Below are 72,089 nucleotides of genomic sequence, written 5' to 3'. Positions count from 1 at the left end.
TGACACACGCCTGTAATCCCAGCTACACAGGAGGCAGAGGCAGAGAATCACTTGAATCTGGGAGGCGGAGGCTGCAGTGAGTCGAGATTGTGCCACTGCAGTCCAGCCTGGGAGACAGAGCGAGACTCCATCTCAAAAAAAAAATTCTTCCCCTGCTCAAACATGTGTCCCAGATGCCAAATATCTCTGATGACAGTCTGGTGTTGTAAACACTCAATGCCGCAATGCCAGAACACAGGGCCTGCATAATGACAAGACCAATCTGGCAAAACAGGTAGGTTTTTTCATGAAGTTGATGAAAATGATGGTCATTTTCATCATCACTGTTCAACCCTCCTGAAAAGCTGTCATGATGCAAATGAGGCTCCGGAAGAGGGAGAGACAAGTTGAGAAATGAAAAAGAGAAAGTTGACCAAAAAATCAGGATAGATTCTTGAAAAGGGGATGATTTAAACATCAAAGGATTCAGAGAGACCCTTGGGGGAACTAATAAGGCAATTTTGTTGTTGTTGTTGTTAAAATGACAGTGCTGTAAAACATAAAGGCAATGATCTTACACAATCATAACATTTTATCAGAAATATTACCTTCTTTTGAAAAAGTCTAATTTACTTCTTGTTCATTTTGAAAATTAGTATATGGTTGAAATTATAACAAAAATTTTGCTAGATATAGGATTAAAACACATTTAATTTCATGTCCCCCATAACATTTCAACCAAAATTCTTCTTTCATTATTTCAACCCAAAACTCTTTTTTAAAATTATTTGTTATGAAAACATTTTACTCCTTTTAATGGAGCTCACTCTAATCCATCTTTCCTTGGTACCGATTATCCTTGGATAATGAGGACTGTTTTCCATAATGTTGGTGTAGAATAAAACCTTCTTATAAACAAGACGCAAAATGCCAGAAGAAAAGACAGTCAGAATTGATTAGTAAAATGTTAATACTTTTGCATAATGAACTAATAGGCTACAACACCCTGGGTGAAAATACGTTTAACAGATATAATCACAAAAAGGTTAATAGCCGTGATATAGAGAAGGCGATACAAATCAAGAAAAAGAAAAGTAACCTGGAGGCAAAATGGGCCAAAACCATGGCTGATGGATTCACAGAAGACGAAAAATGGGGAAGGAGTGGAGCATGGTTAACAAGCATGAGAAAAGATACCCGCTCCTACCGGTAATCAGGTAAGGGCAAAATAAAGTGTCAAACACCACTTCACCCATATGTGTCTGTCCTTTGATTTCACTACTAGGAGTAGGAATGTATCCTTTAGAAGTACTCACACATGCTCACACAGAACTATTTACAAGTTGTTAGAATATTTTAATAGCAAAAATAGGAGATATTTTATTACTATTGTGAAAGTTGTCATAATCAAAATGAAGTCACTAATGTGAAGGAAACTCGAAAAAATAGAGCTGAGGAAGGCCATAAAGAGAGGGCTTTCGTGCTTGTATACCTGATAACAATAAAGACTGAAAAAACCACAAAGCTTCTTGGATAAAGTTTTCTTGCACAAAGGCCATCACAATCCTATACAAAAAATACTTCCTCAAGGACATCTGCCCGGCAACTGCCTGTCCAACCACAGACTGGTATCATCCTTGTTATTGATCTTTGTAGCCAAGGATAATTATTGCAAAAACAATTATGTAATCTTCCTCCTTTTTTTCCTTTAAAAACCTTTGTCTTCTTTTACCTCCCTGAATACACACATGCTTTACTATGGCACCCATATTCCCATTGCAGTGCTCTACTCCCAAATAAACATCTTTTCAGGAGCCGCTGTTTGTTATTTTGGTTGACGCTATTCATAGCTGATACTTACCTAAGGCCTTCTATGGGTGGGCACTTGTCTAAGCACTTTACATAAATGAGCTCAATCCTCCATGACAACCCTGCAAGAAAGCACTTTTATTACCCTTAGTATGCAGACAAAGGACCCGAAGCACAGAACAGAGCGGTTTATTCAGGGTCACTCAAACAGCAGGAGGCAGAATTGTGATGTGCCCCAGGCAGTCTGGCATGCGTCTGCGCTCTATACCTCCTACTATACAACTTACACCCAGGGTAGGATTGGTTAAATAACCCATAGAAAATCCTTACAAGGACTAACAACACATATTGTAAAAGGAAACAAATGGGTGGCAGTGTAATCCTATTTTTGAAATATGCAAACTGTGTATGTGTGGTTTATCGGGGGTGTGTGTGTGTGTGTGTGTGTGTGTGTGTGTGTGTGTGGTTGTGTGTGTGTAAATGCATGGATGACAGCAAATGGAATAAAGACACAAACTCAATAGTGGTTGCCTCTGCTAAGGAGCATGTGATGGGGGTAGATGATGGGGGAGGGGTGCTGGTATAGAAAGACTTCTAATTTCTGCTGTATAAATTTTTGGATTGTTGAATTTTTAGGAGAATGTGTATTACTATAGATAGATTTCTTTCATTCATTTTCTTCTTTTCTTTTCCCTTTTCTTCTCCCCTCCCTTCCCCTCCCCTCCCCTTCCCCTCTTTTCTTTCCTTTCAGGATGGTCTCACTCTGCCACCCAGGCTGCAGTATAGTGGCATGATCTTGGCTCACTGCAACCTCTGCCTCCCAGGTTCAAGTGATTCTCCCACCTCAGCCTCCCGAGTATCTGGGACTACAGGCACGTGCCACCATAGCAGGCTAATTTTTTATATTTTTTAGTAGAGATGGGGTTTTGCCATATTGCCCAGGTGGGTCTTGAACCTAAGCTCAGGTGATCCATCCGCTCTGGCCTTCCAAAGTGTTGGGATTACAGGCGTGAACCACCGTACCCAGCCTGTATTACTATATAATTTTTAAGATGTACAAAATGAAACACGAAGGGGTTATAGGCATGCCTGACCTGGTCTATGAATGGTGTCATTTGAGGCTCAGTGATCATTTATATGCTTTACCCAGGGATGGATAGCAGATTGCAGGGAGGAAAACCTGGGTGGCTGAGGAAGTGGCCCAGCTGGGCGAGCAGTGGGCTGGCAGCTCTCTTCCTCTATCAGTACTCTTTGATTGGCTTAAGCCTCAGTCATAGGGATGAGAGAGGAAACAGGGATGTTTCTCATCTGGGAGGTGTATTAACACTAGCGCCCAAGCAGGCAATGACATGCTTAGTATACTTATGCCATCGTGGATTGGCAGAACCAAGGTCATTTACAATCCCCCTTGCCTTCCTCAACTATACAACTATAGAGGTGTTTTTTTTTTCTGAGGAGTTTCACTGTTTGTTGCCCAGGCTGCAGTGCAATGGTGCAATCTTGGCTCACTGCAACCTCCGCCACCTCCTGGGTTCAAGTGATTCTCCTGTCTGGGCCTCCCAAGTAACTGGGACTACAGGCATGTGCCACCACACCTGGCTGGCTAATTTTTGTATTTTTAGTAGAGATGGGGTTTCACCATGTTGACCAGACTGGTCTCAAACTCCTGACCTCAGGTGATCCACCCTGCTCAGCCTCCCAAAATGCTGGGATTATAGGCGTGAGCCACTGTGCCCAGCCTAGAGATTTGAAAACAAAAATATCCACTTTCCCAGACTCCCTTGCAGCTAAATGGTGGCCGTATGACCCAGTCCTCGTCCACGAGATGTACATTGATGTCACTGCTTGAACTTCCAAGAATGCTTCTTCCAGGTGCAGACTAGAATGAAATGGTCCATCAGATGTTTGCTCGTTCTCCCTTCTTCCTGACTACACCACAGATGTGATGCCTAGAAATGTAGTTGCCATCCTGTGGCAATGAGGATGAAAGTCACACACTCTTTTGGTGTCCTAGGGCTGTTGTAACAAATTGCCGCAAACCTGGTGGCCTAAAACAGTGGAAGTTTATGCGCTGGGCACAGTGGCTCACACCTGTAACCCTAGCATTTTGGGAGGCCGAGGCAGGTGGATCACAAGTTCAGGAGATCGAGATCATCCAGGCTAACACGGTGAAACCCCATCTCTACTAAAAATACAAAAAAAATTAGCCGGGCGTGGTGGCGGGTGCCTGTAGTCCCAGCTACTCGGAGGCTGAGGCAGGAGAATGGCGTGAACCTGGGAGGCAGAGCTTGCAGTGAGCCGAGATCGCACCACTGCACTCCAGCCTGGGTGACAGAGCAAGACTCTGTCTCAAATAAATAAATAAATAAATAAATAAATAAATAAATAAAAACAGTAGAAGTTTATTCTTTCACAGTCCTGGAGGCTGGAAGTCTGAAATCAAGGCATTGCGGGGCCATACTGTCTCTGGAGACTCTAGGGAAGGATGCTTCCTTGCAGCGTTCTCCCCAGCTCCAGGTGCTGCCAGCCATCCTTGACTTGGAGATGCATTGCTCATGGCTCCAGTCTCTGCCTCCTTTGTCACGTGGCTTTCTCTCTATTTCTGTATCTCTCTTCTTCTTATAAAAGGCATCAGTCACATAGATTTAGAATCTACCTAACGCCAGCATGACCTTGTCTTAACTTAATTATATCTGCAAAGACTCTATTTCCAAATAAGATCACATTTACATGTACCAGGGTTAGAACTCAAACAATCTTTTTGGAGGACACAATTCAACTCACAAAACACACTAAAGATGGAGAATGGGAAGACAGAAGCCCCTGATAGCCTTGGGCAGCCACTCCCAACCTTCGGCAGCCTACTTGTGACTTCTTGCTGTGTGATTCAAAGAAATTCCTTATTTATTGAAGCCACAGTTTAGGTTTTCTTTTGATCGCAGTTGGAAACATTTCTAACTACCACACTTCATCCATCCGTCCACCCACCCATCCATCCATCCATCCATCCATCCATCCATCCATCCATCCATCCATCCAATCAGTTTTTAGGAAGTACCTATATTGTGCCAGTGATGTCTTACTCAGAGTTGAGGCTGGCACAGAGAAAGTACTCAATATTTATTAGTTAAGCGCATGAATGGAAGACAAATTCCTTTCATGGAATTTAGAGTTTGGACATACACACAAAAAATAGACAATTGAGGCCAGGCGCAGTGGCCAAAGTAATCCCAGCACTTTGGGAGGCTGAGGCGGGAGGATCACAAGGTCAGGAGATCAAGATCATCCTGACTAACACAGAGAAACCCAGTCTCTACTGAAAATACAAAAAATTAGCTGGGCGTGGTGGCGGGTGCCTGTAGTCCCAGCTACTCAGGAGGCTGAGGCAGGAGAATGGCGTGAACCCGGGAGGCAGAGCTTGTAGTGAGCCGAGATTGCACCACTGCACTCCAGCCTGGGAGACACAGTGAGACTCCGTCTCAAAAAAAAAAAAAAAAAAAAAAAAGACAACTGAAATGTATGCAGAGCCTTGTATAATACCTAACTCTGACTTGGGGCTTAAGGAGTTTTCCTGGTGACTAAGAACGGTGGTAGGAGAAAGTACAGAAGCCAAAGAGAGATTGAGAAACAGAAAAATTGACTGTGACTGACTCATGGAAGGCAGGGAAGTGGGGAGTGAGGAGAGGGAAAGGGGAGGTAAGGGGAGGAGAGAGAGAGAGAGAGAGAGAGAGAGAGATTGTGTGGGTGTGTGACTATTAAAAGGTCAGTCTGGAAAGATGAGGCTAGAGACAGAAGCATGAACACTTGGGATCGTTCTTTAATATCTAAACCCTTGAATGCAGGACAACTATATGTATTTTAAGGGCAGGGGGTCTGTGAGTGGGATGTCTTTTAATCTGTAAATTACCTGGCTGATATGACAATATGTACAATGTATCTCAGAGAAGAAAGAACCTTATGCTGTGAACATCCCTCTTTCATATGGTCGGATGCTGCCCTGGTAAATACGTGATTCTTGGGTCAATAGAGTCTGCAAAGCTCGAGTTGTGTATTTTATGTAGCATGTGTTAACACTTAAGGGCTGTTTCCAGTAGGTCTTGCTTTAGCACATCATCCTTATACAGCTGTGTTTTTTGGATGAGGCCATGGAGAGCTGGTTGACGCCAAATGCTCACTCTGGATACTCGGATTCTCGCCTCGCTTCTGGCTTGACAAAGGGACAGGCATAGACAGCTTTCCTTCCATGGGCTTCCTTTTCTGCATCTTAAATTAACTTCAAAATTTCAGAAAAAAAGACACAAAATTAACAGTGCCTTGTGCATAGTAAGTGCTAAAAATTGATTAAAAATGTACGTAAATTAAATTTAACATCATCTACAATCCCATATAATCCCTTATCATTGTGAGAGGGTAATCAGAAAACAGGTTGCTTTTGTATCCCATGGCTCCTTGTGGTGAGCTGGTCCCTGCCCTGCCCCTGGATTAATACTCAGGCAGGATTGTGGCTTTTCTGGTCATCTTAACTGGTAGTGACTCAAGGATGTAGCACTGGTCTGCTCCAGACTTGGCAGAGGTTTAAAGCTGAGTATTTCTCTTGAGGGTTCTTTTATGGGTTCTTGGGAGAACCCCCATTAATGTAGATCCCTCACCTTCATTCTCTTGACAAAGTTGAATACATCTCTATACTAACTGGTCCCCTGTAGCCCCTTCACATCCCCTGGGCATCTTCTACACCCCTCTGGACTCTTGTTTTGGGATCTTCTTGCCCCTGTAGAGCAGCACTTTCAGGGCAGGATCTAAAACAGCCCCTCCCAGCCTTATCTCACTCATGGCCCCTCCTCTGCCCATCACACATCCTTTGCTATGTCAAGTTCAGAGCTCTCAGGCCAAGCCAGTGCAGCAACCTCTCCTCGCCTCTGCCCACAGCTCAGGAACTAACCCTGCTCCCTTTAGAGAATGCAAGTCAGACACCAGTCCTTTGGGTCCCCCAAACTACAAGAGACACACTAAACACTTTCTAAGTGGTCCCACTACACCATTTTCTTTAGGTTTGAGGCAAGAGGTGAGCATCCCCATCCTACCCCGGTAGACAGACAGCATGTCAAGAACTCTCTGTACATTCCCCTTTGTCAGCACCCCCACCCTTCCACTCTCCACGTGGTTGAGAGACCCAAGAGTCATGAACCAGTTTTGAGAAATTTAAAATGTACTGTTGGGTCCTTCCAAAATTCATATGCTGAAATTCTAATTTCCAAGGTGATGGCATGAGGAGGTGGGGCTTTGGAAAGTGATTAGGTCATGAGGGTGGAGCCCTCATGAATGGGATTAGTGCCCATATAAAAGAGGCCACAGGGAACTCTCCTGCTCTTTCCACTGTTGTGAAAACAAGAGGAGAAAATGGCCATCCACAACTGGAAGTGGTCTTGGGGCCATCTGGGCACGGATCCCAGGGTTCTGGGTACCCAGAGCATAGAAGACCATGGCCTCTGAGGGGGCATGTTTCCTCAGTCCTATGGACTCATCACCGTGTGAATGGAGCATGTCTAGAAAGCCAGAGAAGGGCCCTTAAATCATGGGGTTCAGGGCAGTGGATCCTCTTACCAGAATCTAGTAGTCATTCTTGACTGTCAAGTAGTGTTCCTAAATGAAGCTATATTTCAAGAGAGGACATGTTGGCTGCTGAGAAAAAAACACAAAACAACGGACAAGAAAGAAGGCTGGAAGAATTGGCAGGATGAATAGCTCGGTTTAGTGGAACCAGGTGCAATTGTTCCAAGTATGGGGTGAGACTGTGCCGGACCAACCAAACAGCTCTTCTCCAGCAGCGCCCCCTGGGACCTGTGAGTGCTGGGAAATAGAGGATTTTCACAGATAGAAAGCAATCATATCCAACCTAAGAACTCAACAGCTCTAGTGTGGGGAAGACTCCTCTGAAAGAGCTGGACGTGCAGATCAGGAAGCACCTTCCACAGGTCCAAGGAGGAGTGCTGGGGAGCCTGGAGGTATAGCAGGCTGGTGGGCAGACCGAGGGGAGGGGCCTAAAGTTAACTGGGCCGGGGGAGGCAACAATGAGAGGGCACAGAAATAACAGTCGGTGGGGCAGAAGGTCAGAGAGGGCGGTGGACCCTGAAACAGGGCCTGGAGAGCTGTTGGCAGTAACCCTCACTTTAGTGAACTTCTTGGGACACTAGAAAGAAAGGCTCAGAAACAACCTGGTTACATGGAGAACCCCTGTGGGGAGTTTGCGGACCACTGGAGAGGAGGATTCTGGGGAAAGACAGGCATGCTTGTAATTCAAGGTGATTATTCAAGAGCGGACTCTGAGCGTCTAGATCTGGAGCCAACTGAACTTGATTAATGTGAGTACCTAGGCCAGTGAAGCCTGGGGTTTTCTAGTTTCCTATGCTTTTTCTTGGGTGGGAGGGGAAGGCAACGTAAAGAATGAACTTATGTTTTATAAAGAGGAGTCTGGGTGCCTTATATACTCATAATATATTCTTATTGCTGGTTTGTGGAATAATGGGGCAGATACACAGCAGAAAATGCTTCCTACATCCCGGAAGCCCTTGAAATGGATAGTCCATCTCAATCCTCAGCTGTAATCTTTCTTCAGTTAATTCTCAGAAAGACAGATGTTTCCAATTTAGCCTCGAAAAGTACACAGTAATAAAATAATCTTCAAATTAGCATGTCGGCAGGGCCTAGTGTTTACAATCCAGTTTGAAAACAAGGCCCCGCCTTTGCCTGTTTGCGTTTCCATCAGGAAGATGGGATTGCCAAGCAAGCGTTACCGTGTTATCTTTTCAAGTTTTATGTTCATGTTCTGGTTCAGACATAACATCCTTCCTTTGAAGCTCTCTGCAGAATATGACCAAGTATTTTTACTTTTTAAAACGTAAAGTTCCTTCTTCTTTTTTGGTGATCAAAAAAATCTGCCTTTCTGATGAGACCTCATTACATCTTATTTGAATAATTTTGAAATGCTTTAGAAGATGGTGGAGACCTGTTTGATTGGTTAAGCCTTTAAAGGAGTGAGAGATTCTCAAAAAGGTTCTTGATCTATTTAACTTGAAGGAGGTTTAGATGAGTGGTGGAGAATGACAGAAACTGCATGAGGATAGGAAGCTGGCCGTCGTTAAAGGTGCCCCACGAGGTACATAAAAGAAGAATGTGGCTTCTAACACATGGCTTCTGCTTCATATGTTTGGTGGAAAATCCTTTCTAGGCTAAGGCCAACCACCCCAACCTTCTTGGGAGTAGAATCTGAGTGCAGCTTGCAGCCCGTTCATGAGAACTTTGAATTCTCGTTCTCTTGTGCCTCCATCTTCGTCTGGGCTCCAGGTCTGTGCTCATCCTCAGTGGGAGGGCCTTGTGATGGATGCCATTTCTTTGGCACTTCTCCTATCAAGAGGTAGTGTCAACATTTCCCTCTTTGAATCTGGGCTGGTCCATGACAGCTCCGCAACAGAGTGTGGTGGAAGTGGTGCTATGGCAGTTCCAGGCCTTGACTTTGAGAGGATGACAGCTTCCACTCTGGTCTCTTGGAGTCCTGGGCTGCCATGACTCCAAGAAGTCCACCTACTGTTTTAAAAAGACCACATGGCAAGGCCCTGAGACCACACAGAGAGAAAGGGGGGTCCAGCTCAGCTCAGTCTTCCAAATGTTTCCATCGAAGCACCAGGCCTGTTAGTGAAACATTCCTAGGCTCTCCAGACCCAGACCAGCCTCCAGCTGAACACCATTTAGTGACCCCAGTCAATATAGCATAGAGAGCAGAAGAATCCCCCAACTGAGTCCTGCCCAAGTTCCTGACCCACACAATTGTGAGCAGTAATTGTTGTTTCAAGCTTGCATTTTGGATCACTTATTTATGCAGCAACAAATAACTGGAACAGGCATGGAGACCACCCAGGAAGTATGCAGAGAATTGAGACATTGTCATGGCGCATGTTCATGGAGCCCATTCGTGGGGATTGCACTGTAGGAAAACAAACCCCGGAAGAGGGATTCCTCTGAACATTTCCCCTCTCTCCAGGGGAGAGTCACAGACACCAAAATTGGAGGAGACTATCATCCAGGTTACACAGTCTGCCTAAGTCTGTGCGTCTTGCCAAGTCTTAGCCTTTTTACAACTAGACTCCAAGTGGATAGGCTGTAGCAGTCCATCATACTGTGCAGGTCTGAATCTTGCTGGTACATATAGCCTGTGCTTAAGCCAAGATCTGCTGTCAAAACAGCATCTCTTCCAAGAACAAAGGTCTATTTAAAAAAAAAAGAAAAAAAAAAGAAAAAGAAAACAGTATCTTACTTGTACCCAAGTCAGCATCTCTGATCTGTCAAATGCTCCTTCTCCATTACGATGAATCAAATGACTCCATCATTACCATGGTGACAAAGGAGTGTGGGTGACATTGGTCTCCCATCAAGTGTAAACCTGATCTATATCACAGTTGTCTTTGGCTGGGAATATTCACCATAAGAATCCTCATAACAAGTACAGCTATTGTTTGTGGGAAAGAAAGGAACAGTGGAATGCAGTTTTGTAGATAAGAATACAAAACATTTTAAAGAAAATTTACCAGCTGTTCGACCCTCAGTATATATCACACAGACAATAAAATAAACACAATCAACATGATTTACTCAGTGTGAATGACTCCTGGCTCTAGCACCCTGGCTGTTTAGTTGAGTTAAGCTGGCTTTAGCTGGGTTGTGTCTGCCAGGTTGTCTTCTGAAGGTAATGGCTTATAAAACTGCATGAAAAAATCTTAAGGAGTAGCCTTATTTTTAAGGCAATAATCCTCACTGAGGAAAACTGTGTTAAATAGATTAGTGTAATGAATTCAACTTAAGGATTTTATCAATTCTTTTTCTATTGCTAGGAAAGGTAGTGTGACACTGAATTTTCTCTCCGTTATTATTATTATTATTATTATTATTATGTTTTTGACAGAGTCTTGCTCTGTTGCCCAGGCTGGAGTGCAGCAGCATGATCTAGGCTCACTGTGACCTCTGCCCCCTGGGTTCAAGGGATTCTCATGCCTCAGCCTCCCAAGTAGCTGGGACTACAAGGTGTGCACCACCACACCCGGCTAATTTTTTGAATTTTTGATAGAGACAGCATTGTGCCATGTTGGCCAGGCTGGTCAAGCTCCTGACCTCAAGTGATGTGCCCACCTCAGCCTCCCAAAGTGCTGGGATTACAGGTGGGAGCCACCGTGCCAGGCTTCCATTAATTGTTTCAAGTTTATTTTTTGCGACTTTTTCTGTACTGAATGGTAACATTTTGACATGAAGGATTTCTGGATAGAAAACAAAAACAAAGACTCAACTGTTTTAATTTCCCCAGAAAGGGTCTCAGATCACCTTTGTTATGCTTTTCTGTTCAGTAGGAATGTTCTGGCAGAGTGTTGAGTTGGCATATTTGGCTTCTGTTATGGTAGTGTGTATATTCTAGGAAACTCATGAGTTCTCTATAAGAATTTTATATTTTCTGTTTTAATTTATATCACATAAGAAAATTAATATTAGCGTATCTGAATTGTCTGACTACATAATCACCAAATACTGCCACATAGTTTCAATGCTGGTACTTATTTGAATTTAATATATTAATTTGTTTTAATTTTATAGTTGTAAAACAATAGTTATACTTTAGTCCTGTCTATATGTTTGTGTATTTGTTATTTTATTAAGCTCTTTTCTTTGTGCCAGGTGCAGATCTAAAAACTCTACATGTATTATCATTGCCTTGCTAGTATTCTTTCTTTCTTTCTCTCTTTCTCTCTCTCTTTCTCCCTCTCTCTTTCTTTCTTTCTTTCTTTCTTTCTTTCTTTCTTTCTTTCTTTCTTTCTTTCTTTCTTTCTTCCTTCCTTCCTTCCTTCCTTCCTTCCTTCCTTCCCTCCTTCCTTCCCTCCCTCCCTCCCTCCCTCCCTCCCTCCCTCCCTCCCTCCCTTCCTTCCTTCCTTCCTTCCTTCCTTCCTTCCTTCCTTCCTTCCTTCCTTCCTTCTTTCTTTCTTTCCTTTCTTTTTGATGGAGTCTCACTCTGTCACCCAGGCCAGAGTGCAGTGGTGTGATCTCGGCTCACTGCAAGCTCCACCTCCCGGATTCACACCATTCTCCTGCCTCAGCCTCCCGAGTAGCTGGGACTACAGGCTCCTGCCACCACACCTGGCTAATTTTTTGTATTTTTAGTAGAGACGGGGTTTCACCATGTTAGCCAGGATGGTCTCGATCTCCTGACCTTGTGATCCGCCCGCCTCAGCCTCCCATTGCTAGTATTATTTCTATATTGTATATGAGAAAATGGTGACACAGACTGGTAAAGTTTAAGTAACAGAAAACCCAACTCAAAATTTCTTAAATGAGAATAGAGGTTTGTCTACTCACATTGTTGAAAAGTCCAGAGGTAGAGTGAGTTTGTGCTGTGGTTTGGCTGGGGCTCTGCCTCAGTTTCTTAGCAATGACTCTGGCCTGATCCTTTCTATGGGTCAGCTTTATTTTTTGGTTGGTGTTTCCTGGTTGGGTAACAAAATGGCTGCCTTTGTCTGTCAGCACCACATACTTCCTCGCCTACATCTAGGGAGAAAGAGTCACTTCTACAACTACTCCTGGCTCTACTGTGATCTGCAGTCACATGGTCTGGGAGATGCCCTGCACTGATTCGTTTAGGCTTGACGTCATCACTCTGCCCATGAGGTTGGGAATTATGATTGGCACTGTAAGCCCATGGAGCTAGAGTCTACCCGTGGAGTTTGAGGGCCATTTATTCCCACATGAACTACCTAGCTTGCTTCACAAGGGTGTTCTGCTCAAATGGAGGTGAGGGTCGATGCAATCACAATTTCACCCTACTTAGGAAGTTGCCCAAGGTCATGTGGTTAATAAGTGGTAGCTGGGATTCCCATCTAGCAGAACCACTCAGGCCAGCAATCTTAACCACTATCCTATAGATCTAAATAACTTCACATTAAAAATTATTTGAGTGGCTGGGCACAGTGGCTCATGCCTGTAATCCCAGCACTTTGGGAGGCCGAGGTAGGTAAATCACTTGAGATCAGGTGTTTGAGACTAACCTGGCCAGCATGGTGAAACCCCAGCTGTACTAAAAATACAAAAATTAGCCAGGCGTGGTGGCAGGCACCTATAATCATCAAGTCCATTCAGTACTCAATGTTGGTTAAGAAGACTATGGGAAAGAATATTTTATAAGAAGAAAGAGAAAAGATTAATAATCCTGGATCAGTTGTCTATTGCTATGAAACAAATCATCCCCAAACTTAGTGGCTTATCTTTTATGGTTTCTGTGGGTTGGGAATTCAGGAAGGGCTTTGCCGGGTGTTTCAGGCTTCCATCTCCTGTGTTGTTGTGGTCAGACAGTGGCTGGAGCTGGAACAGTTGGGGCTGGTCAGACATCTCTCTTTATTCACATCTTTCTTTTTTCACCAGGGACACTCCCTGTGTTCTCCCTGGAGGGGATAGTTTGGGCTTCCTCCTAGCATAGAGGCCTTAGAGCAGGTAGGTGGTGGACACTGTGACTCAGACCTCCAAAGGCAGGAAGTCCTAGAAAACCAGGGGAAGCCATAACATTTTTTGCAAACTAGTCTCAAAAGTCATACAACATCCCTTTCATCACTTACAAGCCTACCCAGACTCAAGAGATTTCACCTGTCTGTGGGAGGCCTGTCAAAGTCACGTTGCAAGAAGAACATGTGAGATGTGAGATAATTATGGCCATGTTTGGAAAATACAATCTGCCACAATTTCTGTACTTCTGTTATTGATGGGTTCTCATGATCTTTAAAATAGAATTAACACCTAATCAGTAGCCTAGACAGTTGCTTACGGACACCCTATTGCTTGCTTTCAAATTTCAAGTGAAATCTTTAAAACGTGGTTTCAAAGGAGAGTAGTAATTTCTTCCCCACCACAGTCATGTCATGCCAAAATGTACTTCTGTGTACCATTTTTCAACTGCAAAACTTTGTTTCTTATGTTTGCAATTTAGAAAAGAATAACATTGGGAGGTTGGTGTCTTAGCTCATTTTTTGTTTCTTCTAACAGCATACCTAAAACCGGGTAATTTATAAGGAAAAGGAATTTATTCTTCACAGTTCTGGAGGCTGAGGAGTCTAAAGTTGAGGGTTTGTGTCTGGTGAGGGCCTTCTTGCTGGAGGGGACTCTGCAGAGTCCTGAGGTGGTGCAGGGCATCACATAGTGAGGGGCTGAGCATGGTGGCTCAGGTCTCTCTTTCCCTTTTCTTAAAACCACCAGACCTGGCCAGGTGCAGTGGCTCACGCCTGTAATCCCAGCATTTTTAGGAGGCCGAGGTAGGCGGATCACGAGGTCAGGAGATTGAGACCATCTTGGCTAACACGGTGAAACCCTGTCTCTACTAAAAATACAAAAAATCAGCCAGGTGAGGTGGCATGCGCCTGTAGTCCCAGCTACCCAGGAGGCTGAGGCAGGAGAATCCCTTGAACCCGAGAGGCAGAGGTTGCAGTGAGCTGGGATCGTGCCATTGCACTCCAGCCTGGGCGACAGAGTGAGACTCCATTTCAAAAATAAGTAAACAAAATAAAACCACCAGTCCCAATACCATGATAACACATTAATACTAACCCATTAATCTATTAACACACTAATCCATTTACCCATCAATCCATTAATGTATTAATTCATTCATGAGGTCAGGGCACCCATGATCCAATTACCTCTTAAGGGCCCACCTTTCAAAACTGCCACATTAGGGTGACTCAACATGAGTTTTGGAGGGGACAAATTCAAACCATAGCAGTTGGAAATAGAAATAGAAGATAAAGTGAATGGCAGACCAGGAAGAGAGGCTTTTTCACTAAAACTTGGGAGAAAAAAAAGGAAGGGAAAGAAAGTTTAATCTGGGATGTAAAATCTGTCCTTGGGATGGAGGCTGCTGAGACATGAATCAGAGGAGCTGACAGCTCCAAATTAGTCTGGAAGTGATGCTGGGCAAGTCAAGGCTGCATAACTCTGAGTATTGGGAAAGGATGTTAAGAACATTTACTCACCCATGCTGCAGGAGAATACGAAATACCTACTCACCATGCTGCTCTTGTGCCCTGGGGCCAGTATGAAGTACAACAAGCGTGACTTAAACACAAGCACTGCAATGCTACCACAGTCTATCTGAGAACCCAGAAGCCTGATAAGCGATTAATAGGTGGGTACTGAGGACAGCATGGATCTGCTTAACAAAGGATGACTCATGGCCCGGGTAGGATGGCTCAAAATTTCATCATGCTGCTTAGAACAGTGTGCAATTTAAAACTTATAAACGGTTTATTTCTGGAATTTTCCATTTAATATTTTAAAACTGCAGTTGACTCTGGGTAAGTGAAACCACAGAAAGCAAAACTGCAGATAAGGGAGGACTACTGTATTTACATACAATGGAATATTATTCAGCTATAAAAATAGAAGGGAGTCCTGTCCTAATCTACAGCATGGATGAACCTGGAGAACATGATGCAGAGTGAAACGAATCACTCACAGAAGAACGACTACTGCATGATTCCACATATATAGGGTGTCTGAAAGAGTCAGCCTCATAGAAACAAGAAGAGTGGTGGTTACCAGAGGCTAGGGAGAGGGGGCAATGGGAGCCGTCACTCGGTGAGTATAGCGCTTCAGTCATCCAAGATGAAAGCACTCTGGAGATCTGGACAATATTGTCTCTACAGTTACCAACACTTAGAAATGTATCAAGAGGGGTGGATGTTACGATTTGTGTGTTTCACCACTATGAAAACATCAGTGGTAATTTATTTACCCCGTATGTTGCTTTTCTGCTTATTTTTTGTGAATATAAAATGTTATAATGATATTCATATGTCTCCTTGTAATTTCTCCCTTCCTACCTTATTTTTTGCCTTAGCATTTCTCAAAATTAAGCCATACCCTGAGGCTCTTAGAAAACTAGCTCTCTATGTCAACAAAACACAAAAGGAAAAAAGATAAAGAAAAGTAGCTCTCACCCCATCTCACAGGGACGGGGTGCTACACTAATGCCAGTTTCCTGTGGGTAATGGTATGTGGCTGTAGTTTTTAAAAATTTAATGAATAGTGCATCTGAGTCTATAATGTGAGCGATTTTCTAAAAGAGTTGGTTGTAGAAAACATGGAATTAAGTGGGAGCTCTTTTAATTAATTGCTTTCATGGTTGGTTACTCCTTCATTGCTTGTGTTTACAACAAATTTCCAGAAATAATTTTTGCACTTCAACGTGAGCACACAAGGTCAGGAGAGTGACTCAAAAATATAAGCCTGCAAAGGCAGAATATCAATACCGTTAAAGAGATTTCATGTCTTAGAAAAAGGCTTTTGATTAAAGTGATTTATTCTTTTTTTACTACCTAATGCTTTAAAAAAATCTACCTTTCACTTCTCCACAATAGAATAAAAAAACATAATTTTAGAACATGAGAAACTTTTTGACATTTTCAGAATAGACCAGTGACCAAGAACTTTCTGAACTGGAAGGTTGTGGCTCCAATTTTACAGATTTTTACCTTCCTTTGAAAAGGTATCTTATCATCTATAGCAGGGCTTTGTAGTTTTGAAAAAATATAATTATCCAAACTATTTTCTAGGTCAAGAATTATTAACAAGAAACCACTGAGGATGGTAGAATGCATTTCAGGTTTCTAGACCCGTAAGGATAATCTAGACCTGCAAGGATAATTCATTCCTATCTCTTCTCTTTTTCATACAGAGAAAAGTGGACACTTAGTCTGGAGCCTTATCTGACAAAGCAATAGAATACTAGAAATTCAGATTGGAAACCAGGGAACCTGGCACACTTGTTTGCAGTAACTGTGATCTTGGCCTCTGTATTAGTCAGCTTGTGCTGCTATAACAAACTGCCATAGACTGGGTGGTGGCTGAAACAACGGAAGTTTGTTTCTCACAGTTCTGGAGGCTAGAAGGCTGATCTCAAAAAGTGCTGTCTGATCTGGTTGCTGTGAGAGCTCTCTCCCTGGCCTGCGGACAGCTGTCTTCTCACTGCGTCCTCACAGGGCCTTTTCTCCGGGCATGCACGAGGAGAGAGCGTGCTTGGGCTTTTTCCTTTTCTTATAAGGGAACGAATCCAATCTTTAGGGTTCCACTTTCATGGTCTCATCTAACCCTAATCCCTGTCTGAAGTCCCCATCTCCAGATGCCATCACACTGGGGCTAGGGCTTCAATATATGAATTTTGGGAGACACCATTCGATTCACAACAGCCTCCTTTATTACCTTTTATTCTGGAATATAATCTAAGCTCTGATTTTCTGAGATACTTTCAGAAAGAGTATCTTCTCAGTGTCTTGTTTTTAATATCTGAAACAATGATTCTTACTAGCAACTTCTCAGGAATGTCAAAGTTCATTTAGAAAATAATTGCATGTTTAAAAAGACCAAATCTATTCTGATGCCTTAGATGTAAAAGTAAACCTGAGGAATATTTTAATGATTGTTATCACTTTTACTGGGAAATTGTTGCTACAGACACAGATTCTTGTTGTCATTCCCTTTAACTCGTGGAGTCCCCTTGGTGGAGGAGATAGAACTGTAGTCTATGTCTCAAAGTTCAAGTTCTAGCTCTGCCTGGAACTTGCAAATCTAAACTGTCAGTCTTCCCACCTTTAAGCAGTCTGTTTCCTCTATAATATTGGGGAAAGAGGAGTGGATGTCTCCCATCTGCTCTCATTTGACTTCTCTGAGTTATATTCTCACCTTTTCCACTTTACGCTTCACTTCCTTCACTGCAGGTCTCAGTCTGGAACCCACTGACTACAGCGCCCTTGCTCTTTGCATATGCGTGTGTGTGTGTGTGTGTGTGTGTGCATATGGGTGTACCTGTGCATATGTGTGCACATGTGTGTGCATGTATGTGAAACGATGCTGGTTAAACAGGATGATTATCCAACACCAATCAGCTTGAATAATCTGATTATCCAAGGAAGCTCAGGAATGTATTGACTCACATGGAAAGTAGTACAAAGGTTCTTTACCACTGGAGTCTAGTGAGAAAGAACAGTCGCATGAGTCAGGCAAAGCACCTTTATTACTCACAGATAGGTGGTGAGGATAAACAGAAGCGTAGGATCCATGGCAGGCCAGATCCATGGCAAGCCAGATCCATGGCAAGCCAGGGTCAGGGGGTTGCCCTGGGTGGCTGGAGTCTTGTCTGCACGTGACCCACGTTGCACTGCAGCTAAGGGAGGGCAAAAGCACTCCACTCTGAGTTTTATGCCCTTGGTGGAACTCAGATCACTGAGTTCAACTACTGCAGGACATCCTGTTCTAGGAGGGACGAGGACATAGCCCACGCAGTTCCGGACAGTTGCCACTTAGCTCAGGATGTTGCGGTCTCTGTACATTCTACAGTTATTCCAAGAACTACCAGCAGGAGTAGGGAGAGCCGGGTAGGGCAAAGCCATCTGAGGACCTGTCCTCCTGTATGTAGAAAACACAGGGTTACCCAAAACTCGGGCTCTGTCTTTCACCTCTTTCTTTCTACATGCCATTGTTCTCCTAAATAGTTTTACTCCATGGGATTAAAATTAGAGCTGCTGGCAGCACTGGGCACAATCTTCCCAACTTTCCCACCTGGTAGGAAAGAGCTTCTTCCAGCGTTAGCTGAAAAAACCTGGGCAAGGGTTCTGATTGGCCTGGCTTGCCTCCTGGGTCAGCTTGACGAGCCTAGCTAGGGCCAAAAGCCTCCTCTGGACGCATGTGGTCATGGGGGTGGTCCCCTGCAGCTCGCACATGGATCACCTGCTACAGCGAGGCCATTTCCCCAAAGAAAGGAAGGTAAAGACACAACCACCATGTGGATGTGAGCTGGGCAGTCACCCTCACTTCTCAGTTTCTGCTCTAGTGGGACAGGTTTTGCAGCCCTCTTTTGGCTCTGTAGATGGAGGTCCGCTTTACAGCCTGTCACACATAGCTACATGGCTAGATAGGGTTTACTGAAGGGCTGGGGAGAACTAAAGGGAATGACAACAAGTAGTGGGAAGAACTGCAAACCATAAGCTGGCAGTGCCCATAGTCTCAGGGCAAGCGTGCAAGGCAGCCCACCTCCCACAGGGACCCTGTTCTGAAGCACTGATTTCTTTTTTTTGTTGTTTTTGTTTGTTTGTTTGTTTTTGAGATGGAGTTTCACTCTTGTCGCCCAGGCTGGAGCACAATGGTGTGATCTCGGCTCACTGCAACTTCCTCCTCCCCGGTTCAAGTGATTCTCCTGTCTCAGCCTCCCAAGAAGCTGGGATTACAGGCGTGGGCCACCATGCCAGGCAAATTTTTGTACTTTTAGTAGAGATGGGGTTTCACCATGTTGGCCAGGCTGGTCTCAAAATCCTGACCTCAGGTGATCCACCCTCCTTGGCCTCCTAAAGTACTGGGATTACAGGTGTGAACCACCCATTCCTGTACTGTTTTTGTTGTTTTTGTTGTTGTTTTGAGACAGAGTTTTGCTCTTGTTGCCTAGGCTGGAGTGCAGTGGTGCAATCTCAGCTCACTGCAACCTCTGCCTCCCGGGTTCAAGCAATTCTCCTGCCTTAGCCTCCAGAGTAGCTGGGATTACAGGTGCCCCCCTACCACACCAGGCTAATTTTTGTATTTTTGGTAGAGACGGGGTTTCACCATGTTGGCCAGGCTGGTCTCGAACTCCTGACGTCAGGCCATGCACCTGCCTTCGTCTCTCAAAGTGCTGGCAGGTGTGAGCCACTGCGCCCAGCCTGAGGTACCCAGTTTCTGCCCTCAGACCCTCAAGCCTCTGTGCCATGCACCTCCACCCTCTAAACTCCAACTTGACTCTCCTGCCATTTGGGAAACCTTGTCACATGCATTGTTATGGCCCAGCACACACCTGCCTCCTCCCAGCAGAACTTCTGCAAAGTCTTAGCAAGTCAATCTGGAAATAGCATCCCAGTAGCTCAGGCTGGGAGGGAAGGACAGGCTGTGGTGGTTTTTGCCATCCGAGTTCTGCAGAATTGTGCAGGCAATGGACTCTGGTTCTACTGCTTGTGAATATGCCGTGTCAGACTCTCCTATGAGACTGCCTGGGAGACTTGTTTGTGCCTTGCCTAACAGTGTGAGTTGCAGATGTGGATTCGGTCAGCTCTCCATATCCGTGGGTTCCACATGCATGGATTCAAGCAATTGCAGATTGAAAATATTTTGCAGAATCATGTCTGTATGGAACATGTACATTTTTTTCCTTGTCATTATTCCATAAACAATATAGTATGACAACTATTTTCATAGCGTTTACATTGCATTAGGTATCATACGTAAACTAGAGAGGATTTAAAGTATATGAGAGGATGTGCATAGGTTATATGCAAATACTATGCCATTTTATATCAGGGACTTGAACATCTGTGAATTCTGGCATCCTTGGGGGGCCATGAACCAATCTTCAGTGGATACTGGAGATAATTGTATTTATTTTCCTGACTGTCTAGCAGAGAGAAAGAGATTGATACTTTCCTCACAGTTCCATCACTGCAAGTCCTACTTACTCACAACAGGATTCTGTTCACCTTGCATTTTAAATTGTCTCCCTGTGGGTCTGCTGGGGACAATAAACAGGCCCATTACTCAGCCATACTCAGTGGCTGCTCCTTTGGCTATCAAGAATACCTTGCCGATACACTGAATTTTCTGCCGAAAGGATTAACTTCTTAGATGAGGATCATGCTTTCTCATCTCTGCCTGGAAGAGAAAAGTTGTTATCATTACTACTATTTTGAGACAGAGTTTCGCTCTTGTTGCGCAGGCTGGAGTGAAATGGCGCGATCTTGGCACACCACAATCTCCACCTCCTGGGTTCAAGCAATTCTCCTGCCTCAGCCTCCTGAGTAGCTGGGATTACAGGCATGTGCCACCACATCTGGCTAATTTTGTATTTTTAGTGGAGACAGGGTTTCTCCATGTTGGTCAGGCTGGTCTCGAACTCCCACCCTCAGGTGATCTGCCTGCTTTGGCCTCCCAGAGTGCTGGGATTATAGGCGTGAGCCACTGCACCCAGCCGAAAAAGGTTGTTGCTGTTGTTTTTCCTCTTCGTTATGCAAGTTATTTTAGTTTGGGTCTCCACAGCAAGCTTGAATATTTCTTTGAATTTTATGGCTTATCTTAAAATTATTGTAAACTTTTCATTCTACTCCATTATGTATCTGTTTGTTATATAAGTAATGTTTTAAATTACTTTCTATTAAGCAAAGTAGATTTTCTGAAAAGATATGCCACATTTATCTTTTGATTCTATTATTCTCTAGCTGTGAGTTCTTCTTGGCATTGAGCTTGAGCATGAACATATGGAATTACAGCCTGACTACCCACCACCCACAACCTCAATCCTCTGGAGAAACTTTGAGAGCTTGAGCCTTTGTGAAATTGCATCTTTGGAACACACAACCATATCTGACTCTTACAGGGTGACAAATGGAAAAGAACTTTCCAGACAAGCTCAGGACAGTCAGAGTCACTGCAATGCCCTGTGGCATATGCAACATCCATGCCTTCTTTCAACAATTTCCCTCGTGATTGGGGCTTCGGTATCATGTACTCACTGGCCTCAGGTGAATCATTGGTTTATTGAGTTCTCAGCTGAGTGCAGCAGCACCAGCTCCTGGTCAACCTGAATGTTATTTAGAAAGCCAAGGGTAGAGATCCTGGGCTAGGTGTGCATGTGAGTCAGGATATCCCCATGCCTCTGGATCTGGTGGATGTGCCTTACTGCCCAGTATCCATTCACTCTTCTCTGATGACCACACCCCAATATCCTTCTGGGAAACCACCCCTAATGCACTTCTATTCTATCTCCTTCAGGTGGCCTTGGCTTCTTCAGGGTGTGGAACATATGACTGAGGTCTGAGAAATCAGGATATTTCAGTTCCCAGTCAGGGACTGAATATGACACAAACAGGGCAAATAAAATAAAATCCTATTGAGCTTAAAGCCTAGAAGATACACAATCTAGGTCTTCTGTAGAAATCTCAAGATCAAGAAGACAGACTCTCTGAAAATAAGGCCAAAACACAGAATAGGCCATGGCTAATTGACCATGTGCTAAGGAGAAGCTGGGTCCTGGTAACACAGGTTGGTATTTGCAGCAAACTACCCTTGAACCCAATACTACCCCTGGACTTTTCTGTTATCTTAGCTGGTAAATTACATTTTTCCAAAGGCCTAATTGGGTTGGATTTTTGGTCTTTTAGAACCAAATGAATTCTAACTGTATGTTCCATGTAAGCATGGATCTTGCTTCATGGGCTATGGAAGAAAATGGGGAGGGGGGGAGCCTCCCAGGGCATCCAGGTTGGCTAATCAAGGATGAAAGTCCAATGCCAGGCAGTAATTCAGTTTTGTTATTCTTGTTGAGCAGGACATGACATGTGCTCTGGATCAGTGAGTACTGTAAATTATTCTCGTTCTTGCCTTTCCCAAATGGTGGCTTTATGGCCATTCTCTTATTCTGTCTCCACCATGGTACACTGAATGAATTAGGGGTTGCCACATTTATTATGAGGCATGACATTTTGCCTTGACTGACAAAATTGAATATTGTCCAGAGATCTTAGGCTTGATACTGGATTAGATGTGGATGATCTTTTTTTGACAAATAGTTTATTTTAAGTAGGTGCAGAGACTTGCAAGGGGTGGTAGGAAGGATGTATGTGTATGTGTGTTCTGGGCAGCCAAAAGAGGGGATGTAATGGATTCCAGTTGTATTTTGCCACCCAGTCAATATTTACTCTTATTCTGATAACTCTACGTGATTTCCCCCGGGGAGGTCACCTCATCCTGATTCCCTCGATGATACATTCATATCTAGATGTGGAACATCCAATTTGGTATCTACACGTGACCCAAACAAAGCCAAAGATACCCCGTGGGGCTTTTTCTAAACACTCTGAGAAAGATATTCTTGCTCTTTCTAGCTGGAATTGAAGCTTAAAGAAGAGAATATCTGAAATGACTATAGCCATCTTATGACCACAGAGAGAGAACTTACTTGAGTACAAAGCCCACCGTAAGGAGGACAGCAGATCTATCTGAGCCAAAAGATGGCGATGTGATATTTTAAATCCATGCCTTATGGTACCCGAAGTCAATTCCGTCCTTAGACTTTTCAGGTAAGTGAGGCCACCCTTTCCAATTTATCAAAATATACTTTCTGCTGGGTTTTCTGCCATTTTCAACTGGAAGAGTCCCAACCGATATCCTGGACAAGTACCCACACTCCAGGAGATGATGTCCTGAAAGGAGAGCTTGCTCACTTGAGAGCAGGTAGTTTATTTGGAAGATAATCCCTGCAAGTAGAAATGAGGGAGTGGGGAGAGTGAGACAGGAAGGATCAACCCTTCTGGGGATGCTCTGTGTACAGCTCAGTGTTGAATGCAACTCAAAATTGTCCCACCAGGAGAGAGGGAGCCTCTGACATTTATACACTGGCCCCTGTCCCTGTTATTTGAGGGTTGCTTTCAAAGGTCTTAACTCCAGTGTATTTACGGATAGCAAATAACTGAAGCAAAGCTGATTGCGATAGTTTTGGGGAAAGCTCTGAGCCAGCAAAGCAGAAGGACCCCGAGAAATGCACTTGATGTGAGTCACTGGCAGCATGCACACGTCACAGTTGTACTGAAGCTAGACAAACCAAAAAGAAGGAACATGGTGTGCCACAGGCATCAACTATAGAATCCACTTCTGATTTGTCCCTTTCAAATTTCTCCAATAACGGACTTTAAAATTTGTTTTTCTAAGAATTGAAAGACCTACTTACCCTGCTCTTGAGCTTGACTGTTCCAGTGGAACGCTTCCAAATCTTCAAACTGGTATCTCCAATACCATGTTAGTGGAGCAGGCCTTCATAAGGGGACTCCCGAAAATTTACTGCTCCCAGGCCTACTCCTTAAAGATGCTGGTTTGATTAAGGTAAATTTATCAGTGGGATATGAGACATTTATAAAAATAAAAAATCTCCTAGCAGTGATGACCCAAATTTGGATGAGTCCAGGGCTCAATGGCCATGGACTCTGACTATCTATATCTGAAGAAGCTGAGACAAGCCAAGACAGCCAAAGGTCCCATGAGACGAGGCGAGTTCTGTTCTTGAAAGGCTTGCCTTCCAACTCTAATCTGTGCTACTGTAAGGTGGAAACCAGGTCAAGAGCTGTCACAACAGAATGTGGGGAGGTAACTATAGGCTTTTGGCTTAGGCTCTGTCCCCCTGGAAAAATATCATGTAATGAATATCTCTTCCCAGCAGTCTGAAAATAATTGTGTGTGCCTGTGCATCAAATAATTAATCAATAAGTTAAAAATATTTTTATGGCTAACTTGACTGACAGCTGGCTTACCAAGCAGATAGATTTGTTTCTGTCTTGTCCTTGAGATAAGTCTGAGAGGGGAGCGGGATGAAATCTGTGCATGAAATGATGAGCTCATGACTTCAATTATAGGAGCCTTGAGGCCTCTAAACTGCCAGACTGTAATTTACCTAACTCCAGGGTGTGAAAGTCTGCCTTGGGTAAACGGCCAGTGGGATAGCAGACAGGGAGTAGACTGGGCACATATGTGCATGTGCGTGTGTGTTATAGGCTGGATGTTCCTCTGGGCAGACCTATCAGGCCTCCTTCTACCCAGCTGATGGTGAAGACAATGTCTCATTGGCAGCCAAGCCTTCGCAGATGTTACTGTTAAAGTAGTAGATGCAGCCACTTAGTGTTATCTTCTTTCTTCCCTGTTCTTTGCTTAATAGTTTCAGTGCTTCTGCTTTTAAATGGCCTCAGTAAAAGTGAAAGCAATTGTCCTGCCATGAGAGTTGTTTTGTCGTTAGTCAAAAATACCTTGTGGTGAAGTAGAAGCATATGGCATCTGTTGTAGGATTAAGTTACTCCCTTTCTCTGTCCCTTCTGAACAGGGAGTAGGAGGAGGTCCTACTTCAGTTTAAAAGAGCTCTCAACTCCCTGCCCCCAAATGTTAGACATTCACCGCACTATTTCAAGTCCTGAGAATATTCTTCTATAGCCCCCACAGGAGCCGATATTTAGGAAGGGATTGTTTGGCCAAATAATCAGTTAATACACCCAGGGAAAGAAAAGCCTAAGCTTCAGAGTTTCAGTTCTGCTGTGATGTGATGCTACCCAGCAAAATATTGATTGTGGCTTGCAGAACTTTCTGGAAGCTCCACATCCATGATGATGCCCTGTGTTACAATAACTGTGACATTTTCATCTAGGACAATGGAAGACCCTCATGAGAGTTAGCCTCATTCCTGAATCCTCAACTCTCTTGGGAAACATCCACCAGGACTTCACACTACTTCCTGAACCTGCGAGACTATTCAGCAATGTCAGGCCACCTTCCAATGATGGCTTATATCATCACTGGCTTCTACCCAGTCCAGCCTCATCACTTGTAAATACATATAAGATTCTTTTTCAAAGAGTTCTCCAGCCATCCTTTTATGGCCTGCAGTTTATATTCTACCTCTGGAAAGTGTGTCCCAAATTCTACCATGTCTTCAACTATATTCTGGAAGAGTATTGCAATAGCTCTATTAATAATAGAAATTGGACAGAATCTCTGTAACAGAAAATCTTGTGGGCCAACCAAGAATAGCTGCAGCACATCCTTCAGGGCACCAAGAAGCTGTTCAGAGCGTGAGGCTCCAGAAAACAGGAGAGGTGATTTAGACAGGAGAAGTTACTGGCTTTCTTGTCTTTTTTTTTTTTTTTTTCTTGAGACGGAGTCTCTCTCTGTCGCCCAGGCTGGAGTGCAGTGGTGCAATCTCGGCTCACTGCAAGCTCCGCCTCCTGGGTTCACGCCATTCTCCTGCCTCAGCCTCCCGAGTAGCTGGGACTACAGGCGCCCACCACCACGCCTGGCTCATTTTTTGTATTTTCAGTAGAGACGGGATTTCACTGTGTTAGCCAGGATGGTCTTAATCTCCTGACCTCGTGATCCGCCCACCTCAGCCTCCAAAGTGCTGGGATTACAGATGTGAACCACTGCGCCCAGCCACTGGCTTTCTTACACTTGTCAGGAACATATACCACCTGCTTACACCAGCCTTTGCTGAAAACTGTTTCAAGGATGATTTGATGTACGGAGGCAAAATCCACACCCCCGCATCCTGCTTGACCCATTTTCTCCTGTTTTCTGCTGGTCTCCTCTATCACTACCCTCCAGTCATCCTTTAGTTCAGCTCTGTGAAACCAGAATACATATTGGAAAAACCCTTTAGCTCTATTAGCACCATGGTGTAGTTATGCAACAAATATTTGACTAATAAATGAAGATGTGTTTATTTTGGTAGACATTGATAACATTCCTAGACATCTAGTGCATTAAACAAAATGCACCTCACCTCTTGAATTTGGGGCACTGACCTAACACACAGAATTTATCTGGAATGCTGAATGATCTTTCCTGCTTAAAGGCTACTCAGGGTACATCTCTCATAGCCCATGCCTGATCCTCCGAGAGGCCACGTCTCTCAAAAGCACTGAGTGACAGCACTTCACTTGGGTTGTATTTTCTTGAAAGCAATTGCATTTGATTTTATAGGTGTCCATTTTTAGTTTTAGGTACAAGAAATACAAACTAAAAATGCAAAAGGGAACCAAGCACTTCTGCCTCACCAGGGGAACAATCTCCTAACTTTCTACGTATAAGAGAATCTAGACCAGCCTCCTTCATTACAGAAAATCTCTTTCACGTAAATAGTAGTAATTTTTTTCTCAGTCTTTTAAGGTACCTGATAATTTCCCAGGCTGTCTCCATATCACCTGCCTAGTGTTGGACTTGCTTTTGATTTTAATTTTCTTTTCGATGCTATTGTTGTGCTGAAGCTGATTTCTGGATTTTCATATCACTGTTCCCAAATTCAGAGTACGGGCCAAGCAGAAAGTGGAATTACTGTTATGTTCCCTGTGTCTCTAAATGCTAATCTGTGGCCTCAGCTAAAGACAGGTACTGACGCACATATTCCCTAACAATGGATGATTTCCTACGTGGAAGAGAGTGGTATCGCTGTCTCCGTTGCCCAGGTGCATTTGTCTGTTCTATTCAATAATATAGGTGGTCGCAACCTGCCTACCATAGAAGAGCCAAATAAGCAGTATGGGTCTTAACATATTAATTTCCAACTTAGTAATGAAGCAATTTAATTATTAGGCTCAGAGGAGGTGTTACCAGTGTTTAGGCAAGACAGTCCTTTGATGGGATTATCTTATGCATCACAGGATGTATAGCATCCTTGGGTCCTATTCAGGTGCCTGTAACACTCCTCGTTAGTGTGACCACTAAAGCTGCTCCCACACTTCTCAAACACTTCACCTGGCTGAGGAGCATTGAAAGACAAAGGGCTTACTTTCGAGAACCTGCCTGGGAATTACATGGCAAACCTATACTTAGCTTCAGGAAGAACCCTGAAGATAGACAGCAGATAAATAATGCCTTCATTGTCCACTGGAAGTAGCTCATTCTGTGTAACGTGATTTGGACTCTAAATTGGTCAGGCTTTTGATTCAATCCTAGAATGGCTCTAAGAAATTTTTCTAATTTCATTAGAGATGCCAAATTTCATTTCAGGCCTTGACTTTGATTCTAGAGTTTATTCTAAGCCAGTCTCCTTACAGGAATTGGAAATAGATACGTGGGTTGAAAATGGGGCTTTCCCCCAGACCAGGTCTGATCTGCATGGAGCTTGTGCTAGAGTCTTTGGACGCTCCTAGCCTGTCCCAGTTTCCTGGAGTGGAGCACTGATATCCCTAGTTTACTTTTTGTTCCTCTGTAGGCATCCTAGCATAGGACTGCTATATTATATGGGGGAAGAATGATCCTGGCTTTGTTAGGATAAAAAATTTTCAGAACTAATGAAAATGTAATGCTTATTATGTGTGATTATTAAAGTGAAGTATTGTCTTAGAATGCCGTTGACACCAGTCTTGGAACTGCATGTACGTAAACATAGCGCTCTCATGGGTGGAAGAAATTCCAATCTAGGTTATTTTTGGAGAAAATTGTAGTTCTTTGTTTCTCCTAAAATAGAAAGGATCCCATTTCCAATGTCTTTGTGGCTGTATCATGTTAATGAGGATAGTGAAATATGTGGCCCTAGCTGTGGTTAGATACAGTCCTCGTTCCAGAGGGCTGGCAGTAAGCCCACGCAGAGCTCCCTTTGAAAGGCTCGACACCCATGTATTGAGTATGTATTATGGCTAACACAGCGCCAAGTGCTCAGGGAATACAGAAAGGCAGGCTACATAAGGTGTATTTGTTCCTTTCCCATCAGAAGTTTCAATGCGCCGCGTGCACACAAGGGATGTTAGGAAGCAAAGTCAGGCAGTGTGGGATCATGTACCATCACGAAGGTCAGTGTGGCAGTGTTTGGAGAGTCTTCCATTGGCCATTGGCCATATCACAGTAGCTTTATCTCCAGGCCACGTTACCATAACTCCCACGTTACTGGCTACGTGTGGATTCCAGCTACTGCATCTATAGGGGTCATTCCAGCAAATGCTTCTAATAGCAGATTCAATGTTTTGAGATAAAACCTTCTACAATATAATAAAAAAATCAAAATAAATGAGAACCTGAGCTGTCCAATATCCTTACGTTGTTCTGGATGGCCAAGTTTCCCAGATAGGTATGGGTCCTTTGAGGGGTTGAGGTGAAACACTTTCTACAATTTGTCATCCTGGGATTTCTGATTCAGGGTGTCTGGTCACTTCAGTCTCAATTCAATTCAACAAACACTTCATGAATGACAGTTCTAGGTAACGCTGCTATGGGAGATACAAGGATTACTTAGCGAACCTCAGGCTATCCAGGATCACAGGCTACACCAGTGATTCTCAACCCTGGCTGTGTAGCAGAATCATCTGACAAGTTCAAAAAATATACAGATTTTTTCCATTCCAGATTAGTTGAATATGAATTGCTGAGACTGGGAGCTAGGCGTCACCTTTTTTTTTTTTTTTTTTCAAATAAACAGCTCCTTAGATGATTTCAATAGGCTTCCAGGGGTGCTGATCTAGGCAAACACAGATCAAAACAACAACCTGATAAATAGTATAGTGTAAATATAAATAAAATGTAAGATTAATTTCAAATGGGAACATTGAAGAACTCTTTTTGGAGAATGGAAGTTTGGAGCTGAGCCAGATTTATTTTTTATTTATTTATTTTTTTGAGACAGAGTTTTGCTCTTGTTGCCCAGGCTGGAGTGCAATGGCGCGATCTCGGCTCCACAACCTCCGCTTCCCAGGTTCAAGTGATTCTCCTGCCTCAGCCTCCTGAGTAGCTGGGATGCGCCATCATGCCCCGCTGCTGACATTTTTGAGTTCTTATGTCTGCCTTTCGTAATTTTTTTCCAGTTTATTTCCTATCAGTAGGTTCTTAGCTGTCCTTCTCATAGTCGTGGGCGTATGTCCATAGCAGCCCATTTCTAATGTAATATTTCTAAGCATCTGGGGCTAGGAAATTTAATTTCTAAGTTTGTTGGAATTGAATGTAAATTAGGAATAAATAGGTTCTACTTCCCACCAAAGGAACTAAGACTCCTTGGAGAAATGGCTGATTCCAGGTCTGGGGCAGGAAATGTATTTGGTGAACCCAGGGCAACTTGTTAAGCCAGAGAGCGAGGAAGCTATCAAGACTAATGGGGTCATGCCAGAAGTACACAGTGCCAACTGGAGTTGGCATCTCCCCCAGACCAAAGAAGGGACAACTAGAGTATCAATAAAGATAATGACAGCAGTGGGCTGAAATATATTAAATATATAAACATCCAATGGTTCATATTGATACCAAAACAAACAAACAATAAAAGCAAAACCACCCAAACCTCAGCGTTGAATTGAAATTACTGGAGCACTGATTCATTAGTCTGAAAATTCATAAGGAAAGGAAAGTACCAAGTGTTTGTTTTTTCTTCTATTGGCTCTTTTAGGGTAAACAAATAGCTACGGGGGGAAGATAGCTGTGTTTGCCTAGATCAGTACCCCCAGAAGCATATTGGAATTATCTATGGAGCTGCTATTTTTTTTTTAATAGCAGATTTCTAGTTAATTACATGAAGAAGAAATTAGAAAATCACATTTTACAATCCTAACGAGCCTAGACACAGTCATCAATAGATGCTACCTCAGCCATCTACGGATACATCACAAACCACCGTCACATGGTGGCAGTTGGGGTCACTCATGCAACCACATTCTTCTGGTAGCCCAGCCAGGGCTGGAATGTCCACAGTGGCCCCACTCTTGATCTGGGGCTTTGGTGCTTGCTGTCACCACAGAGCCTCAGTTCTCCTCCAGGTGGCCTCTTATCACTCAACAGTCTGTGCTATGCCTGGCTTCCATGACAGCAGAGGCAGAAGCCGTCAAAGCTATCAGGCCTCTTAAGGACTAAACCTACAGGTGACACATCGTCACCTCTGTCACCATCTATTGGTTGAAGCAAGTCACAAAGTCAGTCTAGCTTCACAGGGGTGGGGAGAATAGACTCCCACTCTTGATGGAAAATGGCTCTCCCTGGGAACAATCTACCGCCGTCTGTCCTCTGGCCACAGCGATTCATGTCCATTCCACATGCAAAATACGACGACTCCCTTTTACAACTGTCTCCATTTTGGCATCAGCTCAACGTCCAGGATCTTGTCATCTCAATCAGGTCCTCAGGTGCAGCTCCTATTGCTCTGAGAGCGTCATGAGGTGGTACAATAGGAAGTATGTACCTAACATCAGCTGGCCAGTATTCTTGTCTTAAAATTGATCCTGAATCTTCTCAGACATCTAGACTCTGTGATTAATATACAGGACACACAAGAGCTAGAGGACCAGCTTAAATGGCACAATGAAGCAATTAGCTAGACCCTGAATGTAACACATCCTACAGGATGAAGGACCTACGTTCCTCGACAAATCAATACATGGAAAGCACACAGAAAGGAGCTGTTAGAGAATAAAGGAGGATTAAGAGGCATAACAATCAAATGCATTGTGTGGACCTTATTTGGATCCTGATTCAGACAAAACAAATACAAAATCTCACCTTTGTGGCGATTAGCAAAATGTAATTGCAGTGAGGTATTAAATGATATTAGGGAATTATTGCTAATTTTATTAGGTGTGATAACAGCATGGTGATTATGGGGGGAGAAAAGGTCTTTATCAGTTGGAGATGCATACTAAACTGTTTGTGGGCAAGATACCATAAGGCTTGGGATTGGCTTTAAAATGTTCCAGGCAGGCTGGGCGTGGTCCCTCATGACTTTAATTTCAGTACTTTGGGAGGTTGAGGCAGGGAGAATCACTTTGAGCCCAGGAGTTCAAGACCAGCCTCGGCAACATAGAGAAACTCTAGATGTATAAAAAAATTTAAAAAATTAGCTGGGCATTGTGGTGTGTGCCTGTAGTCCCACCTACTCGGGAGACTGAGGTGGGAGGACCATCTCAGCCTGGGAGGTCAAGGCTGCAGTGAGCCGTGATGGCACCACTGCACTCCAGCCTGGGCAACACAATGAGACTATGTCTCCAAAAGAAAAAAAAAAATCCAGGTAAAATAAATGGTGTAGGGTGATGGTAGGAAGGCAAATAAATTAGGAAAATGTTGGTAATTTTTTAAAGTAGGAAATAGGTAAATGGGGGTTTTCTCCACTTGCGTGTGTGTGTGTGTGTAATAGATGAGGTCTTGCTCTGTCACCCAGGCTGAAATACAGTGGCATGATCATGGCTCACTGCAGCTTCCAGCTCCTGGGCTTAGGCAATTCTCCTGCCTCAGCCGCTGGAGTAGCTGGGACTATGGGTGGGTATCACCATGCCCAGCTTCTGTGCATGTCTGAACATTTCCACAATAAATGTTTAAAAAAAAAAAAAGAAGAATTGCTTCTGAATGAAGAAACTGGATTTGAGGGTCTCTTAAATAAATCAGTGAAGCACCAGCATACTGGGGTAGCGTCTCGGGTAGTCGGGAGTCCCAGCAGGTACTCGGGGCCCTGGCTTTGGCTTGCTTCCTGATGCTCAGCTGGTCATGGGAGGTGGGGGTGAAAGCAGGAAGGGAAAAGCTGTGAGTTATTTGGTGGTGAGAGAATTTACTCCTTCTTCCTGGCATTTTTAATTGAAAATAAAATAAACCATTGGTCTATATTAGAAAAGTCAGTCAGTTGGTCAATCAATTATTTATGGAGCCCTTGTACTTTTATTTTTTATTTTATTTTTATTGATTTATTTTTTGAGACAAAGTTTTGCTCTTGTTGCCCAGGCTGGAGTGCAGTGGTGCCATCTTGGCTGACTGCAACCTCTGCCTCCCGGGTTCAAGCAATTCTCCTGCCTCAGCCTCCCAGGTAGCTGGGATTGCTGACATGCGCCACCATGCCTGGCTAATCTTGTATTTTTAGCAGACATGGGGTTTCTCCATGTTGGGCAGGCTGGTCTTAAACTCCCAACCTCAAGTGACCTGCCCGCCTCACCTCCCAAAGTGCTGGGATTACAGGCGTGAGCCACCGCGCCCAGCAGCTCTTGTAGTTTTAAAAAGTTAATGTTTGTTACCTTAAAGTAACACATGTACATAGTTCTGAAAAGTCAAATAGGTCTACACCATCTACAATGAAAAGAACAGCTCCTTCTCCCCTTTCCTTCCCTGAATTTCTTCTCAACAGAGCTGCTACTTCCAATCTTTTTAGTTCTTTCTCAAGACGTTTCTTTTTTTCTGTCAAAATAACTGGCTTGGCTGGGTGCCATGGCTCACGCCTGTAATCCCAGCACTTTGAAAGGCCAAGGCAGGTGAATCACATGAGGTCAGGAGTTCGAGACCAGCCTGGCCAACATGGTGAAACTCTATTATACTAAAAAACACAAAAAATTAGCCATGCATGGTGGCACACACCTATAGTCCCAGCTACTCAGGATGCTGAGGCAGGAGAATTGCTTGAACCCGGGAGGCTGAGGTTGCAGTGAGCTGAGGTGGCACCACTGTACTCCAGCCTGAGCAACAGTGAGACTCTGTCACTAAAACAAACAAACAAATAAACAAAACCAGGCTTATTGTATTTTTCTCTTTTATTTTTCAACTTTAGATATAATCTATTGGCTATATCTAATACCACTGAAGAAAGTAGGAGTTAGCCCTGTCGTGTCACCCTCCACACATACAAACTAGCTTCTCTTTCTGTTTTCCTAATAGCTTCATTTTTTTTTTTTTGTTAAATCAATATTCAGTGTTTGCTCTATGAGAAGCAAGCCAATACACATATTCTGAGTTCACTTACCCAGCCAAGTGGTGAACTCAGATTCTGTTTTGTTTCTTGTGTAATTTTTGGTTTCTCAGATGCTAGTAGTTGTTTTATTTCTTCTTCTGTTCATTTGCTTGGTTTCCTAGGTTCCTATGGCTTCAAATTCCCTGCTGGAGCTGTGCGAGCCTAGAATGTTCTCAACGTGCTCAAGCACATCAGGCAATTATGAGTTGCATTTTCTTCCCCTTGGAGACACCCCTCTTTATCCTCCAGCTCCAAAATGAGCGGGCCACTTCCCAGGCCCTCTTCCCAGATGCCCGCTGGAGCTTCCTTTCACCTCTTTCCTTTGCTGGATTCCTGCTTCCTGGATCCCAGGCTCTTTCTTGGGTTTCGGTGGAGCACATATTCTTGCTGTTTCTTGGGAGAGAGCACAGAGAGGGGACTGATGAATATTATATTTGTGGTACATGTCAGAGAAAACGAAGACTCCATTGTCACAAGGTGGGTTCCTTGATGGAGATGAGTGCATGGGGGCTTACTAGGGATGCTCTTGGGATCACCACTCCAGAAGGGAAGGGGTCAGGGTTGAGTGGAGGCAGAAGCTGAGCTGAGCTGCCATCTCAATGGTCCTCTAGGTTGTTCCAGAGCTGGGATGAGCCTTCAGAGTTGTCCCTAGTTGGAGTGAGGGGGCATATAAGAATCAATCATTGGATTTGGGGCACTCTGGGAAGTGGTGTGACCTCACACAAAGCACCTGTCTTCAGCAGAGGGAATTGCTGTGTGGGCTGGAGCGTCTGGGCAGCATGTCACAGCATCCGCTACAGCCTGCTCCCAGGCTACTCGCATGCACTTTCTTGTATAAGGACTGAGTGTAGTTCCTCCAGGATTTCCAAGGGCCTCTGGGAAATTCAGAAGATGGAAGTCAGTGGAATAAACTGCAGCTCTTACCTTTGACACTGTTCTAATGTTCACTGACATCTACCTCTACTCTCCTCTTGAGAGTCCTCCTTTAAGCTAGCACCTTTGCTGGTCTCTGTGGCTTAACTGGGGCCATGACCCAGCCCTTTACCCCTGAGGATCTGAACTTCTGGTCACCATGCCTTTCTTAGGCTGTGGTTGCTGTATTTGTTCATATAAGTTAAAAAAAATCAAGGGAGGACCAAGATGTACAAGCAGATAGATTTATTTATTCCTGATCCTATTGTATCATGATGGCCAAACCTCCCGACAATCAGGATTAATTTCCCCTGCCAGGATAGTCACCCCTCTTCACACCTGCTGATCTTTTGGCAGGAGGGGGTCTAACATGCCCAGTTGTCAATCATAGCTTGGAGTTTAATGGGACTTGCTGTGTCCGCTGGGAGAACATTTCCCCATTTGGGATCCTCCAAACTTGCAGAGCCCTGAGGTGCAGGGATAGGAGGAGCAAATTCCCCAGGTGGGAGTGATGGTAACCAGGGAACCCCCGCTTCTGCCCTTTGGTTCTTGGATCTATGTATTCTTCCAGTTGAAAATGCAGTGCCATACAAAGGTTGCTTGTTTAAAGTGTACACTGCAGCCGAGAGGATGCCACTCAGCCTCATGAGATATTACCTCCAAGCTGGCATGTCAGTTTTGCCTTCCACGTGCCATAGCATTCCTCTCTCAGGTCAGCAGCTTCTCAGTGGGACAGTTCAAACCATGTCCAGTGGATTCCACAGCCATGTGCTCACTCCCTACACCTCCTTTACTATAAAGTGGATCCCTTTTTCTTATAGGATCCCTTTTTCTTATGTGGACTCTTGTGCTGCTGGATGTAACCATCTGTTAGCTCTTGGAATGTGGTGTTGACTGAGTGCCTACGAGCAGAAAAGACTGTCCCATATCCATAATATGTGTCTGTTCCTGCTAAAATGAATCACTGTTCCTTCTTGGGCAGAAGGGATCCAGTAGTAAACTCACTATGTAGAGGCTGGCTAGTCACCTTGAGTGATAGCACCACATCAGGGGGCTCAGCATTGGTCTCTGCTGCTGCTGGCAGGTCTGCCACTCAGCATGGCAAAAGCTAGATCTTCTTGGCATGTGGAAGCCTGTACCATTGGGCATGTGCTTAGTCTCCACCCCTGCCACTCTGTTCATGTGCCCATTTTGCTTATCCAGTTCGTTTAGCATGATGTCATTGATATGGTGGGCCAGGGTGCTGTTCTGCAGGATGCCTACCTGGTCCCGTTTTCCTTGGACTTTATTGTGATAGGACATGGGAGCATTAACACAGCCTTGTACCAAGGCCATAAATGTAACATGGTTCACTCTTCCAAGTGAATGTGTTTTAATCCATTTTCTGTTGCTTATAACAGAACAACTGAAATTGAGTAGTTTATAAAGAAAAGAAGTTTATTTCTTATAGTTCCAGAGACTGAGAAGACCAAAGTCGAGGGGTGATGTCTGGTGAGGGCCTTCTTGCTGATGGGGATTCTCTGCATTGTCCTGAGGTGGTGCAGGGTATCACATGGTGAGGAGGCTGAGCATGCTGGCTCAGGTCTCTCTTCCTCTTCTTAGAAAGCTACCAGTTCCATCCCCATGATAACCCAGTAAACCATCAGCTCTTCAGTCCATTAATTTATGAATAGGTTAATCCATTTAAACGAGGCAGAGCCCTCATAACCCAATCACTTCTTAAAGGACCCAACTGCCCCACTTGGGGATTAAATTTCAACATAAGCTTTGGAGGGGACAAATAGTCAAACCATAGCCATCTGTTTCAAAGTCTTTTTTTTTTTGAGATGGAGTCTTGCTCTGTCTCCCAGGCTGGAGTGCAGTGGCACAATCTCTGCTCACTGCAACCTCCATATCCCAGGTTCAATTGATTATCCTGCCTCAGCCTCTTGAGTAGCTGGGATTACAGATGTCCAACACTATGCCCAACTAATTTTTGTATTTTTAGTAGAGACAGGGTTTCACCATGCTGGCTAGGGTGGTCTCGAACTCCTGACCTCAGGTGATCTGCCCTCCTCAGCCTCCTAGAGTGCTGGGATTACAGGCATGACACACCATGCCTGGTCTAAGCCTTTTTTTTTTTTTTTCTGAGGATAGAGGAGAATGCATCTGCCAGATGAAAGGCCACACGTCATGACCTGAGGCCATGTTAAATCTGCTTAAAGACCTTTTGGGTCTTTTAAGATTGGCAGTAATCTCAGCCATTCTCCCTGGGGTACATTATTGTTGTCTGGGGAGGGGCAGTTTCTAAAGCTTCCACTTTGCCTTCCCTACTAGGAGAACTCTCACCCCATAGGCCAAGGAACAGATGGAAGAGACTCCCAGGTAAGCCTATTGCAATTACACACTCAGATACCAGGGAAATGACCCCTGAGTGGGTCCTGGAAACCAGTGCTCTACTGTGAGCCAGGCCGAGGCCTCACATGTATCCCTCTCTAACAGCAAGCGGGCATAATGCCACCTTGGGTTACTGGGTATCAACATCAACTTGGACCCTGAAACAAACAGTCTTGGGATGTTTGACCATTCCCCTTTCTCTAGTGTCCATTTACCTGAGTAAATGACTGCAGGTCCCTCTGGAAGAACTGGGATACTCATTACCATGTATACTTACTGTGATTGCTCAGCAGTCTTCTCCCTTTGGACTCAAGGGTCCTGGGTCTAAAAATTGTCTTAGGTCTAGAAACAGAAAAATTGATCGTGACTGTTTTAGGGGCAACCGTCCTCAGTCTCCAGCTCATCCATCCTTGATTTCTTTTGTTTGTGCAGATTGAGTTGTGTCTTGTGGCTGCCCATCTACTTGGCTGCTAGGGACACTGTGTTCTATTAATTCTTTCTCTAACTCTCTGTGGGTCAGGGTCCCTGGCTGCCCTTCTGGCCTGCCACTCACTGTCATCATTGCATCCATGTGGCTTTTGACAGTGACATGCCACCACCTGGCTTCTGTTTGGTGCGGGCGGAACTCACCACCCCTTTCCTACCAGGGACCCAGTTCTGTGTCAGCATGTGCTCAGCGCTGCCATTGATCTCCAGAGTGCCATGGAGCACATTGCCCCAGCAAGATCCTTAGTGCTTGGGAGAATGGTGTGTCCTCTGGGATCCTCCCATAACAGAGTTCACCCCAGCACATCCATTGCTCGGAGCTTTTCATTCCCCCTGGCCGCCATCTGCCCTGGAGGCTTTGCCATTTCTACCTCACTCACTGTGGACCATTGCTTTTTTCATTGCTTCCAGGGTGTGTGTGCACCATCTCCTGGATCCTTGCCAGTATGTTAAATCCTGTATCCCAGAAGGGGGCTCCCAAACCAATAAACCCTCATCCAGCCTTGAGTTCTGACTCCCTGGATAACGCACCCTCAGAATTCAGCCTCAGTGGTTCTCCCACCTTCTGATACTACATGAAGGTGAGGTACTGCTGCTCCTCATTAGTACAATTCCTTTCCATTTTTAGCAGACCGGGCACATCCCCAGACCTGTGAAATAGGGACTTAACCCTGCTTCTTGGCTCAGTGGCAAGAAGGGGAAATGGGACAGATTCTCAGTGGGAAGGGGGAGGCATGTTATCTTGTGGAAAGAAGCCCTTGTTTTCAAGCAAGTGGGGAGTGCCAGCCCTTAGCAGAGAGAGGTGAGCACTCTGAGGGCTCAGAGGCTTTAGGGAAATCTGGAGATGTGAGAGTTTTGGGTGCATCAACTCAGATGTCCTCATCTCATGTATCAGGGTCCTGTGGTTTCTCAGACAGTGCCCTCACCTTGATGGAGGTGACCTGCCTTGGTGCTCAACCTTCTGTTGAGCTCAGTTACTATTATAATGTGAACCCCAAGTCTAGTTTAGCTTTCTCTACTCCTCCACTACAGAAGAGGAGAATCTCTATATTTTGACCTTGTTTTCCTTTTAATATGTTTATTGTGATATAATTCAGAAATCACACATTCACTTATTTAAAGTGTACAATTTAATATTTTGTAATATAGTCACAGAATTGTGCACTCATCACTAAATTTAATTTAAAAACATTTTCATCCATACTAAAATAAATCCCATACCCATTAACAGTCACTCCCCATTCACTCCTTTCTCTACACTCTGGCAACAACTGATCACTTCCTACCATGTAGGTTTGCCTATTCCGGACATTTTATGCAAATGGGATCATATAATATTTGGTTCTTTGTGACTCACTTCTTTAGTTGAACATGTTTTCAAGCTTCATCCATGTTGTAGCATGTATCAATACTTCATTTCTTTTTATTGTCAAGTAACATTCGATTGTATGACTATACTACCGTTTGCTTATTCATTCATCAGCTGGTGGACATTTGATTCCACTTTTTGGCTATTAGTGAATGACATTGCCATAAACATTCATGTACAAGTTTTTGTGTGGACATACATTTTTCATTTCTCTTGGGTATATACCAAGAAGTGGAATTGCTGGATCATATGATAGCTCTATGTTTAGCATTTTTAAGAACTGCCAAACTGTTTTTCAAAGCAGCAACCCACAGGCAAAAGCTGGAAGAATTCCCCTTGAGGACTGGAACCAGACAAGGATGCCCACTCTCACCGCTACTATTCAACATAGTACTTGAAGTCTTAGAGCAATCAGGCAAGAGAGAGAAATAAAAGGCATCCAAATAGCAAGAGGAGAAGTCAAGCTGTCTCTCCTCATTGATGATGTGATTCTATACCTGGAAACTATACCTCTATACCTAGAGACTCTGCCAAAAGGCTCTTGGAACTGATAAACAACTTCAGTAAAGTTTCAGGACACAAAAATCGTTGTACAAAAATCAGTTGCATTTCTATACTAATAACAGTCAAGATGAAAGCCATATCGAGAATGCAATCCCATTTACAACAGCTGCAGAAAAATAATAAAATATCTAGGAATGCATCTAACTGGGGAGGTTAAAGATTTCTACAAGGACAAATACAAAACACTGCTGAAAGAAATCATAGATGGCACAAATGAAAAAACATTCCGCACTCATGGATTGGAAGAATCAATATCATAAAAATCCCCGTACTGCTCTAAGCAATTTACAGGTTCAGTGTTATTTTGATCAAACTACAGGCATCATTTTTCACAAATCTAGAAAAAACTATTCTAAAATTCGCATGGAACCAAAAAAAAAAAAAGCCTGAATAGCCAAAGCAATTTTAAGCAAAAGAACAAAGCCAGAGGCATCACACTACCTGACTTCGAACTATATTATGAGGCTACAGTAAGCAAAACAGTATAGTACACATAGACAGGCAGACTAATGGAACAGAATAGAGAACCCAGAAATAAAGGCACATACCCATAGCCATCTGATCTTTGACAAAATCTACAAAAAGAAGCAATGAGGAAAGGACTTCCTTTTGAATAAATGGTACTGGGATAGCTGGCTAGCCATACGCAGAAGAACGAAACTGGACCCCTACTTTTCACCATTTACAAAAATTAACTGAAGATGAATTAAATATTTACATGTAAGACCTCAAACTATAAGAATCCTAGAAGTAAACCTAGGAAACACCATTCTGGACATCAGCCTTTGAAAATAACTTGCAACTAAGTCCTCAAAAGCAATTGAAACAAAACCAAAAATTGACAAATAGGAGGTAATTAAACTAAAGAGCATCTGCACAGCAAAAGAAACTATCAAAGAGTAAACAGGCTGGGCGCAGTGTCTCATGCCTGTAATCCCAGTATTTTGGGAGGCCAAAATGGGTGGATCACTTGAGGTCAGGAGTTCAAGACCAGCCTGGCCAACATGGTGAAACTCCGTCTATACTAAAAATACAAAAATCAGCTGGGCATAGTGGCAGGTGCCTGTAGTCCCAGCTACTTGGGAGGCTGAGGCAGGAGAATTGCTTGAACCCAAGAGGTGGAGGTTGCAGTGACCTGAGATTGTGCCACTGCACTCCAGCCTGGGCAACAGTGAGATTCCATCTCAAAAAAAAAGAAAAAAAAAGAGTAAAACAGACAACCTACAGAATGGGAGAAAACATTTGCAAACTCTGCATCTGACAAAGGTCTTACATCCAGAATCTATAAGGAACTTAAACAATTGATCAAGCAAAAAACAAATAATCCCACTTAAAAATGGGCAAAAGACATGGACAGACACTTCTCAAAAGAAGACATACAAGCAGCCAACAAACATGAATAAAATGCTCATCACTAATCATCAGAGAAATGCAAATCAAAACCACAATGAGATACCATCTCTTATGAGTCAGAGTGACTATTACTAAAAAATAAAAAAGATAACAGATGCTGGTGAGGCTGTAGAGAAACAGGAACACTTAATATACTGTTAGTGAGAATGCACATTAATTCAGCCACTGTGGAAAAAGTAGTTTGGAGATTTCTCAAAGAATTTAAAACATAAACCACTTGAAACTTAAACATAAACCATTTAATCATTTAAAACTTAAACTATTTGACCCAGCAAAAGGAAAATAAATCATTCTACCAAAAAGACACATACACCCACATGTTCATCGCAGTGCTATTCACAATAGCAAAGACGGAATTAACCTAGGAGTCCATCAATGGTGGACTGGATAAAGAAAATGTAGTAAATATACACCGTGGAATACTATGCAGCCATAAAAAATAATGAAATTCATTAAAAAGAACGAAATGATGTCCTTTGCAGAAACATGGTTGCTGTTAAAGGCCATGATCCTAAAGGAATTTAATGCAGGCACAGAAAACCAAATACTGCCTGTTCTCACTTATAAATTGGAGCTAAACATTGGGTATGCATGGACATAAAGATAGTAACAGGCCGGGCGAGGTGGCTCATGCCTGCAATCCCAGAACCTTGGAAGGCCAAGGTGGGAGGATTGCTTGAACCCAGGAGTTCAAGACTAGGCTGGACAAGATAGCAAGACCCCATCTCTACAAAAAATAAAAAGTTAGCTAGGCATGGTAGTGCACACTTGTGGTCCCAGCTACTAAGGAGGCTGAGGTGGGAAGATTGCTTGAGCCCAAGAGGCTGAGGCTGCAGTGAGCTGCAATTGCACCACTGCATTTTAGCATGGGTGAGAAAGTGAGACTCTGTCTCAAAAAAAAAAAAAAGGAAACAAATAGACTACTAGACTACTAGAGAGGGAAGGGAGAGAGGAGGGCAAGGATTGAGAAACTAACTATTGGGTACTATGCTGTGTACGTAGGTGATGGGATCAATTTTACCCCAAACCTCAGCATCATGCAACATACCCAGGTAGCAAACCTGCACATGTACCCTCTGAATCTAAAATAACAGTTGGAAGGAAAAAACTTCAAAGCAGCAGCCCTATTTAACTTTCTCCCCAGCGTGTATGAGGGTTCCAATACCTCCACATCCTCACCAACGCTTGTTATTGTCTGTCTTTTTGAGTACAGTCTCCTAGTAAGTGTGATGTGGTCTCTCATTGTGGTTTTGATTTGCATTTCCCTAATAACTAATGATATTGAGCATCTTTTCATGTGGACATTGACCAGGACATTCGTATATCTTTTTTTTTGGAGAAATGTCTATTTGAATCCTTTGGTCATTTCAAATTTGAGCTGTTTTCTATTATTGAGTTGTAAGAGTTTTTATACATACCTAGAATTTTCTAGATACAAGTCCCTTATCAGGTATATGACTTGCAATTTTTTTTTTCTCATCCTATGGGTTGCTTTGTCACTTTCTCAGTGGAGTCATTTGGTGTGCAGAAGTTTTTAATTTTGATGAAGTCTAATTTATCTATTTTTTTCTTTTTTTTTTTTTTTTCTTTTGTTTCTGAGAGTTTTGTAGGTTTAGATCTTATATTTAGGTCTATGTTGCATTTTGCCTTAATTTTTGTATATGGTATGGGGCAAGAGTTCCACCTGGTTCATTTGAATGTGGATTTCCAGTTGCCCGGCACCATTTATTGAAAAGACTATTGTTTCATGTAACTGTCTTGGTCACACTTAACTTTTATTGGCCAGTTTTAATCATTTTCAGCTTTTTGTTATCTTTTTTCCCAGAATTGAACTGACCTTGTGAATAACCATCTGATTCCATTGTCCTTATAGTTATGATTTCATCCAAATTTCTTAAACAATATCAATGCAAAAATTCTAAAATATTAGTAAAGGGTATTCAGCAGCACATTAAAGAGAATACAACCAATTCAGGATCATAGGAATGCAATTTATCTTGTACTTAAAAAAAATTCTGATTAGTTGAAATTATAGTAACCTCTTTTTTTCTTTTTCTTTTTTCTTTTTTTTTTTTTTTTTGAGATGGAGTCTTGCCCAGGCTAGAGTGTAGTGGTGCAATCTCAGCTCACTGCAACCTCCGCTTCCCGGGTTCAAGCAATTCTCCCTGCCTCAGCCTTCCAAGTAGCTGGGATTACAGGTGCCCGCCTCGGCCTCCCAAAGTGCTGGGATTATAGGTGTGAACCACTGTGCCTGGCCGAAATTATAGTAACTGTATAGATTAATTTGGGGATAATCGATATTTAATAAAATTAGGGCTTCTTGTTCCAAAACAGTGTATCTTTTCTTATCTGTTCAAATCTTACTTGACAAATTTTGTTTATATATATCTAATATATTTTGCATTACTAATTTAGATCCAAAACCATAAAACTCTTAGACGAAAACAAAAGAGTAAACCTTTTGAACTTGGCTTAGGCAATGGTTTTTTATTTCATGTTTAGTTACAGACATGGATATATTCTGAGAAATATGATTTTGTCATTGTGGAAACATCTTAGAGTGTACTTACACACACCTAGATGGTACAGCCTACTACATTCCTAGGCTGTATAGTACAGCCTACTGCTACTAGGCTACAAGCCTGTACAGCATGTGACTGTCCTGAAGACTGTAAGCAATGGGAACACAATGCTAAGTGTTTGTGTATGTAAACATATCTAAACATAGAAAAGGTAGGATAAAAATATGCTATTAAAATCTTACAGGACCACCATTGCATATGTGGTCCATTATGGGCCGAAATGCCATTATGTGGTGCATAACTGTATAATAAAATAGAATTTTATTCTGACTTTTTTTGGACTGGTCTCTTTGTATGTAATCAGCCACCTTCTGTACTATTTTTGTGTTGTTTGTTGTATGTTTCAGTTGGTTTGCTTGTGTTTTATAGCAAGATCATATCACGTGTAACTTACATTAACAGACTTTCTGATACTAATTTTTTTCCCATCAATATTCCTATGTGTGATTGGCCTGGAGTTTTCTTCTGTTATCTTAAACAGGTTTTTATATGAATGCATGGAAACTTCGTTTACAAAAAAGAATTGGGATGTTGTCTTATTTGTACTTGCTCCAAAAAAGCTTAAATAGGTTTGGAGGTTGTTTAATCCTTACAGATTTAGGTCTCTGTGAGGCCATCTGAGCTTTTCTGGGTGTCTATGTGTGTGTGCACACACACCAGTTTGGTTAGCTCTTTGACAGTGTCTTAATTCCTCTTATGATAATTATTCTGTCATTTTTTTCTCTCTTGCGATTGGTTTCACAATTTACATTTTCCTAGAAAAATCATCTATTAGAAACGTGTATGCACTGAGTTGAGCACACACCTGCATTCGCCGTCACTGGTATGCCACCCACGTGTGCCTCTGGTGAAAGTTTCACTGACTTAATGGCTATCCTGGACCTGGGATGATCTGTGCTCCTTCTGCTACTACCTACAGTGGGCTCCTCATTGGCGGCTGGGCAGGAGGTGATCCAGCTCCAAATTCCCATCTCAGCATCAGTGGTTATCTTTGGTTATCAGACCCTCCTCTAAATGCACGGGAGTCAGTATACCTTCAAAATAACACCGGCTGGTGCTGCTGCTTCTCCCTCCCTCATTTGGCTTCCTTAGAGTGGGAGCAGGGCGGGAGCCTTAAAGAGTGTAAAGTGGCTCTAGTTTACCTGATTAGTCCCGTGTGAGCTGGCACAGGCTCTCCCCGGGTCTGTATTCGGGGGTGGTGGGGGCAGTAGAGCTGATCATCTCAACTCACTCTGGACACGCTCGGGAAGTATGCAGGAGGTAGACATCCTAAGACTGAGCTCATCGTGGCAATCCCATTCTCCTCGAAGGCGGCTGGTTCAAGGGAGGGCATATATCCCTATTCTGGCCAATGGGACTTGAGAAGATGTCCTTGGGGCAACTTCTGCACCATGATCAGCAGCCCCTGTTCTGTCCACACAATTCGTCAGTGGTTGCTACAGCCATCTTGCAGCCAGTCTCAGGATGAAACCAACACATGAAGCCATGAAAATCACAGAAATGAGCTGACGCCCTGATGGGCCTAGAGCTGCCCTCCTTGGGTGCTTCTTACGTGAAATATTAAGCCCCTTATTATTTGTATCAATGCCAGTTAGGATTTTCTACCACTTGCAGCTGAAGACATCCTAAGGTCTATACTTGTAAGTGGATTCTAAGTGCAGCTCTTTCTGTTTCAGATTCAACGAGGTCACCACTATACCAGATGTCCGCTTCTCTGACCCGCCACAGGAAGATCACTATGCGGGACTTGTAAAAGAGATTTCCAAAACTCAGTTTTGTCACTTTTGGCCACGTGTCTATTCAAGAGTATCAAAGCGTTGAGGCAGTTATCCAGGAGGTCTGAAATGACAGAAGGTGTTTGGAGAGCGTGCTTAGCACTCTGTGACTTCCACTCACACTTGCCTCCTCCCTCCCCCTCACTTCCAGCCCAGGGAGGGGAGCTTTAATGGGATCCTCAAGGAGCTGGACATTTAATTCACAGAGCCGAAGGGGCTTGGTGGACTGATGTTTGATTCATGCCTAAAAATTCTAAAGGGTATGAGAACGTGATTGTGGATGGCCTGGACTCATGGACAGAGTTCCACAGAGCAGGTATGTACCTGGCCTTGTGACAGCTTCTGTGGGGTTACATTAGATGCTGCCTCCTACGGGCTAAATTGTGTCCCCTCCCTCACTAAATTCGTGTGTCGAAGCCCTAACCCCTACAACTTCAGAATGTGACTGTTTGGAGATAGGGTCTTTAAAGCGGTAATTAGATTGAAAAGAGGTCATTAGGGTGGGTCATAATTTAATATGACTGGTGTCCTTACAACAAGAGGGAAGTCAGGACACAGAAATGTGCACGCACAGCAGGAAGACCATGTGAAGACACGGAGAGAAGACAAACTAAGGTGTATTCGCTTGGGCTGCAAAAACAGAGTAGCACAGACTGCATGACTTCAACAACAGAAATGTATTTTCTTACAGATCTGGAGGCTGGAAGTCCAAGATCACGGTGACAGTAGGGTTGGTTTCTGGTGAGATGTCTTCTCCTGACCTGCAGATGACCACCTTCTCACTGTGTCCTCATTTGGCCTTTTCTCTATGTTGTGTGGAGATAGAGCGAGCCCTGGTGTCTCTTCCTCTTCTTATAAGGACACCAGTCTTATTGGATTAGGGCCCCAATAAGGGCGTATAACCTTGTTTAGCCTTAATTACCTCTGCAAAGGGCCTGTCTCCAAACACAGTCACATTGGAGGTTAGAGCTGCAACCTACGAATTTTGAAGGGGTAAACTTCAGTCCAGGGCTCAGCCCGGTGGCTCACATTTGTAATCCCAGCACTTTGGGAGGCCTAGGCAGGAGGATCCCTTGAGGCCAGGAGTTCAAGACCAGCCTTGACAGCAGAGCAAGACCCTACCTCTACAAAAAAAAAATTTTTTAAAGTGTCTGTGTGTCTGGTTAATTAATTTAAAAATAAAATTAAAAAATGTAGCTGAGTGTGCTGGCACAGTTGTAGTCCCAGCTACTCGGGAAGCTGAGGTGGGGGGATCACTTGAGCCCAGGAACTAGAGGCTGTAGTGAGCTATGATTCCACCACTGCACTCCAGCCTGGGCAACAGAGCAAGACTCTGTCTCTAAAACAAAAACAAAAACAAAACATAGAAGAATACACCAACGCAGCATCACAAAAGGTAAGAGTAGTGCACATTTTTATGCTACCCCTGAGGCAGGGATTCTCAAATGTGGACATGATTAACATTTGGGAAAGATCATTCTTTGTGCTGAGGGCAGCTCTGTGTGTTGTAGGATGTTTAGCAGCTTCTCTGGCCTCTTCCCACTAGATGCCGTAGCACACTCCACTCTACCCAGTTACAACAACCAACAATGTCTCCAGACATTACCAAATGTCCTCCTGGGGGCAGAATTGCCCCTGGTTGACAGCCACGGATTTAAGGAGGCAGAGATTAAGAAACAGAGGCTTGGGCTTTACTTTTAACTCCACGTTTTTTGCAGTGTGTAAATTTTTTGCAGAATTCAAGTATTTCTTCTGTTTAACAAATTAGGAAAAAAGGGGTAATAACTTGGTCAAATGTTGTAAGCATTTGCAGGTGGCCCAGAGGTGCTGTTGGCCACCTGTGGCATGTTCAGAGGTATGATGGGGAGATGACACCAGGTGACCAGGATTCAAAAGGGCTTGCTGAGGTGGTGGAGGCCCAGCATTCGACAAGGAAAGAGGTGAGGAAAAAAACAGAAAAATGAGTGGTCATAAAGCTTCTCAAATACTACCATTTTCCCTAATTTTAAAATCCCAAAGAAAGGCTTTTCTCAAATTGCTTTACATAAGACAATTTTGGAAACATCTGAAGTTTGGCAGCAATTCCAGGAGAATTTGGCTCTGCAAATCCCAGTAGCTAATTGTACTAGTTTGCCAGGGCCACAGACTGGGGGCATTAAACAAGACTGTATTTATTCACCATTCTGGAGGCTGGAAGTCCGAGATCCAGGTGCTGATAGGGTTGGTTCCACCCGGGGCCACTCTCCTTATCAGTAGATGCCGTCTTCTCCCTGTGTCCCCACCTGGTCCTCCCTCTGTGTGTCTCTGTGTCCTCATTTCCTTTTCTGATAAGGACACCAGTCAGATTAGATTAAGTCCCATCCTAATGGCCTCATTTTCACTTAATTACCTCTTTTAAGAGTCAAATTCGGAGGCACTGAAGGTTAGGATTTCAGCATACGAATTTTGGGGGGGCATAATTCAGCCAATTGCACTAGTGACCATCTCAGGGGTCTGTAGAGCCAGCTGGTTCCCTACAGCCAGTGCTCCCCATCTCCATTACAGGAGCCGCTGCAGGTAGCCCCAGGTCATGGTGGCTGCCACGGACCACTGCCTTCAGCACCCTCCCTCCCTCCTCTGTCTCTACTGTCATCCCCCACAGAGACACACACATTACCCTTGTGGATCCTAAATGTGAATCGACTGCTCCTCATTCATCCTGGGTGTACCCGACATCTTCGAATCATCTCAGGGCCACTCCTATTTGTTGCCTCGATCATTGGCTACTTGAACTTAAAGAGGTCAAATAAACAGAGTTCAAAGCCATGGTGCATGTAATAATGTTCGGAATTCAGGATGTAGACAGGGAACCTCCCTGAATGTTGTCACAATTCTTTTGGTCCTATAGTAAGGCATGCCCCACATTAGAACATACAGCTCAGAGGAGGTTTCTCCCTGGGGACAGCTATGCCCCTAGGGAAACGTCCGGTTCACAGTGAGTCACCACTGAGAGAGCGTCAGCTCATGTTTTCGGTAATTTTCGAATAAAATGGTATCTCTATTAAGTACACGTATAGAAAGGTAAAAATAGATTGAGCATTTTCTAAGTAGCTCTGGCCCAAGGTAAAGTGGTGAAGGAGTTGTTAGTTCTCTCGGAGCAAAATAAAGCTGCTCTTCCTTCATCCCCAGCCACACTTCAACTTCATCCTAGGACAAACAAGAAATGCCCCATAGAAAGAAAATGAAAACGCTGTTCTTGACTGGACTGCTTCAGAAATATGCTTGGATTGAGAGTTCCAGCTTTTCTGGGATTCATTCTTACAGAGTCTAGCCCTTGTGGTTTTTTGGTAGGAGGCAATTTCTGTGCTGGTTACGATTTGAAGGAGCTGGCCCACGGCTCAACCTTGCTTAAATTGGAACAAGATGTCACCAGCGGTCTTGCTCCCATAGTAGGTACTAGAAAACAGATTCTTGACGGATGAATTTGAGGCCATTCCGGGGGACTCCTGTTAGTTTCCATGACTAGAAATGACACCACCGTTCTGTCATTACGTTTCAAGTGCCTTGTACCACGCAGGGAGTGTGAGTTGTACTGGGTGGTTTTTTTTTTTTTTTTCCAATTTTTTTTTTTTTATTTCAAGCAATGAAGGTAATGGCAAAGAATTTTTCATAAAAACAAGTGACAAATTTCACTCGAGTTACTGACACATAGAAGGAAAAAATTAGTTTTTGCTTTGAAGCTAACCAGAAACAAATGGGACCGTTTCTCCAAAGGAAAAGTTGGAGTTTAGTTATGATACATCCCCTCCCAGAAATCTAGGAAATTATACATACTGTACCCTCTGTTTATAAGAATATGAATAACATGATTGTGTGCACAGGGTCAATTGCAGTTCAGATGAAATTTACTGCTGCTGAGCTGCAACTGCATAAACGCAGAGAGAGCTGCTGTTAACCCCTTATTCACACGGCCCAAATGCCTTCCTTTAAGGAAAACTTAGACCGAAAGCTCTTTGAGGCCAGGAAACATGTCTTCAATATCTTTAGATATTTCCCCACTTCCAGTGCGGGTCCTGGTGGTTGGTACACCGTAGGTGTTCAAGTGAATGAATGAATCACTTTTGATCAAAAGAGGAAGCAGGGCTTGTTTTTCACATTGAGAAATGGGAGTGGTTGTACTGTAGCTGCATTGTTGAGTCCTCTGTGTGCCACGTGATTGAGCAGGAGCATCATAACTGGGCTGAGCCCACTCTATACCACGCTGACAGTGCTCTCAGCAGCCGCGGCCACAACATGAATTCAGGGACAGCGGCCACAGTGGGCCAGGCTCTGTGCGGAGGGGTTCCCATGCCTCCGTTGCATGTACCCTACCAATCACCCAAGGAGGGGGTGTTGTCTCTGTTTTGGGGATGAGGTTAATGTATCCCAGAAAGGTTAAGCAGCTTGCTTGGGATCACACAGTAAGTAGCATGGCAAGAACTTGCACTCAAGCTTGTCTGAGTCCAAGAACCATTCCAGCACATTGCTCTCCATGGTCTTCCCAAAGGGGTCAGGCTTGTTCAGAAAGTCAGTCAATTGGAAGGACCATGTGATCACAGCAGAAGAGCTTGGGAAGAGGTCAGGCAGTCTCAGGGGTATTTAGGGTCTCTGGGGTCCACTCCTGGCATTCCTGGAGGGCTCTATTGAAAGCGTGATTATCCCGGGCAGCCTTCAGCAGTGGAACTGCAGGGAATGTCAGGGTTAGGAAAAGCCGTGGGAGGGAGGAAGAGGTTGGAGGGGAGGGCATGCCCGCCTGAAGCCTGAGCAGCCTCGGGGTGTGCAGGAGCGGGGAGTGGTGTTTTGGAGGCTGGCCTGGCCCCACCCTGCTGACTGCTCCTGTGGGAGGAGGGTGGGGCCGTGAAGGGAGGGTTGTTTATAAGCACCTCTGGCCTTTTTAAAACACCAGCTGATGGCGCCACTTCCTTCACTTCTAGTGTAAGGCCCCTCTGAGTCAGTGTCACTCCAGCCACCTGCAGTCCCCAGCCCGGGCTGGGGTGGAAATGCAGGGCAGCAGAATGAGCGTGGGTTTTGAAATCCATCTGTGATTTGGACCAGCTGTGGCAGATTACTTAACAGCTCTGTATCCTTTTGGGAGGTAATAATACCCACCTTATGCAATTCTTGTGAGAATCAAAATGAGTGCAAGCATGTGAAATATTTAATGCCTGGCATTTAAGAAATGTTCAACAATAGTTTCTATTCCAAATTCACCCATCCTCAGCCCGCAGTCAGGGTGGCTGTTCCCCATTGTCACCCTCTTGAGTGCGTTACAGATATGCTCTAGGGTACACTTGAGAGAGGATATGGGAATTTCCCTGCCACTTTTCACCTAGGTTTCTACACATGATCCTCATTTGTGGAGTGGGAGCAGTAAATCCTTGAAGGCATGCATGCCCACCGTTCTGCTCCTTGTTTACTAAAGACCTACTACGTGCAGACACTGCCGGGGACAGAAAAATGAATGTGACATAGCCCTGCCCTCAAGAACCTTACAGTCCAGCTGAAAAGATAGACACACAAATACGCAATTTAAATATTATGCATTAAATGCTGTGATGATGGTGTGTGCAGTATGCTAAGACAGCACAGAGGAAGGACAATGAGCATAATCTTGGAACTGAAGATAATGTCCCCAGGAGGGTATGGTCTGAGTTGAGTCTTAAAGGACCAGGAGAAGTTAGCCAAGGTGGTGTGACCTGGGACTTATCCAATGAACTAAGCTGGAACTGCATTTCCCAGAATTCTCTTCCTTATATGGCTCTAGGCTCAGACTGACCCCATGAGAAACGTGCATGAGGTCTGGAGGGTAGAAGGAAGGCAGCAGCTGTGTAGATGCTCCTTGTGTCAATGTGGGGCCGGGTAGCTCACGCTTGTTGTTGCAGATCCACAGACTTCCCTTGTTGAGATGACGCAGCGCCTTCGACGTCTCTGACTCCTAGGCCAGGTGTGTGTCCAACTCAGCGATGGAAGGTACCAGCTTCCCTTGTAAGTGACCTGCACAGGATCTGCTTCACCCTTCCAGGCTCCCAGCTTACCCAGGTGAGTTCTGGTTTGCCCTGGCTCTCCGCACTTGAAGCCTCTTTCCTTCCCAACTTCCTGCCCTGCTGACTTCAGGCCCAGAGTCAGATGCAGAAACAACAGGTATGCGTAAACTGTTGAACCGGTTCCTACAATTGCATGGGTGGGGGTGGGGAGTCAAATCCTGTAATAAATCCCTTGTTTGAGATCACATCGAATGATTCTACTTCTCTGGTTTAATACTTTTTTTTTTTTTTTTTTTTTTTTTAAGACAGAGTCTTGCTCTTGTCACCCAGGCTGGAGTGCAATGGCATGATCTCAGCTCACTGCAACCTCTGCCTCCCAGGTTCAAGTGATTCTCCTGCCTCAGCCTCCCAAGTAGCTGCGATTACAGGCACCTGCCGCCACGCCTGGCTACTTTTTGTATTTTTAGTAGAGACAGGGTTTCACCATGTTGGCCAGGCTGGTCTCGAACTCCTGACTTCAGGTGATTCACCCGTTTTGGCCTCCTGAAGTGCTGGGATTACAGGCGTGAGCCACTGCGCCTGGCCCTCTGGTTGAATCTTGATGGATGGACCAGTTAAGAATAGCTGAGGAAAAAGGTCTAAGCAGGAGGAGTAGAATGAGTAGAGTTATGAATGGTGGAGCTAATGCAGGGAACCACAGGTGGCTTGGCATTTCTAGAAACAGAATGAGAAGCAGGGAGAGCAAGAAGAGGCTAGAGAGGGAGGAAATGGCCGGGCCGTGGAGGAATTGAATGGCATAGTGAACGTTTGGCCAGTGCAAGATACAGCCAAATGAAGGAGGCTTCTATATGAGGGGCGATGCTGCTGTGAAGTTTATGTGATCTGTTACGGTATTTGCTGTTCTCTGAATAATGTTCCACATGACAAATTTACTTTAGAATACAGTACTTTTAAAAATATTGTTTCCCTCCTACAGCCAGATAACAAGAATTAGGTGATACATTCTATCGGGACAGGGTAGGTTATACCGTCTAATAAATAAACCACCTATTTCAGTGGTTTCACGATAAAGGGTTTGTCTTCCTCACGTCATGCTGGGCAGATGTTTTTCTTTGATGACTCTTTATCAAGCAGTGTCTCGGGGCGCCAGGCTCCCTTTATCTCACAGCATTGCAATCTTAAATGTGTGGCCTTTGGGACTGCCGGGAAAATGAGATTGCAGATTGTGGACAATCTTGCTGGTCGGGGTGGGGTGGGTCACCGCTGGGCCTGAGTGTGGCTTCTGTAACTTCCAACAAGTCCTCACAAGTAGCACCCAGTCACCCGTCCCTAACTGCTAGCAGGCTGGGGAATGTGGGCTGGGAAAAGGAAAATAAAACGAGATTTGGTAAAGACATAGCATTGTATCTGCCGCTATTATCACTTGGGAAGCTTTTCTTTATGGCTCCATCCCAGTAAAAGAGTAACTGTGCTGGTGCATAGTTGAAATGTGTAGGCTTCCTTTTCCATCACACCATTTCGATCTTCTGTCCTTATTTCCATGCTTTTAGGCATTCAAAGACAAAAAATAACTTTAATTTTTCACATCACAACTGAATGCTTCTATTCTTCCATTTTAAACTACCCCTCTACTTCCATCTAGACAGGTGGCCCTAGCTTAACAAAGAACCTTTATATGAAAACACATGGCTCAAGGTTCTCTTTTTTCTTTTCTTTTCTTTTTTTATTGAGACAGAGTCTTGCTCTGTCGCCCAGGCTGGAGTAAGTGGCGTGATCTTGGCTCATTGAAACCTCCACCTCCTGGGTTCAAGTGATCCTCTTGCCTCAGCCTTCCAAATAGCTGGGATTACAGGTGCGTGCCACCACACTCAGCTAATTTTCGTATTTTAAGTAGAGACGGGGTTTCACCATGTTGGCCAGGCTGGTCTCGAACTCCTCATCTCAAGTGATCCGCTCATCTCAGCCTCCCAAAGTGCTGGGATTACAGGCGTGAGCCACTGCGCCTGGCCCCACGTTTCTCTTTCTAGAACGCTTTTCCTTTGTGCCCTGGGATGAGGGCCTAGTTACCGGGATTGTTTGGATTAGAGAATATTAGCTGATGAAAATGTAGAGTGGTTGCTTTTTCTAATTATGCAAATATAGAGAGCAAACAAGTTACAGGTGACCAAAAGCATCATTACCCTTCCCATGTCTGTTTGTCTTGAATCTCCCGAGTCACAACTCATTTACGGGGAGGCCAGCACAGGCAGGATATTACTGGTGTTTTGATTCATGGTTTAGAATGTATTTCCCCTTAGACATAGGGTTACGAACAATGATTAGGTGTACCTGAAAGAGAACCACAAGTCTTATCGTCTTCAGGCACATGATGGATTAAGCAGGTGAAATAAAACCATTTGTTACAATAACTGTGGCATTTGTATTACAAGTTCCAGACAAAGAATTTAAACTTTTGGAAAAGGTTCTATTTTTTTTTTTTTTTCCAATTTCCAAGAGGTTCTTATTGCAGATTTTCATGCTACAATGTTTCAAAGATCAAAACAATAATGGAAAATGCTTTGAATTTGACAATTCTGTTCTCATTTTTTGTAGAGAACCTCAGATTGAGCATTGCAATATTGTGATGGTTAATTTTATGTGTCAACTTGACTAGGCCATGGTACCCAGATAGTTGGTCAGACAGCAGTCTAGATGTTGTTGTGAAGGTATTTCATAGATAGATTAACATTTAAATCAGTAGAGTTTGAATAAAGCAGATGACTGTCCATAACATGGGTGGGCCTCATTCTATGAGTTGAAGTCCTTAAGAGATAAGACTGAGGTTCCTCGAGGAAGAAGGATTTCTGTCACCAGGCTGTCTTCAGACTCAAGCTGCACTGTTATTTCCTTTCTGGATCTCCAGCCTGTTGGCCTTCCCTGCAGGCTTCAGACTTGCCAGCCCCTACAACAGCATGAGCCAGTTCCTTAAAGTTACCTATCCATTATCTGTCTGTCTGTCTGTCTATCTATCTATCTAATCTATCTATCTATCTATCTATCTATCTATCTATCTATCTATCTATCTATCTATCTATCCATCCATCCACCTATCTACCTATCATTTTCCTACATTCTATTTGTTTTGTTTCTCCGGGGAATCAAAATAGAGACATATTTTCAGAGCAAAGGAAAACAGACAATATTTACTAATTTGCATCTAAAAATATTAAGAATTATACATCTACATACAAAATGTTCTTTGAGAAACACAAATCCAATTGATGATGGAATTTGTTATTTCTTTGTCTTCAGACATCTTCCATCGTCTCCTATTTTCTATAAGTCCTTTCTGAGGTCTCACCACTTCTGGATTCTTTGCTTGAGGGCCCAGTAGGCAAACACTTTTCCATGGGAGAACCCATAATGCAGTAATGAATTTAGGACTGTTCACTTTCAAATTTATGGAGAGGATTATTCTCACTTCCTCCTAACTCTTATTTCACCTCTGATAAGGAATTCAATTCACATTAGGTACACACTCAATACCTTCCCAGAGACAAAAGAAATTTGTGCTAACAAATATTAAATAGCATTTAGGACACAAGCCAATGGAAGAAATGAAAATTTAAAATATGACTGACACTGTCTCTGACCTACCCCTCTCCACTCAGGTTTGGCTGGACTCCTGATGCTCTGTGTGATGTTCCATACTTGGGATATGGCTGGATATTTGAACAAGTAAGGTTGTATGAAGAATAAAATGTCAGCTTTCTGAAGGTGATTTGTATTGCATGAGGTCTTACCTCCTCATGAGGTACATAGGAGGAATAATGTCCTGTGAAGAACTAATGCTGCTCATGTAGCTGTCCTTGTGCTGTGTCAAAAAGTGTTCATATCTGTTGAAAGAGTCCAAATGAAACAAAAGTAAGAAACACTGAAGAATTACACATAATAGAGGTCAACTTACAGATGTCCAGTCTAGGATGCATTTTAGGAAGCGTTCCATTCTTTTCCTTATTATGTTGGAAGACAATAAATCTGAGAAGATTAAAAATGAGGGGATGTGGGGGAGGCCAGATTAGGAGTTCAAATCATTCTTGCCACTCCTTCTCTTTCCTTGTTTTAGAAGCTGGGGAGATAGTGTATATCTTCTAAATTGAAATGGCCCATCATAAGCCTCTTAATGTTAGAAATTCAAGTCCTATTTATCATTCACATTAAAGACAAAAGCTATCGAGTATGCAGCTGTCACTTGGGCCAGTGTTAGAGAAGTTAAAAGTAAAGCAGACAGCAATGTTGGCACTGACTTGAATTTCAGAAGGCATAGAAAAGAACAATTGGGGGAATAAAAATGAAATTTGTCTATACAGAGGAAATATGGTTAAACCATAAACACTGAGTGACACTGAATTAGGGAATGAGGATCTCTGAGGTCCCATGCAGCCTTGCAGTGCGGGATCTTGGAGGAATGACAGTCTACTTTCTGCTTTCCTAGAGATAACTTTTTCAATTTTCTTTTTTTTTTGAGATGGAGTCTTGCTCTGTTGCCCAGGCTGGAGTGCAGTGGTGCGATCTCAGCTCACTATAGCCTCCATCTCCCGGGTTCAAGTGATTCTCCTGTTTCAGCCTCCTGAGTACCTGGAACTACAGGCCTACACCAGCACACAAAGCTAATTTTTATATTTTTAGTAGAGATGGGGTTTCACCATGTTGGTCAGACTGGCGTCGAACTCCTAATCTCAGGTGATCTGCCTGCCTTGGCCTCCCAAAGTGTTGGGATTACGGGCGTGAGCCACTGTGCCTGGCCAACTGTTTCAATTTACATGTTTGTAAGGCAGTAGATATCCAGAGTTTCTTGTGGGTTCCCACCCCTGGAGCATTTAGCACAGTGCCTGGGACCCAGGAGGCTCTCCATATATTTCTGAGAAATCAATTCCTCAATAGATATTCTAAAATTAACGTATCAAGGTTGTGCCTTAATACACAATAGGATTGTCAGAATTAAGTCCTGGGGAACTTGTTCTCAGTTTCAGGTTTTTGTCTCTAATTGTGCATCCTTGGGCAAGTCAGTAATCTCCGCAGGCCTCAGTTTCCTCATCTGCACAATGAGAAGCGTCAATTAGATGGTCTTTATATTGTCTCTGGTATAAGCATTCTATGACTCTGAAACTAGTTTCAGGTTACCCAAAGCTTAAACAACATAAATCCTACTTTACAATTCAATCCAGTTCAACCATACACATTTAAACAAATATTTATTGAGTACCGCCTATGTGCAAGATATCCCATTATCTGCCTGAGGTACGTGAGGATGAAGGCTGCTGTCTGCTCTTGTCCTCAAGGAGCCTACCCTCAGCAAGGGTGAAAGACAGGACATGAAGTGAGTACTAGAAGGTTCCAGAACTCTCCAGGGCAGCACTGTGTCCTTCATATTGGGACGGTCATGTTCTTAGAACTGGGGGAGGGGCTGTGAGCTGAAAAAAGGAAAGTTGAACAACATTCAAAGGGTAGTGAATTCACCTATCACCAGAGCAGGAGCAGAGCTTCACCACAGAGGGAAGCTCCGTGTGTGTTCGGGAAAGAGCAAGTGTTACTCTTGAGCAGAATCATAGGGCGTGTGTGGAGAAGGGAAGGGAAGATGGAAATGGTAAGTGTTGGCAATTTGCAGAGGGTCTTGAACAAATGCAGAGCACAGAGACTGTACTAAATAGCTGTAAACGTTTCCCAGGAAGGGCACAAGAGGATGTTACATGATAGATCAATCAGAAAACAGAGGGGGATGAGGGACACATCCATTCAGTTAGACAGAACTTGGGGATGGCTGGGGATAGGACAGCTTCCTTACGCTTGACCTCGTTCAGCCACAGGGTCATGCTGTAAAAATGGCAAATGGTGACAAATGTGTTACTGGAAAGGGGTCCAGACCCAGACCCCAAGAAAGGGTTCTCGAATGTCATGCTAGAAAGAATTTGGGGTGAGTCTATAGAATAAAGCAAAAGCAAGTTTATTAGAGACATCAAGAGACAAAAGAATGGCTGCTTCATACACAGAACAGCACTAAGGGCTGATTGACTATGTTTATGGTTATTTCTTGATTATATACTAAATGAGGGGTGGGTTATTTATGAGTTTTCTGGGAAAGGAGCAGGCAAACCTCGGAACTGAGGGTTCTTCCCCTTTTAAGACCATATAGGGTAACTTCTGGATGTTGCCATGGCATTTGTAAATTGTCATGGTGCTGACGGGAGTATCTTTTAGAATGCTAATGCATTATAATTAGCATATAATGAGCAGTGAGGATGACCAGAGGTCACTTTTATCACCATCTTGGTTTAGTGGGTTTTGGCCTGCTTCTTCACGGCTGTTTTATCAGCAGGGTCTTTGTGCCCTGTATCTTGTGATACCAGTCCTGCTGACCTCCTATCTCATCCCATGACTAAGTATGCCTGGGAATGTGGCCTAGCAGGTATCAACATTATTTTACCCAGAGTCACTCTGTTCTGAATGTCTCTGACAAAGGTGGTGATGGGACGTCGCTGCTACTCAGACCCTGTGCTTCTGAAGGTGTTTCCTTGTTTTGTCTCCCCTGGAGTAACAGGTTTTCCAAGCCTATTATTGACACAGCCTGTGGTGGAGAAATTCAGCTCTCCTCCTGGCTGATGACCCATGCTGGGATTTTGGCCATGCAGCAGCTGTTTGGGACATGTCTGGGTGAAATGGCTCTGAAGGGAGTGGCCGTTGATGATCCTTTTTTAAATTTGGCTTTTTTTGTTTGTTTGTTTGGTTTTGGTTTTTTTGCTCCAGCAGGACATACCACATCATAAGGCAGTGTTGGAAATGGGAGAGTCAGGATTATCTCTGGCTTTGATTGTCAACTTAATTGCTTTTTCATATTTTGGCTAGCCTAGATGGTGAGGCAAATGGAGTCGAAACATATATTCTTTGTCGTTTATTATAATGGTGATAATGAAATGTTCATTACTATTACACCAGAAAGATAATACTACAGGGAATTTCATCTCCTGGTGTCTTCATTTCTTTTTAACCTGCCTCCTGCCTGATTTGTTGTTTGTCTGTTTGAAGCAACTCCTAGCATTTTGTATGCCTTTTTGACATGGCAGCCCCAGAAATTTCACACAGCAAGCAAACTTCACACAGGGCAACAGTCCCGGATAGTGAGGCTAGCGCTGCAGCACACTGAATACTACTGGGGAGCGGCTCTGGTAGGGAGACTATGGAAGGTTACAGTCCTCCTGTTCACTCCTGGATGCAGAGCTCCCTGCCAACTCCATCTGTTTAACTGATCCCTCCTTCTTTTCTATTTTTGTTTTTGGGCAATTGACCCACTGAATGGCCTTTCCTCGTCTTGCCACTTTCTTCCTCAGGATTTTTGTTCTCTTGTTGATCTTTGGCAAAGTCTCTGTGTATATGTGTGAGTTTTTAATCCAAAGATTTCTTTTTTTCTGCCTTTTTTTCATACTGTATTTTCATTTACATTACAAAGGAGCTTGCCCTTTTGCCGATGAAACAATGGATCATTCATACTTAAGTTTTAGATGTTTGGATATCTTGACACACACGTAAGAGCAGATGTTTTCATGCAAGTATGACTGTCAAAGTTACTTCAGCTTTGTTTGCAACTGCTATTTTAATGAAATTTGGATTTTTTTCGACTGTCACTCCTTCCCACTTGTGGCATTTTACTTATTTGGAAATACAATATTCACTACCTAGTAGAATTATATGTTATTCCCTTGTGGTTGATATCTTTGCCTCTAAAGCTGACTTTCTAAGTTTTCAGCATTCTTGAATGTAATGCTTCTGCAGTAGGCAGGAAAGCCCAGTTTATGGTAGTTACAGTCTTCTAAACAGTTGCCCTAGGAATGGCACACCCACAGTTTTCAGTAAGGTTAACGCAGTGCTTTATCTGGTGGGTCTCATGCACACACACACACACACACACACACACACACACATCCCACAACGCAAACCTTATGCTCAAGAAAGAAAAAGTTATGGTGCACAAGAAAACAAAACCGAAGAGATAAAAGGCAGAGCAAAAACCTCCTCAAAGTAGGGTATTTGTTTTAAGTTGCTAAATTACACATTTTGGATCCTAAAAATGTTTGTGAAAAGTGCTCTGAAATTATCAGACCACGATACTCCTTCTGAGTCTGAAAAACATCTTGAAGTTGGGTGAATGGTGCATGGCGTCTGGGCTGGCCAAAGAAGGATGTATAGTCAAGAGTGTTGACGGGGAGACAAGAGGGTGACAGAGAACTGAGGGTATGTCCCTGCAGGTTTGTACACTGAGCTAGATGGAAGCAAGGGGGTGACAGGGCTCACAAGATGAGCACGTTGGTCAGAGAGAGGAGATGTTGGCTATTTAATGCTTCAGAGGAATCTCAAAGTCCTGTATGTGACAGTGACATTGAGTGTGGGTAGAGTTGGCAGGGAATGAAGTGGAGGTGAAGGTGGCTGGAGCTGAGGCGATCAGGGACCAATGAGGTGGGCAGACTTCTAGGTGGTCTACGTGGATGCTGCTGTTACCCATCATGTTAGCAGCTCAGGGTAGAGGGCAGAACTCTGAGCCAAACACTGTGCCTTTTCCCATTGCCTTCCTTAACTCATTGTCAATCCATCATTCATTCAACATTCATGCAAAAATGAATGTGCATTAATTGTGGATCATATGGCATTGTTCATGCTGAAGTTACAAAAATAAATCTGGCCAGGCGTGGTGGCTCATGGTGGCTCACGTCTGTAACCACAGCACTTTGGGAGACCAAGGCAGGCATATCACCTGAGGTCAGGGGTTCAAGACCAGCCTGGCCAAAATGATGGAACTCTGTCTCTACTAAAAATACAAAAAATTATCTGGGTAGTTCCAGCTACGGAGTGGAGGCAGAATCGCTTGGACCTGGGAAGTGGAGGTTGCAGTAAGCTGAGATCACGCCATTGCACTCCAGCCTGGGCTACAAGAGTGAAACTCCATCTCAAAAAAGAAGTAAATACATTTAAATAAATAAATCAGATGTGGTTCCAAAGCATGGACAGCTTACTGACTGACTGATAAGGGTGACCATGTACTAGTTATCTCAACCAGAGCTTGTAAACCCACAGGCCTGCAGGGGCCAGATGGGGCATGGAAGGATGAAGCCAGCAGGTGGAATAAGGAGGAAACGTTTGGCAACTGTAGTGAACCGGATAGCTCATAGCTCACTTAAGGGAGGCAGCCATTATCCATGTTGGCAAATCTTTCAATTTAAAAAAGAAAAAGCCAGACACAGTGGCTCATGCCTGTAATCTCAACTGGGCTGAGACAGGAGGATCACTTGAGCCCAGGAGTTCGAGGCTGGAGTGAGCTATGTTGGCGCCACTGCACTGCAGCCTGGGTGATAGAATGAGATCCCATCTCTTAAAAAATAAAAATTAAAATAAATTTAAAAATAAAAGAAATGCAGATTTCTGGGAATGAAATTTCCCAATTAAGAAACTTCAGCAAACAATTAAACAAATAAAAATATAGTTAGTATGGGCCAGTGGTTTGTGTCTTCTGATTTAAATAACTGGAGCTACAGGCCAATTTCAGTTCTTGTTCTGGTTCTACCCCTAACTTGCTAGTGATCTTACACAAATCACCTAACATCTCTGACCCCAGTGACCTCTGAAAGGGGCAGGAAACTGTAGGGCATGGGCTCTAGGGTCTTTCCCAGTTCTCTGGTTATAATTTCAGTGTCCAAAGAGACTGCTGATTAATTTCCTTCTGCCAAGAAGGGTGAAAAGCATGGGACCATATCTTTTATGTTTCTTCCTTCGAAATGTGCAGTGTCCACAGAGGGCTGTCACTGGGGGAGTTCATTATGGTGACTAATATTGGCCTCACTGGACTCTGAGAAAGAGCTAGGTTTGGAAGCCACCATGATCAACTTCTGTTTTCCTTTCTCTCTCCCGTGCTTGTGGTCAAGAAGGGAGACAAAGGAATTGTTCAGACAGACATATGCTGGAATCCCAGGTCTGTAAGTTGATGATCTTTGTGACTGGGCAAGTCATTTCCCCTGAGCCTTAGATATCACTGGCTGTGGAGCTAGAAAAGAGAATGTCCTCTCATAAACACGTGGATGCTTCCCTCTTCCAGAGGAGAAACATATCACCGTATGTCTATTTGTTTTTTTGTTTTGCCTCGACTGCTAGTAAGTTGACCAGAAAGCAAAATATCTGGAACAAGTTAGTTTAATTCTCTGAAGAATTGCTTTGACTAAATTATAATTGAATGTTATCTCTGTGTGTGTGTGTGTGTGTGTGTGTGTGTGTGTGTGTGTGTCTCCATACTGTCTTCAAAATTGCAGTCAACGGCATTTTTCAAAATGGTTCAGCCTGGGCAACATGACAAAACTCCATCTCTACAAAAAATACAAAAATTAGCTGGGCATGGTGGCATGTGCCTGTAGTTCCAACTACTGGGAGGCTGATGTAGGAGGATCACCTGAGCCTGGGGAGGTTGAGGCTGCAGTGAGCCGTGATTGTGCCACTGCACTTCAGCCTGGGTGACAGAGGGAGACCCTGTCTCAAAAAACAAACAACAAACAAATAAAATATTTGCTCAGTATTTCTTACATGGCAAGATAAACAGAAAGCTCCTGTGAAGGAGGCTGGTGGAGTTATTTGGTGGCCATCTGGCTCCCTGCTGAGCTTTTGTTTTGCTGAGTGAGGTCTGCAGGGGAGGGCGCTGAGCTGAATTGCTTGGACCAATAAAGAGAATTTGTGGAAGCTGTGTGAGGAGTGGAGATACAGGAGGGAAAGAAACCTAGTTAAGGGCCACTGGAAAAGCCTTGAGATCAGTAAGGACAGAGATACCTATTATGCAGTTGGATGAGGTTTTACCATGCGCTATGTGACATTATCCCCCTCTTCATCTCCTCACAAAAAGACACCACTTACCAGTGAGTTTTGGTGTTTTTTTGATGAGCCAACCTCAAGGCATGCTCGAGTTAAACAGAGGCCACCTAAATGGTCCAACCATCCTTGGGTTACACTGACAGAGGGCTACCATAATATCTTTTTGCTAAATAGTGTTGCCAGAAAAGAGTATGTCTTACCAAATAAAAGTATATGCTTCCTTCTGCCTAAAGAGAGCTATGTGATTCATTGAATATTATGTTTGTTTGTTTAGCTTTGGCTAAACAACGTTAGAACAAGATGTGGTGTTCAATTGTATATCACATTTCCTTGTTCTCTCTCATATAATTTCTGATCTCTCTTTGCTATGTTTTTTTAAACGGCATATTTTGTATGTTTTCAAGACATCTTATATTTGTGTGTTTTAAGACACCCCAAATGGTTTGTGGACGCCAAGGAGGTGCTAAACCAGCGCTATCCAATGGAACTTTGTGCATGATGGAAATGTACTGTATATGTGCCATCCAATATAGCGGCCACCACCACACGTGGATCTTGAGCACTTGAAATTGTGGCTAGTATGACTGAGAAACTAAATGTTCAAATTTGTTTAATTTTAATTAACTGAAATTTAAGTTTCAATAGCCACCTGTGGCTGCCCTGTTGGACAGCACAGGCCTACACCGTTTATAAATAAACAAATGCTTCTGAACACCTGGAAGGGGTTTCTTCTCAATTTCAAATGTTCTTTACATGATGGATTTATTCAGAAAAATCTTTTTGTGTAATAAGAAATAATTATTTGTATTTGTATAATAAGGAATGATAAGGAAGTTTAAACTCCATTTACTTATAAAAGTAACAAAATTAACCAAGTACTTTCTATTCACTGGAGCTTTGGTAGTTTCATTATCAATTTACATCCAAACTTTTACTAAATAACTAAAAATAGGATTGCCTAACCATCAGAACTAGATGATAGCTCTTATTTTAAATAGGAAGTCTGTGAGAGACAACTTTAAAAAAATAAATTTTAGTTCTATTGCTTGACCTGGGTGGTATTTACCCAGGTGTTCAACTTTATAACTATTTATTTAAATGTTCTTACATATCATATGCACTTTTTCTGTATCTGTTAATTTTCACAATAAAATATAAAAATGACAGTCTCTTCCAATTTTAAAAGTATAATGTGTTGAAATTGTAAAAGTATTCATGTCATAGGCTGATTATAGAAAAATCATAGAAAATCTAGAAATAAACCAAGAACAAATGGGAACTTAGTATATACTATATGTGGCATTTCAAGTTAGTGGAGAGAAATATGAATTATTTAACAACTGGTTATGGGAATATTTTTATCTATTTTATAGAATAACACTCTGCATTGGAATTTATATTTTCTGGAATCAGGTTGTTGCCATTTGAATTTATTTGTTTTTTCTAATTTAAAAAAATGGCGTTGATACTGTTATAGCTATTAAAGATCAAACTATGCCACTGACATTTACATTTAAGGCCAGGAGCACTGGTTTACACCTGTAATCCGGGCACTTTGCGAAGCCAAGCCTTGAGGATCCTTTGAGGCCAGGAGTTTGAGACCAGCCTGGGCAACATATAAGATCCTGTCTCTAAAAAAAATTTTTTTAAAATAAATTTACATTTATATTCAAATATGTAAGTTAAGAGCAGGCATTGATATCACATTTCCCCAGGAAGTCTCTATTGCATTCAGTTTTAATTAAAACTGAAAAAAGCAAAAGATCTTAGACTATAAAGTTGGAATGTGGCATCAAATGAAAGTTATTTTACAAACCTAAATTTAAAATATCCCTTTTGGAAAGATGTTTATTAATCATAAAATATGGTTTTCAGCTGTTACCTGCAAATTTTTTTCTTAATTTTAATCTCGATAGGTTGAGATTCTTACTTTAATTATGAACCCTAAATTAATTCTAGATAGATCAGTGTTTACACAGAAGAAAGTGAAGTCATAAGAAAAAAAAGGAAATATTGGTGAGAACTTTTGAATAATCTTTGAATGGAAAATGGCTTTCTACTGTACTACCAAACTCAGGAACCACAGTGGAAAATAATCATAAATTTGACTATAGACTTAAAAAAATCTCGTTGTAGCAGGAATCTTCATAAAGTAAAAGCACAAACAAATGTATTTATAACAAATGGCAATAAACAGTCTGATTTCCATAAACTATACAAAAAGTTCTTTTAAATTTGTTTTTAAAATAATAGAAAAATGGGAAAGGTAATTCACATATGAAGAAATACAAATGGCCAATGAATATAAGATACTCAGTATCAATTATTAAAGAAATTCAGATTAAAGCTTTACTTCTGAAAGTAAGCTAATTATTTACAAGAAAGTGTAATACTTTCAATCAACCAGCTGAATTATTTTATCTCTTCCTGAATTTTAAACTTGCCACGCATACCTTTAGCAGAATCTTCAGGAAACGATTTCTGTGAAAATGGCCCCTTCAACAATTAGAATGACTAAAAAAGAGAAAAGACGATCTTATAGGTACACAAGGATGCAGAGCAACTGGAAGTCTCTTTCATTGCTGCTGGGAACGCAAACAGCTCAGCCATTTTGGAAAACACTTTGGCAGTTTCTCATGAAGTTAAACACACGTTTACCACATAATGCAGCAATCCCACTCCTAAGTATTTACCCAAGAGAACTGGAAACTTTTGTTCATATAAAAATTGTGCGTGAATGTTTCTAGCATATTTATTCATAATCATCAAAAACCGGGAACAATCCAAATATCTTCAACTGTTGAGTGGGTAAACAAACCATGGCACGTCCAAACAATGGAATACTGCTCAGGAATAAAAGGGAACAGATTACTGATTCATGCAACGACATAGATAAATTTCATACTAAGTGACAGAAGCCAAACTCAAAAGACATATTTTGTACAGTTCCGTTTACCTGACATCCTGGAAAATTATAGGAACAGATCAGTGGTTGCCAGGAGTTCAACATGGGGGCTTGGGTTGATTACAAAAGGGCAGTGTGAGGAAGTTTGGGGGTTGATGGAACTGTTCTGTCTTGATTATGGTGGTCTAACTGCATGCACTTGTCAGATTCATAGAAATACACACCAAAGAAGTTAATTGTATTGTACATAAATTAAGTGAATAAAAGGCTGATGTCTTTCTAAATTATTGTATTAGATTGAAAGCAAAACAGGTTACTATTTCTCCTTTTTTTGACTTAGATTTGATTATCTACATTCTTTTATTTTCTGAAGTAGACTTCTACATTGATGTGTAACATACATATAAAAGTGCACATATCATACCTGTAAAGCTTGATGAACTATTACAACTGTTATGTGTTTAACCAACTGCCACCCAGATCAAGAGACAGGCTGGGCACAGTGGCTCACTCCTGGAATCCCAGCACTTTGGGAGGTGGCGGTGGGAGGCTTACTTGAGGCCAGGAGTTTGTGACCAGCCTGGGCAACACAGAAAGACCTTGTCTCTACAAAATACAAAAATTAGCTGGGCATCGTGGCACATGTGTGTGGTCCCAGCTACTCAGGGGGCTGAGATGGGAAGATTGCTTGAGCTCAGGGGGGTCGAGGCTGCAGTGAGCTGCGATTGTGCCACTGCACTCCAGCCTGGGTGACAGAATAAGACCCTGTCTCAAAAACCAAACCAAAAAAGCCAAAAAAAAAAAAAAAAAAATAGGACATTACCAGAAGCCCCTCCCTTACCCGCTTAATCTTCCAGAACCAGTATTCTGACTTCTAACACTAGAGATTATGTCTGTTTTTGAGTTTTGTGCAGACAAAATCATACAGTATTGAATGTTGCACTCTTGATAGGTTTACTTATATTTCAGATTCGTTTTGTGTGTAAAGCAGCATAGATATGTCAAACAACAATGAGGAGACTAGACTGGTCAAGCACCATGATTATTTCTAGGTCTGAAATGAAGTCTGAGAGTTGAGAGAACTCTGACATACTTTTTGTTTGAAATACATTTTTGGCCAACCAAATAGCCTTTTTTGTTGTTGTTGTTTAAAGCTAATCTAAAGGCATTTGGGAAGTGCACACCATACTGTTTCTTTATGATCTCCAGAATTATATTTTTCTCCAGTATTATTTTTCGTAGTATGGGTAGACATCAGTCTTAAAATTGGCCTGACACCCTGATCCTGTCATACGATACATCCTTGGTACTTCACCCGGTGATGATCTATGAACTTTTCCTGCTTTGTTCTTTCGAGATCAGGCTTGACTTTTGCTCAGTTATATTTAAAGCTGTGGGGAGAAGAGATTTCTTGAAAAATATGGTACTGAAGCCTCCTGTAAACTTGAATATTTGGAAACCTCCAGTAAAAGTAAATCCATATGGCAGGACTGGTCCCAGCCTGATTCCTGCATAATTGGGTCCAAGATCCTTTATGAACTTGTGTGAGTGTGCGCGCACAATCTTGTATATGCTCTTTGTGGTGGAAGTCAGTTATGCTGGTTTTTGTGTTTTGTTATTCTTTCCAGTGGGAGAACCTGGAGTATCAGTTCTGAGTTTCAGGGTTGGGGCAGGTTTTATTTTCTTAACAGTAACCAAGCCACAAAAGGGAAAAACAAAACAACCTCTGACAATCAAAAAATGTCTTGAAAAATAATATCAGTAACAAATACTAACTTTTAAGAGATCAACAAATTCAAAACCTAAATTAAATATTACAGCCTTGGATCCTTTTTACAAGCCTGATGGACTGGAGTCAGCCCCAACCACACAGCTCAAGTGAAGGATGCCCTCAAGCTGGGTGTGACCAGCGGGGCCACCAAACCATGGATTCCTTGGTTATTATAACTCAAAAATACTCAAAAGACTGGCCTTTGTGAACAGGGCTCAGCCAGAAGATTCTTCATTGTATTCACTCATTTCCTCTCTCCACCTTTTATTGTTAGAATTCCAACTCTAACACTTCTCACTCTTCACGGAGAGAGTTTTAATGCAGATACTTTTATTTTTCTTTTTTGCTGTTGTTTATTGTTGTTAGTTTCCAAATTGAGATCTTGCAAGATTCACTGATGAAATTATAAACCACCCCTATGGGACTCAATACAAGTTGGCACTAAGAGTCTACAAATAAAGTCATAGAATGTTAGTGTTGGAAGTCTAATCGGTTTCATTCTGCAAAGGAGTGACTGGGCTCAAAGAAGGTACATGGCTCGCCTAAGGTTCCATAGGTAATTAGTGGTGGAGGAGGACCAGTATCTTGGAAGCCTCCAATTTTCCAGTCAAGCACTCTTTTCCTGTTTTATTTTTCATTCTCCCAGAATGTACTTAGGTGGGTTGGATTGTTGCAGTTGGAAGCATGTGCATTGGAGTCGTGTCTCAGGGATTTTAGTTAAGATGTTTAGTTAAAGGGATTATTGGATCCTGTAACTGAATAGTCTGAGGGAGGGTGAACTTTGGGAATGGTTTGATTTGGCAGCTTCATGACGTCTTCCAAGACAAGGCTTCTCTTTCATCTTTCCATTTAGCCTTCGTGGTGTCATCTCTTTGTGATTAATATATAACTGTCAGCAACTCTCTGGTCTGCATGTGTCTTCATGAGGACCCAGGAAGTGAGTGCAGGGGTCATTCTGGAAGCTTCCAGAAGACTTCATCAAACCTTTCTCCACATCCCACTGGCTTCTGTGGCAGATGGGCCCATTTCTGAAACTTCAGCTGCAGTCGGGGGATCAGGTTATACTGATTAACTTAAGCCTGAGCAAATGTGTTGTTCTGAAATCAGTCCCCTTCCCCTGAAGCATGTGAATGGCACTAAGAAGTGTGGATAACAATGAAATCAAGGTAGTTGCCAAGAAAGGGAAAATACATGTCAGGAGGCGACTCAATGTCTACAATAGTTGTAAGTATCAGAAATCAACCCGAACTAGCTTAAACAAGGGTGTGAATTTATTACACAGATACAGGTGTGTCTCATGGAGCCCGAGGCCAGGGAAGCTGCAGGGTATGGGGGAGCGGGGTGGGAGTCAAGAACCAGAGATCCATCAGGAACCTAGATCATCACTCTGCCCTGCCCTCCCTGCTCCTCTTTTCCCCTTCCCTCTCCTCCCTTCCCCTCCTTCCTCTCTCCACTGATTAGCTGTCTCAGAATTCTTTTTTTCTTTCTTTGAATTTTTTTTTTTTTTTGAGACTGAGTTTCACTCTTTTTGCCCAGGCTGGAGTGCAATGGCACGATCTCGGCTCACTGCAACCTCTGTCTCCCAGGTTCAAGTGATTCTCCTGCCTAAGGCTCTGAGTAACTGGGACTACAGGCACCCAGCACTACCCCTGGCTAAGATTTTGTATGTTTAGTAGAGAGGGGGTTTCACCATATTGGTCAGGCTGGTCTCGAACTCCTGACCTCAGGTGATCCGCCGCCTCGGCCTCACAAAGTGCTGAGATTACAGTCATGAGCCACCGCGCCTGGCCGCTGTCTCAGATTTCTGATTCCTCATTCCTATTTGGCCAGCCTGGGTCAGGTGTCCACCTTGGGAGGAGCAGAATGCACTAACACAGATAAGGCTGCCAGGCCCCTCCGTGTGGCGGTGTGGGGTGAGATGGGGGGCCTGGTCGGCCCGTAGTTTTTAGAGCATTGAGACTAAGATGGACCCCCCGAAGGCGCCGCGAAAAGGGGATTTTCAGCCCTGGGTCATGATTGTGCTCCAAGGTGCCTCGTGGTTCTGGGGCGCAGCCGACTGGGGAAATGCCCCCATGGGCGAGACATCTGTTGCCAGTGCCACCCCCGCTCCTCCCGTGGTCCTCAGGTGTGGAGTGTGGAGGGAAGGATGTCAGGAGGGGGAGAAGCAGATGACATGGGTAAGAAGAGAATTCTTACTTCTAAATGGCTCCAACGGAAATTTGCAGCCATAAAACCGAAAGGAGGTGTTTGCTGAATCACAGGCACATTTTTCTGGTGTTTAAAGCTAAAGGTAGGCAAGGACGTTAATGAGAACTAGTCCACAATGATCTCTTTCAAACCCAAATCTCCGTGCCGATGATCTCCACGGGAGCCAGGGCGCCGCCTCCCCCGAGGAGATAGCACATTCCCAGGCTTCTCAGACTCAGGTGCCCGCTCTCTGTTGACTCTCTGCAGCCCCACCCTTTCCTCCCGGAGGTGAGTCACGGTGCTGCGGCGGCAGTGTCTGAGGTCTGAGAGCAAAGTCAGAGACGACTCTTTTGGGGGCTTGAAACTGTCCATTGCAGCGAGGAGTCCTTGAGGGTACACCTATCAGAGCTTTTGTCTGTTTTACAACTTCCTCCTAAACCTAGAACAATGGACTTAGAAAGGGGCAGGAAATCTATGCGTGTCCACTCCAGGGAAGGGGGCGTGGGGAGCATTGTTGGTGCCTTTTAGGTTATGTCATTTAATACAGGCTGGGGTTAGTGGGTTTGAAAACTGGAAAATTTCAAGACGGTCTCACTCCAAGTGCCCTCAAACTTCCCACAGGAGCAGGATCATTTTGAGAGACTAGCAAAAGGTATATAGGATCATTTTGAGAGACTAGCAAACGATATACAGGAGAGGAAAAGAAAGGTAAAAAGAAAAAAACAAAAAAGAAAATAATAATAAAGTATGTAGGGGAAGCCATTCAGATTAGCTAAAAGTTAAGGGCTTAAGAACAGGAAAACCCTAAGGTAGACCTCATTAAAGGTGAGGTTTTATTAAGGAATTGGGTTTTAGTGCTAAAACCCAAAGGACAGAAGAGAAGGAAAAAGATGGGATTGATGACTGACATTGTTAAGCATAAACTATAGATTTATGGATTGGATACCAAGAGCAACAGCTGTGCGGTAACTTTTAATAGTACCTCGGACTTTACAACACTCTTTTTTCACATTCACAGTATTTTATCCTCAAAGCCACATTCTGAGGCAGGCATTATCTCCATCTTGTGGATGAATAAAATGAGGCTTGATAAGGTAAGTACTTTGTTTCAAGTCTCCTACCTGGTCAGCTTTGGAGCTGGTATACAGATTCAGGTCTTCTAATGCGTTATCCATCCTAATAGTCGCTCATTCATCACAATTAAGAAAGCCCTTCAACCTTCATTATCCCACTCTATTTTCACGACACAATAGCACAGATATGTTTGTATCTCTTCTGGCTAAACGGCAATGGTATTTACCATGTACTGACTCCTTATTCCTTACGACGTGTCAGGCTGTGCATTGAGTTCTCCACAAGTATGATCTCCTTTGACTCCTACCACAATTCCATGATCCTCCATTTTAAAGATGGGGAGCCTGAGGCCTTGAGAGGCTGGGAAATTTGCCCAAAGCTGCCCAGCTGTGGAGTGTTGCAGCCTGAGTTCTCACTCCAGACCCATTGGTCATCAGTCTGCCAAGTCAGGTCTACACAGGATGGTGCCGAGCCTTGAGTCAAGGTTTCCTGGTCTTCCTACATCCAGCTTATTGGATTAAACTCTTTTTTTTTTTTTTTTTTTTTTTTTAAATATACAGGGCCTTGCTCATTTGCCTCAGCTAGAGTGCAGTGGTGCAATCATAGTTCACTGCAGCCTCCAACTCCTGGGCTCAAGTCATCCTCACTTGTCAGCCTCCAGAGTAGCTAAGAGTACAGGTGCACACCACCATGCTCAGTTAATTTTATTTTATTTTTTTTGAGACGGAGTCTCGCTCTGTCGCCCAAACTGGAGTGCAGTGGCCGGATCTCCGCTCACTGCAAGCTCCACCTCCCGGGTTTATGCCATTCTCCTGCCTCAGCCTCCCAAGTAGCTGGGACTACAGGCGCCTGCCACTTTGCCCGGCTAGTTTTTTGTATTTTTTAGTAGAGACGGGGTTTCACCAGGTTAGCCAGGATGGTCTCGATCTCCTGACCTTGTGATCCGCCCGTCTCGCCCTCCCAAAGTGCTGGGATTACAGGCTTGAGCCACCGCGCCCGGCCCAGTTAATGTTTTAATGTTTTTTTTTTGTAGAAACAGGGGGGCTTGCTTTGTTGCCCAGACTGGTCTTGAACTCTTGGCCTCAAGTGATCCTCCCACTGCACCTATCAGAATTATACTCATTTAATGAACACTTACTGAGTTCCTCTTTAGTGCTAGGCATGTTGCTGAGTGATAAGGAGGAAAATTTGCACATAAGATGTTTCTGTGCTCCTAGAGCTCTCGGAATGACGGGAAGTGCCACGGCAACATTCACACTGTGTGACATTCACACTAAGTGTGACAGTGGTGTGTATGGAGTCCTGGGTGCCCGGGGTCACCGGCACACTGCTACATGGAAGCGTGTTTCTGAGAGGCAAAGGCAGTGTCATAGTCAGGGCCTGCTTGCACACTGGGTGCAGGAGGCACAGTGCTGAGGGCCCACAGTTCTTGGAGGAATCCACAAAAGTGTTTTACTTTCTTTCAAAATCAGAAGAAAAAAAGTAAATTTTTAGGCCAAAGGCTTGGTCTTCATATGTCAGATTCATATATTTGTCTTTACGCCAATGTGGCTGCAAATTATAATTTACACATGTACATTATTTTCTTTTTTTGGTGGAGGAAAGGTCTAGGAAGACAGAAATGCCCAATGGCCCGCTAGAGTCCTAATGCACCCCCGATGATAGTAATTTATTGGGAGGCATAGCTCTTGCCTGGATTCCGGACCAGGTTTCATTCTGTGCTGTGGGACAGGTGACATGGGCTACGTGCTCCTTCAGTCCAGCTTCCAGGTTCATCAGGGTCTTTACCTTCGGGCAGTGCAAAGGCAGCACTCAGAGAGCAATTGGTTTTTTTTTTTTTTTTTTTTTTTTTTTGAGACAGAGTCTCACTCCATCACCCAGGCTGACATAGGAAGACAAAGCCTTTGGCCTAAAAATTTACCTTTTTTCTTCTGATTTTGAAAGAAATAAAAACACTTTTGTGAACTCCTCCAAGTACCCTGGGCCCTCAGCACTGTGCCTCCTGCACCCAGTGGGTATAGCACAGGAGTACAGTGGTGCTATCTTGGCTTACTTCAGCCTGAACCTCCCAGGCTCAAGGAATCCTCCCGCCTCAACTTCCCGAGTAGCTGGGACCACAGGTGCGCACCACCATGCCTGGCTAATTTTTTGAATTTTTAGTAGAGACGGGGTTTTGCCATGTTGCCCAGGCTGTTCTTGAACTCCTGGGCTCAAGCGATCCTCCTGCCTCAGTATCCCAAAGTGCTAGGATTATAGGCATGAGCCACCACACCTAGCTGAGAGCAATTTTTAATAGCAACAATGATGGTAATGATGGTAGCTCCATACCAAGTGCTAGGCACTGTGCTGAGAGCGTTCTAGTCATTATCTTTTCAGCACTTGCTAGGTTTCGGTGTTTTCATAATATTTCACAGCTGCAATGGGCTCTACTGCAGGGCCTGGTTTTGTGCATGGGGGTTGAGAAGGAGAGCCTGGCATACCTATTGTCATCTGATAATAATATAGGGTATATATAGAGATATAGTATATATACTCTATATAGAGAGGATATGTATATATAGTATATATAATATAGAGAGAACCAGATGACTATAACTATATTTGTTTATATAATAAATATAAATCTTTATATAGAATCAGATGACAATACATACAAATATAGATATTTGTTTATGTATGTATAGAGAGAATCAGATGACAATATATACAAATATAT

General features: G+C 43.3%; 1 long non-coding RNA gene across 1 annotated transcript; it reads left to right on the top strand.

The window, feature by feature from the left end:
• The first annotated feature begins 47,472 nt into the window (after positions 1–47,472).
• On the top strand, positions 47,473–54,303 carry LOC105487393 (uncharacterized). The gene is made up of 3 exons (XR_011623168.1): positions 47,473–47,568; positions 50,457–50,613; positions 54,209–54,303. It is a non-coding gene; the product is annotated as an uncharacterized lncRNA (long non-coding RNA).
• The last annotated feature ends 17,786 nt before the right edge of the window (positions 54,304–72,089 follow it).

This window comes from Macaca nemestrina, chromosome 5 (assembly GCF_043159975.1).
Source record: "Macaca nemestrina isolate mMacNem1 chromosome 5, mMacNem.hap1, whole genome shotgun sequence".
Lineage (NCBI taxonomy): Eukaryota > Metazoa > Chordata > Mammalia > Primates > Cercopithecidae > Macaca > Macaca nemestrina.
The sequence above is the reverse complement of the archived record's forward strand: the minus strand, read 5'-3'. Positions and strand labels throughout refer to the sequence as shown.